Source organism: Lampris incognitus, chromosome 1 (genome assembly GCF_029633865.1).
Source record: "Lampris incognitus isolate fLamInc1 chromosome 1, fLamInc1.hap2, whole genome shotgun sequence".
NCBI lineage: Eukaryota > Metazoa > Chordata > Actinopteri > Lampriformes > Lampridae > Lampris > Lampris incognitus.
Window position 1 is genome coordinate 19,456,982 of NC_079211.1, and position 72,089 is coordinate 19,529,070.

General features: G+C 43.3%; 1 protein-coding gene across 1 annotated transcript; it reads left to right on the forward strand.

Annotated features, from left to right (window-relative positions):
- The first annotated feature begins 49,503 nt into the window (after positions 1–49,503).
- LOC130125402 (melanin-concentrating hormone receptor 1) lies at positions 49,504–56,192 on the forward strand. Its single transcript, XM_056294971.1, has 2 exons — positions 49,504–49,907; positions 55,553–56,192. The coding sequence occupies exons 1-2, from the start codon at positions 49,504–49,506 to the stop codon at positions 56,190–56,192; spliced, it is 1,044 nt and encodes a 347-aa protein (XP_056150946.1).
- Positions 56,193–72,089: the final 15,897 nt, after the last annotated feature.

Genomic DNA, 72,089 nt, shown 5'->3' on the forward strand with positions numbered 1-72,089 from the left:
AGAAAAAGGGGGGAAACTATCCAAAAAAAAAAGAAAAAAGACATGCACGTTAGGGTTAATACTCCTGTCTGTGTCCCTGACTGAGCCATGTCAAGGTGAACTGGAGTTGGTCCCCGGGTGCTGCACAGCAGCTGCCCACTGCTCCTAGCTACACAGCTAGGATGGGTTAAATGCAGAGAAAGAATTTCCCCCAGGGGGATTAATAAAGTAGTAAAAAAAAAAAGAGAGAGAAAAAAGGCCTGCCCATAATGCCGCCGCTGGGGAAATGAATGAAATTTGCTGAGGAAATCATTTAGTTTTGGCTGCAAACTGACTTGGTTGTGGTCATCTCCACTAATGCAATTCCTTCCTTGGTAGAGAATGACAATCAAGGAGTGTACATTTATTGTATAATATACGTGACTGATAAGTACCCGTGTTTTCGGTTTCCCTAGTATTGTATGACCAGAGTCTGCCACTGAGATAGATCAGCACTGACATATTTCATTAAAAGATTCTGGTGGGGGAACACATTCGGAGGGCAAACTGGCAAACTCTGTGATGAAAGAACAATTTCCATCCGTGGAGTGGGTTGACTTTGATAGACCCCGTCCGCAATGAAGAAGAGACCGAGGGACAAGTGTACAGTTGCATATAGTTATTTGCAGTCCTAAAGGTGTGTGCGCTGCATACTGATACTGCTGAAACCAAACAGACCCTGTATGAGTCCGCATCTGCCACAGAGACCTGTGATCTCTTGCTGTGAAATCCTACGGCGATAGTGAGCACTGATTCATCAATCACACTGGGCCCAGCAGGACCAATACAGCATCAGCTTTTTCCAGCCTCCAGGTAAAAACATCAAGTTCGACGTTTGCTTGTTTTGGAAATGTTGACTAATGGGTATCGTCTTAATATACAACTGCTGTTTTGTTTTTGGTTTTTTTCAGGGGGTAGACTGCGTGGATGCATTCAAAGCTCTCTGATCAAAAAAGAAAAATGGATTGCTTGCTGTTACGAATGTTTTTTTATTGACCTTGCCTGAGGGATTATAAGTAGTATGACGCTGCCGAGACTAAAAACTCAAAATAACGTGGTAAGAATCCAAAACACAGATGAAAAATAAATAAATAAATAAATACCACTACCACTAACAAAACATTGGAGAGGTGCTGATTCATTGCCACATTTACTGGTTGTGGGGACAAAGAATACATGAAATGCAAGATAATGGTTGGCAGAAAGGACATACTGAACTGATGTTTTCATCCATCTGCTTAACTAGTGTTCCCCCTTGCAGGTTCATGAAGGCCTCGACACAACTTGGCTGAAGGTGAGGAGCGATACCCTGGATGGGTTGCTGGTCCACTGCTGACAAGACCAATTTTTTGATTTTGATTTTGAGATACTTTATTGATCCCCGTAGGGAAATTACGTTCTGTGCTTAACCTATCCTAACTGTGTAGCTAGGAGCGGTGGGCAGCTGCCGGGCAGCACCCGGGGACCAACTCCAGTTCGTCTTGCCATGCCTCGGTCAGGGACACAGACAGGAGTATTAACCCTAACATGCACGTCTTTTTGATGGTGGGAGAAACCGGCGCACCTGGAGAAAACTCACCGCAGACACGGGGAGGACATGCAAACCCCACACAGAGGACGACCTGGGATGACCCCCAAGGTTGCACAACCCCAGGGTTCGAACCCAGGACCTTCTTGCTGTGAGGCGACAGCGCTAACCACTGCACCACTGTGCCACCCAAATATTGGAGGAACTTCTGAACCACAAACAGAAGGCTCAGGACTTGAAGCCAGGCCCCTCCTGTTGAGAGGCAGCAGTGTTTCCTACCAAGCTGTTGCACTGCCATCTTGGAGTTTTAAGAAAAACATATGATAAATAGATTGGATGAAATCATCTCATAGGAAAAGGTCAGCTATTAATGTAGCATATTTGCTCTCTAATGTATGTTGATTTTTACCTTCAATGTTATTGAGCCCCACGGAGACAGTGAGAACTGGTTCGTTAATTAAACTGGGTCCAGCAAGACCAGTATAGCAACACCTTCCAAGTGAACACATACGGTTTGAGGATGATCGTTTCTGACACATTGACTGATGTGCATTGCCTGCATATACCGACTGAGTTTTTCTGCTTTTTATTTATAGGGCATAAACCACGGAGGCATTTGGGCCACTCTCATGAAAAAAGGATCAAGTAGCTAAAGAGAGCAACCCCTTAAATTACAGCCTATACGTTACACAAATTATAAACCTGTTTATGTGTATAATTAGATGTTATTGTACTGCCATGACTGGTATGGCTGAGTAACAAAATCATAGCAGATAACATGACATTCAATATTCATCTTCTTTGAAGTTTAGCAGCTAATTACTTTTCATCCTTACTATACACTATTGAAAATACTTTTGTCACAATGTGATTTGTGAATTTATCCTTCTACAATGTTTGATGCATATTTTAGCTAATACTACATTATAATGACAAGGAAGCAAACTAGAGATCCAGGAAAACTCCCGTTTTACTCATATGTCACTCAGTAATTACCAGTTGTCGAGATTCAGTTACAGTGGATATAAAAAGTCAACACACCCCTGTTAAAATAGCAGGTTTTTCTGATGTAAAAATTGAAACCAAGATAAAGCATGTCAGAGGGGGTGGAACAGCCACCAGGATGGCTTGGAAAATAGGGCAATTGGCCAAGTACAGTTAGGGAGAAAAAGAGGGGGGGAAATAGCATTCTGGTGCAAAATGGCTGTCATGCATCACCCAGGTGGGTGCTACACATTGGTGGTGGTTGAGGTGAGTTAGCCCCTTCAATGTGAAGTGCTTTGGGTGTCTAGAAAAGTGCTATATAAATGTAATGATGATTATTATTATTACCATTGTAAGTATATGGCGATAGGCATGGCCACAAGTCCATGAATACTGGGATGGCATCCAACACTTTATTTGTGCCCCGTCCATAGGGTTAGTGGCTGTGTCAGGAAGGGCATTCGACATAAAATTTTGCCAAATCAGTATGCAGTGTATGCATATTTTTGGCATATTTTGCCAAATCAGTATGCAAGACCAAACCGGATCGGTCAAGGCCCAGGTTAACAACGACTGCCATTGGTGCTGTGCCCTCACATGGTACTGATGGAATCAATAAAATCTGCTGGGGCGACCCCTGAGAAACAGGGAACAAGCTGAAAGAAGATTATTATAAGTATGTTTTTGTGTGGTTTCATTGACGAGTCAGATGCTGCACATACAGTGTTTATTGTGCCCCACTAGGCTTTCTTTGCCAGAGACGCCACTGAGGAAGAGTGGGAAAATATTACAGCCGAGACGTGCCAAGCTAATAGACTCTTACCCAAAAAGACGGAGTGCTGTAATAAAATCAAAAGGTGCTTCAAAAAAGCATTAGTTTAGGGGTGTGCGCACTTGCGCAGCCAGGTTATTGCAAATTTTGTATTTGTCTCCATCTATTTTTCCCTAAAAGGTTTCTGATTATTTTTCCCTTCCTTTTTATAGGCTGCAATTAAAAAAAAAACATGAGAAAAGTTCTGACAGGATTTATTTTGGTTTCCTTTTTGTACATGACAAAAACCTGCCATTTTAACAGGGCTGTGTAGACTTTTTATATCCATTGGATGATCATTTCTGACACATTAACTGATGTGCATGGCCTGCATACAGCAACCGATCGTTTTTTTCTGCTTTCTTTTTTAAAGGGTATAAACACTGGAGGCATTTGGGCCTCTCTGATAAAAAAAGAAAAAAAGGATCAAATCGATAAAGAGAGTAACCCCTTAAATTACATACCATAAATTACAAAAATTATAAACTAATTTATGTGTATAATTAGACAAAATTATACTGTAATGACTGGTATTGCTGAGTAACAAAATCATAGCAAGACATAACATTCAATATTTATCTTATATTGTAGTTTAACTTTTACTTTTCATCCTTGCCACACAAGTGATTCAAAATACTTGTTTGGCACAATGTGATTTGTGAATTTATCCCCCACAATGTTTGATGCAGATTGTTACGGCCACGGGTGTGTCCGTATAGTTTTGTGTTGCCTCCTGTATCACTCTGACTCTACATTCAGGTATCTGCCAGGTGCTCCTCATCACCTAATCAACCGGTCAACGAATCATCCAATTTTCATCAGCTGTGCAGTCTCCTATTTAAACCCCCACATGTCTTCAGTTCACCGGGCCAGCTAGTTTAGTTTGTGTGATGTAGTTACTTTGTGTTTGTAACGTCTGGCCCGTTTTTGGTTTAGTTTGCATTGTGACTATTTTGAGTTATGTTTAGTTGTTTAGCTCTTTTGGGCGAGGGGATCAAGGTAAGATGCCCATGGGCAAACACCCCATCACGTAGCTTACCTCTGTTAGACACACTAGGTTAGCAGCGGTTGCCACCTTTTTGTCTTTAGGTTTGGTGCTTTTCAGCACTGTCAAGGGTGGGTTACTTTTGTTAATAGTTTGTTTTGGCAACCGTTCGGTTCCCTTGTCCTGTCATTGTTAATAAATATATTTATTATATCTATACGTTTACGTCTCACTGTTGCACCCTCACCTCACTGTTACTCAGTACACTAATAGTTGCGCCCTCTCCAGACCGAGGGTCGTAACAAAATGGGTGCTCGTCCGGGATATTGGCGGCTTTGGTCTGGCTAGTTGCTGTTTCCTGTAATGTGCTGTGTTAGCGTTCGGTGTTGGGTGGTGTTGAGCACAGTGTTCATTATTGTTTAGTGTTGTTGGTGTGTTCTTGGTTTGGTGGTGGGTACGGCCGTGGCTGCTGGTCCACTTCCTTTCATCCTCTGCCATGGTGTTGGTTCTGGTGGCAGAGCTTCGTGCCGACGCGGACGAGGTCCGATGCTAGGGCGGAGCTGCCGGCCAGGCTGTTGTGGTTCGATCCCTGGTCCCCTGTGTTGCACTTGGCGTGGGTGCTGACGCCCGCCTGAGAGGCAGGCTGAGTCAGGTCTCCAGTGGGAGATTTGGGGGGCGGGATTTGTGGCAGAGAGGCTGGAGGGGAGTTGCGGACGGTAGACCTTTAAGGCTATGAGTGCGGGGCGCGCTGCGCTCTTTGCTTCCACCACCAGCTGGTCCACGCTGGCACACCTTGTGTTGTGACTGTGGTCACGAGTTGTAGCTGGTTCACCTGCGGGTCGAACGCAGCTACGTCACTTGGCGTGGGTCGCCACGGTGACCGAGGTGTGGTCACGAGTTGTAGCTGGTTCACCTGCGGGTCGAACGCAGCTACGTCACTTGGCGTGGGTCGCCACGGTGACCGAGGTGTGGTCACGAGTTGTAGCTGGCTCACCTGCGGGTCGAACGCAGCTACGTCACTTGGCGTGGGTCGCCACGGTGACCGAGGTGTGGTCACGAGTTGTAGCTGGTTCACCTGCGGGTCGAACGCAGCTACGTCATTTAGCGTGGGTCGCCACCGTGACGGTGTGTGTGCTACTTTGTGTTGTCTGTCAGTAACTTGTTGTGGTTGAGGGCCACTTGGTAGGTGACCATGTGTTGGTGGGAAGGTGCTGGCCATATTTGGGTCACATTTTGGATGTAGCGGCGCTACTTGTTGTGGCTGAGGTGCTCCACCGTTTTGTTTGGTCACATGTTGCTGTTAAGTAGCACATTGTCTTGTTTTGGTTCTTGAGGGGTTTTTGTTTTGTTAACAAGCCTGTAGGGGCTTGTTTTTATGGGTGGGGGTTACGGCCACGGGTGTGTCCGTATAGTTTTGTGTTGCCTCCTGTATCACTCTGACTCTACATTCAGGTATCTGCCAGGTGCTCCTCATCACCTAATCAACCGGTCAACGAATCATCCAATTTTCATCAGCTGTGCAGTCTCCTATTTAAACCCCCACATGTCTTCAGTTCACCGGGCCAGCTAGTTTAGTTTGTGTGATGTAGTTACTTTGTGTTTGTAACGTCTGGCCCGTTTTTGGTTTAGTTTGCATTGTGACTATTTTGAGTTATGTTTAGTTGTTTAGCTCTTTTGGGCGAGGGGATCAAGGTAAGATGCCCATGGGCAAACACCCCATCACGTAGCTTACCTCTGTTAGACACACTAGGTTAGCAGCGGTTGCCACCTTTTTGTCTTTAGGTTTGGTGCTTTTCAGCACTGTCAAGGGTGGGTTACTTTTGTTAATAGTTTGTTTTGGCAACCGTTCGGTTCCCTTGTCCTGTCATTGTTAATAAATATATTTATTATATCGATACGTTTATGTCTCACTGTTGCACCCTCACCTCACTGTTACTCAGTACACTAATAGTTGCGCCCTCTCCAGACCGAGGGTCGTAACACAGATTTTAGTTAATACTAGTTAGTTAATAATAGAGATACAGGGAAGCTCCTGTTTTACTCTTATGCCACTCAGTAATTACCAGTTGTCATGGTTCAACTATATATGTATCTATATTACTCAGTCATATCTACATAATAAATGGCCTGTAATTTGTTTTTTTGTGTGTTTTGTTTTATAAAAAAAATAAAATAAAACAATGACTCATCTTGAAGTAGGAATTTTCTCTTCATGACCTTGTCGGAGGGACCAGACAGTAGAAGAGAACATAAGAAACCTACTGAGTGTAAAACCCAAAACAAAGAACATGGTTAGACGGTTTAAAAAATGGATAAAGATACTTTACAACTACAAATAAAAAGCATTAAAAATGTGTTCTTGCAAAAAAATGCAACACACATACATTGGAAGAAAGATATACTTTAAGGTTGTACTTTCCTTTGTCCTACATTTCTTTATCTGCCCACTACTTTTAAGGGTTATCAGTGGAGAGTGGAGGTATTTTAACCATCATCATCATCATAGCAAGCCCAACACATGGACATTTACTCTCCAATTAACAGATATAGACATTTTAATGTGTCCATTTCATTTGTATTGCACATCTTTTGACCCATAAGGAGAGCAGGAAAACGCCATACAGAAAGACCTGTATTGGATCCTTGACCCTCTTGCTGTTATGCAACAATGCTAAACGCCAAGCCACCATGTCGCCTTCGTTAAGTTTTAAGGAAAAAAGTATTTCAAATGGATTGTTCTGAAAATATCTGGGGGGGGGGGTAAGAAAATGTTGCTCTTTGGTTGCAGTGTGTGTGTGTGTATACACACACGCTCACACATCTTGAAATGTCAACCAGTCATCAGAAAATGACTGGTTGAAATAAATTATTTTGAAGATGTAAAATACATTTCCTTGAGCCATTTGCTTGGTACATCCATAGATATTTGGGAGTTGGAAACATGAGAATGGGAAGGGGATGACTTTCATCTCAGCCACGGATGCTTTCAATCAGTTGTCAAAACTGGACACTATTTTCTTTTAAGACAAGAGAGAGGCCGGAGGAGGTAAAGTGAAGATACAGTCTGTGTGACTTGAGAAAGTCTTCTGTCCTTTTTGTTTACTGTGTATATCAAAGAAAAGGTGGACCAGGAGGACCACTATTGCGCCACTGGCTAAGCTTGAGAAGAGCTTTTTTTCCTCTTCAGTTCGTTTGCTTTTATTTGCCTCTCATAGTCTGGTCCTTGGGCATTTCGCTATGTTCTCCAACTTTTCTTTCCCGCACTTACCTTCATTTTTCCCCACCCACAAAACATCGGCTTCAGAGACATACTCACACCAACACCTCACAAGTGATTTTGATTATTTGGTTACATAAACAGATTTTTTTCAATTTAATTTTAATTGAATGAACACAGCCACTGGGGACGCACAACCTGTGCATTCATAGTGCCGGTCAAAAGTCTGGTTAAATGGGAGGGTTGCGTCAGGAAGGACATCCGATGTAAAACTTTTGCCAATTCAAATATGCGAATCATAAATCAGATTTCCATACCAGATCGGTCGAGGCCCGGGTTACCAATGACCGCCACCGGTACTGTTGGCCAGCAGGGTGCCGGTAGAAACTATGCCACTGTTGGGTGAAGGAGAAGGAGAGGGGGAAGACATGTCCAGAGGCAGCGGGAGAGGAGGAAGGGTAGGAGTGTGGAGGTGAGAGTCAGAACTTTGAATATTGGCAGTATGACTGGTAAAGGGAGAGAGTATGGTGATATGACGGAGAGAAGAAAGGTAGGTATACTGTGTGTGCAAGAGACCAGGTGGAAGGGGAATAAGGCCAGGAGCACTGGAGGTGGGTTCAAACTCTTCTACCATGATGCGAATGGGAGGAGAAATGGGGTAGGGGTAATCCTGAAGGAAGAGTATATCAAGAGTGTGTTGGAGGTGAAGAGAACGTCGGACAGAGTGATGAGTATGAAGCTGGAAACTAAACGTGTGGTGATGATGATTGTTAACACATATTATATATAATATATTCATATTATTTATATAAACATCCCAGCAAGAGTGAAAGGGAAGGTTTACAAGATGGTAGTGAGACCAGCTATGTTATATGGTTTGGAGACGGTGGCACTGACGAAAAGACAGGAGGCAGAGCTGGAGATGGCAGAGTTGAAGATGCTAAGATTTTCACTGGGAGTGATGAAGAAGGACAAGATTAGGAGTGAATACATTAGAGGGACAGCTCAGGTTGGATGGTTTGGAGACAAGAGAGGTGAAATTGAATAAAAAATAAAATAAATATATTGAGCTTGTATAGCGCTTCTCATCTACAGAGACAGATCTCAAAGCGCTTCACAGATAAAAGACTACAGTAAAAAAAAAAGGAATATATAATAAAATAAAAAGTAAAAAGGGGGAATAAAAGCAGGGTGGGCCGCAATAAAAAAATAGATAAATTAAGACTAGCATAAAATGATGTAAAAACAGGATTAAAACCGGGGTGGGCCACTATAAAAGGCTTAAAAGAAGAAGGCCTGCCGATAATGAAGGGTTTTAAGACCCGTTTTAAAAACCTTGATGGAGCGGGTAGTTCTGAGATAGTCTGGGAGGGATCTCCAGAGGCGTGGGGAAAAAGAGCAGGAGGCTCAGCCTCCCATTGTCTGAAAACGTTTAGGGGAGATATAAGGCAGTGAGGAATGGCTAGAGCAGAGGAAGCATGAGGGTTTGTGGGTGGTATTAAGGTCACTGAGGTGACTGGGGCTTTGGCCATTTAAAGGCTTTGTAGGTCAGGAGGAAGACTTTGAAATGGATCCTGTAGTCCTAACACATCAGGCCAGGACTCCACAGTCTACACCCATGTACAGGCCAGTGGCCACTCTTACAAGGATGAGGATGTGCACATCCTTGATAGGGAGGAACACTGGTTTGAACGTGAAGAGAGAACGACCATCCCTGAACCAAGAGGGGGGGTGGGGGCTAAGAGTGTATCTGTTGCAAACAGATTGTAACATTCTCAAATCCTCTGTGAATAGGACACATGACCACTGAAATTGTAGTTAATGGTCACATCCATATTTGTATATAAAACCGGCCATTTGTTTCAGTCGTTATGCAACTGTATTGTACTGTATTGTTTATAAGGGTGGGGATACCTGCAGTCAGTTTAGACTGAAGATGTCACTTAGCTGAGTGATGAAATGTATCTGTCAATAAACGTATCCAGATGAACTGATTCAACCTTCTTTGAGTAGTTAGTTATGGTTGAACAGTGCTCACGGCTCATCGCATGGACAGTGCTAGCTTGCTGTTCTGTGTCCGGGCTAGAGTCCATGACTCAGCATAACTGCCATCACTGACATAAACGGCTGTACTCACCTGCCGAAGTTCAGTAAAGTTCCTAAATGGAAGATCCCTTGTCATGTGATTTCCACTAACGCACATCCAGATGAAGTAGCCTAGCTCACCTCTAAAGGTCCAAGCACGACACTATTTTAGCCTCACAGTGGGCCTCATGCATGCAAGATGGCTGTGAGACCAGCTATTTTATATGGTTTGGAGACAGTGGCACTGACGAAAAGACAGGAGGTGGAGCTGGAGGTGGCAGAGTTGAAGATGCTAAGATTTTCATTGGGAGTGATGAAGAAGGACAGGATTAGGAACGATTATATTAGAGGGACAGCTCAGGTTGGACAGGTTGGAGACAAAGCAAAGGGGGCAAGATTAAGATGGCTTGAACATGTGTGGAGCAGAGATCCTGGGTATATTGGGGGAAGGATGCTGAATATGGAGCCGCCAGGGAAGAGGAAAAGAGGAAGGCCAAAGAGGAGGTTTATGGATGTGGTGAGGGAGGACATGCAGGTGGCTGGTGTGACAGAGGAAGACGCAGAGGACAGGAAGAAATGGAAACAGATGATGCGCTGTGGCGACCCCTAACGGGAGCAGACAAAAGTAGTAGTAATAGTAGTAGTAGTAGTAGTAGTAGTAGTAGTGGGCCTTATGCATGAATCATGTGTACCCACAGGTTTGATCTCCAATTGTACATGCATTTTAGGAACATTTTAAGGACTGGTATGGTATTTATCAAAACTTGCATACTTCCAGCTTGTTATTATCAAAATTTGAGTGCTCTATACCACATATAAACCAATATGCACAAAAGCCAACTTGTGTTTTGAAATATTAATAAGGATCATGAAAAATAGTGGTAACAGAATGTAGTTGATCTGTGATCTGTATGGATCCCCCCCATGTTTGGCATGCATGTGATCATTGGTTTAATTGTCACTATGATGTTTCAAATTTGCAAAGTTTTACTGCCACTTTTACTTTTTAAAGTAATTCCCTAAAATCTCGATGCGGCGTTACAGTAAAAAGTTGAGCGGTGTTTTACTCTGAAGCACAATGATTGGTTGATTATGCAAAGAAAAGCCGTTGTGTGTTCATGAGAAGAGGGCATGTTGAATCCCAACGAATCAGTCAGGGATGCTCATGCTGCAAAAAGCGCAGTGACAGTCATGGCTAGCAGAGGAGCGGAAGAGCTTGAAAAGCTCCCCGCATCATTTACAGGAAGAAGGTATCATGCCTCATACTGCACTTTAACAATTGAGTATTGAATATTGAATATATATTAAGATTTTATTTAAACTTTGGACATCTTGAATGTTGTTTTCATTTATGACCATGGGCAAAAGTTCCCTTTAAGTTTTTTACAGAATAAATGTAAAGCAAAGTTACATTTGTCTCCCTTTTTTCCTTTTCCTTCTTTTCTTCTTTTGTCTGTACTTTAGTGGCTTGTTGGTCTGGGCATTGCTGCCCTTATACAGGTTTACTGAGGCATGTTCTTGTGATAATTGCAAAATGCTTGGCACACTCATCCAATTTAAGATTAAAAGCAATTCATCAACATACTCAGGTGGGTAAGAACAAAGCTGGCTGGTGTACATGTTTAATGAATCCCACATAGGATTTTATTATTTTCCTCTTATTGCTTTGTGCAAGAACAAATAAGAAAACATTCATGCATGAGGCCCAATGCATAGAGCTGTGATTACATTTGTGTAACTTGTTGTTTATGTCGGTGTTTCTTGTATTTATGTTTTAGCGACCTGCTCTGGTCTGTACAGCACTTTGGTCAACACGAGTTGTTTTTAAATCGACTACTACTTTCGGCTGCTCCCGTTAGGGGTCGCCACAACGGATCATTTGTTTCCATCTCTTCCTGTCCTCTGCATCTTCCTGTCACACCAGCCACGTGCATGTCTTCCCTCACCACATCCATAAACCTCCCCTTTGGCCTTCCTCTTTTCCTCTTCCCTGGCGGCTCCATATTCATACCCAGCATCTCTCCTCCACACATGTCCAAGCCACCTCAATCTTGCCTCTCTTGCTTTGTCTCCAAACCGTCCAACCTGAGCGGTCCCTCTAATATAATCGTTCCTAATCTCGTCCTTCTTCGACACTCCCAGTGAAAACCTTAGCATCTTCAACTCTGCCGCCTCCAGCTCCGCCTCCTGTCTTTTTGGAGCGAGTTCGGAGCGAGTATAAAGCACATTTAAAAACAGAGAGTTTTTTTAATGTACTTTATAAATAAATTTCACTTGACTAGCTAACAATGTCTTAATAAATGTCCCCTATCCTACGAAGAGTGGCATTCCACAGACTGTACAGAAATAAGAAAGGTCAGAGAACATTGCCTTCCTTTCAGACCTATAGATCAGTCTGAACACAGGAAACAGTGATTCTGTATCCCACATGCAGCGAAAATGTAAAACCCCTGACATGCGTGATAGAGTCAGGGTCATGGCTGGGAAGCTTGCTGTTGACTGCATGACATTCTTATCTACATACACCATTTTTCTTCAGTGATAAGAAAGCTCAGTCAATGCATGAACACTAATACATTGAGCACTATCAGAGCCAAGCAAAACAACTCTTGACTCTTTACAATATGCCAGTAATGAAGCACCCAAGTCTGCACTCAGCCATACGTGTTTTAAGCCACACAGGTAATGTTGAGCGCAGAACACTTGAGGGTTGAGCAATTCATTAAAAAAAAAAGGCACTACACTGATTTAAAAATCAGCGCATTGTATAACTTGACCACAAAAAAAGAATAAAAAGCACGAGGAACTGGGGAAGGGACAAACTGTTTATAAAAATTCTGAATAATCCCGCTACGTTTCCTCAAAAAGCATGTGAATGAAACAAACCAAAGGGGCATCGTCACTATACAAAACACCATGAATACATCAAACACCATAATCAGAATAAAGAACAGCAGAAGGGGAATGTGGTTCAGCTTTTTGTTTTACGCTATTTGAAAACAGGTTTCTTCAAGGCTTGTCAGTAATATTAAAACGTGTCTGTCTATCATTATTAACACTGCAGTATTCGAGGTGTGACTATTCTACACTATACTAGATACTCACTGTCTGTTGGTTTTCTGCTGTGTACATTTTCTACAGCGCGGTACTTCCATTGTTAACTACCCCATTGCCTCCTCACCCATTGGATAATCGCTCAAACTCTCATACATTAACTATTAAAATTTTTAGTTTTTTAAACAGCATCTTTATTTACTTTTTCTTTTAGAACATACAAGTAAAAAAAAAACACACCAACAAACAAACAAAAGAGAAGGCCACTTAATCCAAGGTAAAGGAAAGCAAACAAACAAAAAAATGAGGGGGTGGTGGACACTTCCACTCCTACATATCAACATTCAGTTACCGTTAGAATTTAGAGCAACAGCAACAATAAAAGAAGGAACAAAAAAGAAAAAGAAGAGGAAATCTTGTGCATCAGAGTACAAAATCCAAAGTGAAACATTCATATACACATCAACCCATGGTATTAAATGTCTCGCTAGCAGTCTGTTAAACCCTTTAGTATAATAGCTGCCAACCTTGGCCTTATGTAGTTTAGAAAAGGGGACCATACCTTATAAAATACTTTTACCTTACACTTCGCTCTGTAAATCAAGTATTCCATAGGTATAAGCTCAAATCAACTGCCAGCAGCCATACCAACATGTAACCTGGCTCTGCCAAATAACAGAAGCTAAGCAGGTGTGGGCCTGGCTAGTACTTGGATGGAAGACCTCCCAGGAATACCGAGTTGCTGCCGGAAGTGGTGTTGGTGGGCCAGTAAGGGGCAGTCTTTCCTCTGAGCCTAATAAAAATTAACAAATACCAAATCCCAAGGCTCAGGGCAGTGACAGGGACACTGTGCTGTACTAGATGCCATCCGTCGGATGAGGCGTTAAACTGAGGTCCTGACACACTGTGGTAATTAAAGATCCCATGGCACTTATCACAGCGTAGGGGGTCTCCCGGTGTCCTGGCAAAATTCCCAACCTGGCTCTCTCCATCTGGCCACCTAATCATCCCCACATGTAATTGGCTCAATGATTCCTCCCTCTTCACCTCAAGCTGATGTGTGGTGAGTGTTCTCGTGCAAAATGTCTGCCGTGCATCACCCAGGTGGGTGCTACACAACCACCAGAGGGTTATGAGGTGAAATCTAGTACAAATGAAAAGTTGGTGTATAAGCTAGAAAAGTCATTATATGAGTTAAAACAGTCAGGCAGGAACTGGAACAAAATGTTGCATGAGTATCTGAGCGAAAATTAGTTTTTGCAAAATCAGCTGATCATTGTGTTTACACAAAGGAAACAGAAAATGAGAAAGTGATGATTATAATATGGGTTGATGACTTGATTATTGCTGCCAGTGATGAAAATGCACTAAAGGTTGTAAAGGAGATGCTCACAACAAAATTCAAGATGAAAGACTTGGGTAAATTGAAACATTTTCTTGGTATCGATTTTGACCAGTGCGATAAATGTGTGAAAATGTCACAGAAGAGGTATATGGAAAAAATGCTAGAAAGGTTTGACATACAAGATTGTAAACCTAGAGCAACACTCTGTGAACAAAAATTGAACTACACTAATGATGCAGAAATGTTGAATGATGCCAGAAAATACAGAGAGATGGTGGGTAGCCTAATCTGTCTGACTACATGTATGAGACCCAGTCTAAGTTTTGTAGTAAGTAAACTGTGACAGTACTTTACTGAGCCAACAGAAGAGCAATGGATTACTGCAAAACATGTACTGAGATATCTGAAAGGCACAACTGACAAAGTTGTGTTACAGGAAATGTGACAATGAGAAACTGTGGCTACAAGCGTACAGTGATGCAGATTGAGCGGCTGACGTAACTGACAGACACAGCACAACTTGTTATTGTATAAGCCTAAATGAAAATGGTCCTTTGGTTTCATGGAAAACCAAAAAGCAGCCCACTGTTGCACTGTCCACTTGTGAGGCAGAGTATATGGCATTAGCTGCAACTACACAAGAGTGTATGTACCTGGTACAACTACAAGAAGGTATTGACAGACGTCAGTACGCATCACCTAAGGTCTATGAGGATAACCAAGGTGCAATAGCATTGGCAAAGAATCCTGTAAGCAGACAGAGATGTAAGCACGTTGACATAAAGTACCACTTTGTAAGGTCGACTGTGAAATGATGGAAAAATAAGTCTGGAGTATTGCCCAACAGACCAGATGGTAGCAGATGTGATGACGAAACCCAGGACAAAATTTAAGTTGGTGAAATTTGCAAAGTTTATGTTTGGAGAGTAACCATGTAAGTGAAAAGTCACATGATGTGGGGTAGAAAACTTTATGATGTTTTGAGTTAAGACGATAACAACATGAGAGTAAGTGGGGGTTTTGACATGTATGAAATAAGTGTATTCTCAGTTGGAGAAGTAAATCTATATTTTTCTCTTTCTACGTTGATTCCGGTAAGAGCAGAACTGACGCCCCACTGTGTATTTATTCCCCCATAAAGTTGGCATTTATTTCGGTCTAGCACTAGGTATGCACGCCAGAATCGCTGAACAATTCAACTCTGACAACATATTGTCATATGTATTTAGAATACAATGAAATTATTGTGCTCTGGGTCTCTCTGCCTTAACACAAGAGACACAAGGACACCCCCTCCCCCAAATTAAATAAATAAATAAATAAACAGTATTTACACAATGAATTCATACATTGTATGCAAAATATACAGTATATGGTTTCACAACAATGTAAGGTGCATATGAGTGCACTAGCTGTTCAGCAACCCGACTGCCTGTGGAAAGAAATTATTACTGAGATGGGTGGTGTGTGATTTGTTGCTCCGGTAATGTTTTTTAGGGGGGCTTTAGCCCCCCTAAAATTTTCTTTAATCCCCCTCCAAATTAATGTACATTATTAGTTTAAATATCAATACATTTTTCTCATTAATTTTTCATTAAAATTGATCAAATTGTACCATTACGTCTCCAAAGGCCAACTGGTGGGAAAATGGCGGCGCAAACTCATGTTTGCGATGACCTAACTCAGTTCCAACTATGCAGTGTCTTTATCCATGTCTACGTCTGCTTCTGAGTTTGTGTCACCGTGTGAAGAATTATGTCTGTGATTGTCGATTTCGTTTGATGGCTGGGAGAGCTTAAGTTGGATCGGCTGGGAGAGCTTGGTCTGCTGCATCCTGTGGGCCAAGGAACCACGGCCCTGCCTGGAGCTGCACCCGAAGAGAAAACACCGAGGGCAGTCTGACAGGATGCGGATGCAGGGCAGGCTAAGCTAGCTGCTAGCCCATGCAGACCAGTGGTTCTGATAACATGGTGAGTGGTCTGGTGGCGGCTTCGCCTGGCGTCAACTGTGCAGTGTTTTTGTCTGTGTCTGCGTTTGTGTCGTCGTGTGGAGTATGGGGATGTGTCTGGCTCGGTGAGCTGGCATTGGATTGGCTGAGGGGGCCTGGTCTGCTGTGTCCGGTGGGCCCAGGGACCACGGCCCCCACCTGGAGCTGCGTGCAAGGAGGAAACGCCAAGGGCGGTCTGACTGGACATGGAAGTGAGGCTGGCTAGGCTTACTGCTAGCCCATGCAGACTGGCGGTTCCGACAGTCTTCCTGGCTGGCATTCGTTCTCTGGACAGTGACATTTTTGGACTGTGTTGCAAATTTACTGAATGGACCATGTTGTTGACTGTTTGTGTTCTGTTTTTTTTTTTTGTTCTCTCCGTTTTTGTCTTTGTTCTCCCCGTTTTTGTATGCTTTTGGTGGTGTCGTTTTCTTTTGGATATGTGTTTTTTGTCTTTTGTGTTGCACAGCCGTGGGCTGGGAGAAACAACATGTCGTCTCTTTTGTGTATGAAAGTACAAGACTGAGATGACAAATTCTTTCTGATTTCTGATTCTGATTTCTGAAATTCAAAATGTACCTAGACAGCCAGGTGCTAGGATCTGTGAGAGGCTGCTGCTGCTCTAATCCAGTGTTTCCATTGGCTGTGCTGGCCACTCTGCAATTCCTGTACCATCTTTGGTAGAGACTGTAACGGTACTCGGAAACCACTGAAGTTGTGAGAAGATAATGTACAGAGTAAAACAGTAAGTAGTTACAGAGTGAAGATACTTAGCTCCAATATGAATTTGTGGCAAATGATGGTCAATGTATTTAGCTATCAATTTGTTACTCGTATATAACATTAATGTTATACTAACTAGCTGATGAGCCAGCCAGCCAAAGTGTGAACAAATGAAAGAGATAGAAATAATGTTATTGACAGTAAGTATTTCGAAACAATCATATAAGTAGGCATAGATTGTTGTTTATAATCAGTTAATATCAGTGAAAAGGTCACATTGTGTTGATCATAACGCAATTTTACATCCCTCAATTCCTCAACCTGTAGATGGATATATGACATTTCTTCAAAAAAGGAGGCAGCTCCGCCGAAAGCCAGTCAGGTGAGAAGATTTTGCCAGTTCAGAAAAAATACAAATTTAAACTGATTGAGCACTCATTAAGCCTTGAGTTCTTGTAAATCTGGGTTTAATGAAATAACGTGTTACTAAAAACAGCAAGGAGAGGGAGAGAAGATGGAGGAGACTGACAGGGCTGAAGGAGCAGGTCTGATGGAGGTTAGTGATCAAGAAGAAAGCGAGTGGGAGTTGTTTAAGCTTTTAGTTAAATTAATACTGAATTTTATGACATAGGCCTATTACTCATACTAGGTATAAACTAGCCTAAATGGTTTTAAATGACAATTTTAGCTTTAGAGGTTCACAGATCAAACAACAGTCTTTCATGATATTTTTTCTTTCCACCATAGAAATCCACTAACTGGGCGATTCAGCAAAAATGGGGTAGGCTTCAGGGTTTCATTCATTTAATGACTATTTTGCCAAATGTTTGAAATAATCTTAAAGGGTCATACAGAAGGAGAGGCTGAGAAAGAAAAGGGTTAAGAAGCAAGCTGTTTGAGTGAAAGGGAGAAAACGGATCCAGAGACAGAAAGAGAACAAATCAATCCAGAGGCAGAAATGGAGCAAACAGATCCAGAGAGAGAGAGAGGGAGCAAACCAATATAGAAAGGGAACTTGATCTGAGAAAGATCTGAGTGATCTGAGAAAGAAGTTTTACAAGTTCTCAATGGTGTATTTACTACTAATGTTTCAGTCCCTACTTTCTGTATCTGAGGGACTTCACAAGTTCCTACAGAAAGAGACTTTAGACCTGGCAGAAGATGTCATCTGCAAACAAGATGTGTGTGACACACTGAGAGGCAAATGCACAGATGCATTTGCCACAGAGCTGTATGAGAGAACCAAGGCCCTGTGCAACAATCACAATATCCCAGAACCAGATGCCAAAAAAAGGCATAAACAGAGGAAAATTGGTGATTTTGTGTTGGAGACAAACCTTGGGTTCAGGCACAGATTGGTTCAGCTCAGGAACCTGGAAAACAGTTGCTGTTCCCCTGCTTGGATAGGATGGTTAGTGAGCTTGAACAATAATTTTCTAGTGTCGATGCAAGCCTACTAAAAGGCATTCAGGCATGCAGCCCTAATTCAGAGCACTTCTTGAGCCATGTCAATTGAGAGGAAAACACTAGGGCTGCTGAGTCACAACAGAATCATAGACCGATTTGCCACCTTCAAAAACAAAGGGTATTCTTTGATTCTCCCACACACAAAATAGTCTCTCTCTATGAACAGCAGCTTTTCAGTCTCAATAAATGAAGTAATTGCTGAAAAGGGTTATATAAACCTGTCTGTTAAAATTCATTTCCATCTGATCCTTCATTCATTCATTCCATTGTGTTTCTCCTTGTGTTTAGTATTATGAGATCGGTTCAAGTGCAAAACCTCTGTTCAGTCACAAACCATCCCATATTCTGCATTCTGAATATTGTCTATTTCATGAAATATGTTATGCATGATCCACTGTCTACTGTTTGAGTGTGGCTTTGCATGGTTGTGGAAAATATTTTCCATGGAAAACTCACATGTAAAAAGTTTCATGTCCAGGTATATCATAACAATTTCCATACAAAACATCAAAAATGTTACATAATCTTAACACTGTAGGAGCCAATAATGTGAGCCAATCTAAACCATACTACACTGTGTAGTGAAGTCAGCAAGTTGAAAGATGTTGATTTCAATACAACCCAGCATGTAAATTGCCATGTATACTGCCATCTTATTCATATGCCTTTTTGTTGGTGCTTTTTGACTAACAGCCCTATTGTGCTCTGGCTCGGGATGGGCTGGATTTTGATTTCTTCCATATTTGTAGAAATTTCATTCCCTTAATATATCCTCATTTGTGAGAATAACTAAGAAATGTATTGAGAAACATTAATATCTGTGCTGTCAAATGTCACTATGACCTTGAAATTCTCTCACCTAGGTTAGTAAATATGTAAACACAACTACAGAGCAAAATCACACTCTTTCTGATTGCACAAACTGTGATCGCACCAATCTACAGTCTGTGTATGAATAATATACTTAGGATCTGCAACTTATCTAAGAGAGAGGAGATAGCATTCCTTGACTTCAATACCTTTGCTTGATCTGTGCCTGTTGTAAGTGGATGGATAGCATTAAAGTTATATTAGATCCGTGCCTAATGCAAACTATGAAAATACAGATCTACTACTGTGTGCCAACTTGACCAAATAACCATATTTTTTACACCTATTGGTACTCTAAAAATTCATGACAACCAGACATTTTGGGGCCATTTAAAAAAAAAAGAAATCCTCCCCCCAGACCCCCCTAGTAAAGGCTTAGCCCCTCTATCCATAAATTTCTAGTGACACCCCTGGTCAAACCTAAGAACTAATGTGGATGAATATATTTTACCTATTCTAAGTCTGGAACCTGCCTGTCTGGAAATCAAATAGCCAATTACAAATACAGTTGCCCAGACCAATAACGCCGAGTTTCAACAGCAGTTTGGATGGTACAATCTATTAAAAGCAGAAATGTAATCTATAACATTCTGATATACGTAGGTATTTTTCTTTTCAAGGTGTACTAAAGCAGTATGCAGAACAAGTGAGATAGTGCCATCTACAGATCTATTGGAACAGTAGGCAAACTGTAATGGGTCAAGGGTAACAGGAATGTTACATTTTATATATGATACAACCAATCTTTCCAGGCACTCATAATAACAGACGTTAAAGCAACAGGTCAGTAATCATTAAAGCAAGAGACAGGTGTTTTCTTAGGCACAAGCACAATGGTGGTCTTCTTAAAACACAGTGGAACCACTCACAATGATGGGGCAGGTTGAAAATGTCAGTAAAAATGTGACAGCTGAGTATAGCATGCCTTGAGGACACGAGAAAGATGCCGTCTGAGCCAGCAGCTTTACAAGCCCTAACCCTTTTAAAAGTTTTACTTACAGTAGCATCTGTCGCCAGTAGATCGAGGCAAAGGCAAGGACAGGCAAATTGGTCCCAAGCGAGGGGCCAGACTGAAAGCAATTCCCAAGAGATCCAATGAAATTACACCAGCAGCGTTACAGCACCTCGCCTGGAAAAGGGAGGCCAGGGCCCCCTCCTGGGGCCAGACTTGGGGGGGGGGGGCTTGCCAGCGAGCGTCTGGTGGCTGGGCCTTGGCCTATGGGACCCGGTTGGGCAAAGCTCGAAAAAAGAACATGGAGCCACCACTCCGTGGACCCACCACACGCGGGTATAAGCATTGGGGTAGGGTGCAATGCAGGCCGGGCAGCAGGCAAAGGCAGGGACTGGGGCGTGTCGACTTCTGGCATCGCAGATTGGTCCTCGGGACGTGAAAGGTCACGTCTCTGGCAGGGAAGGAGCCTGAGCTGGTGTGGGAGATGGAGTGGTACCAACTAGATATAGTTGGGCTCACCTCCACACATAGCATGGGCTCTAGAGGGGCTGGACTCATTACTTTTACAGAGTTGGCCAAGGTGACAGGTGCCAGGCAGGTGTGGGGATACTCACAAGTTCCCAGTTGAGTGCTGCCGTGTTGGAGTTCTCCCCGGGGAATGAGAGGGTCGCCTCTATACAACTGTGAGTCACTGGGGGAAAGGCTCTGACTGTTGTGTGTACTTTCGCACCGAATAGCAGTTTGGAGTAGTCAGCCTTCTTGGAGTCTCTGAGTGGTGTCCTGGATAGGGTTCTGCCTCGGCACTCTATAGTTCTGCTGGGGGACTTCAATGCTCACATGAGCAATGATGGAGAAACCTGAAGGGTTGTGATTGGGAGGAATGGCCTCCCTGATTGGAACCTGAGCAGTGCCTTGTTATTGGACTTCTGTGCAAGTCATGGATTGGCCATAACAAAACACCAGGTTTGAGCATAAGGTAGTTCATAAGTGTAGTTGGTACCAGAACACCTTAGGCCGAAGATTGATGATAGACTTTGTGGTCGTATCATCAGATCTGCAGCCATATGTTTTGGACACTTAGGTGAAGAGAGGAGCAGAGCTGTCAACTCATCACCACCTGGTGGTGAGTTGGATCAGATGGTGTGGAAGGCTGCCGGACAGACCTGGCAAATCCAAACGTGTAGTGAGGGTGAACTGGGAACGTCTGGTGGAGGCCCCTGTCCATGAGGTCTTCAACTCCCACCTCCGGAACAAGTTCTCATGTATCCTGAGGGAGGCTGGGGACATGGAGTCTGAGTGGGCCATGTTCAACGCCTCTATTGCAGATCCAGCAGGCAGGAGCTGTGGTCATAAAGCCATCAGTGCCTGTTGAGGCAGCAACCTAAGAACCCACTGGTGGACACCAGTGGTGAGGGAAGCTGTCAGGCTGAAGAAGGAAGCCTCTCGGGCTTGGTTGGCCAAGGGGGTCTCCTGAAGCAGCAGACAGGTACTGGAAGGCCAGAAGGGCTGCGGCTGTGGCTTCAGTGGTTGCGGAAGCAGAAACTCGGGTGTGGGAGGAGTTCGGGGAAGCAGGGCCTAACTCAGGCTGTGTTCAGCCGGGGAGGGGAACTGTTGACCCGGACTGGAGATGTTGTCGAGAAGTGGAAAGAACACTTTGAGGAGCTCCTGAACCTGGCTAACACATCCTCAGTGGAGGAGGTAGAGTCTGAAGACTCAGAGGAAGGCCCACCCATATTCCTGGTAGAGGTCTCTGAGGTAATTAAGAAGATCCTCGGTGGCAAGGTGCCGGGTGTGGATGAGATTCGCCCTGAGTTGCTGAAGGCTCTGGACATTGTTGGGCCATCTTGGTTGACACGCCTCTTCAGTGTCGCGTGGAGGTCGGGGACAGTACCTGTGGAGTGGCCGACTGGGGTGGTGGTTCCCATATTTAAAAAAGGGGACTGGAGGGTGTGCTCCAATTATCGGGGCATCACATTGCTCCACCTCCCAGGAGGAACAATGCAGATTCCATCTTGGCCATGGAACAACGGACCAACTCTTTACTCTTGCGGAAGTGCTGAAGGGGGCATGGGAGTTTGACCAGCCAGTGTACATGTGTTTTGTGGACTTGGAGAAAGCTTGCGACTGTTTACCCCGGGGCACTCTGTGGTGTACCGCTGGATTATGGGGTACTGGGGCAGTTTCTACAAGCCATCCGGTCCTTGTATAACCAAAGTGAAAGTTGTGTCCGCATCCTCGGCACAAAGTCAAACACGTTTTCGGTAGGTGTTGGACTCCGCCAAGGTTTTCCCTGGTCTCCGATTCTGTTTGTGATATTCATGGACAGGATCTCAAGACACAGCCAAGGTGAGGAGTGTGTCCATTTTGGGAACCTCAGAATTGCATCTCTACTCTTCGTAGAAGGTGTGGTTTTGTTGGTTTCATCAGAACATGACCTCCAGCACGCACTGGGGCAGTTTGCAGCTCAGTGTGAAATGACTAGGATGAGAGTCAGCGCCTCCAAGTCTGAGGCTATGGTTCTCTACTGGAAAATGATGGATTGCTCCCTCTGGGTTGTGGTTGAGTTGTTGCCTCAAGTGAAGGAGTTCAAGTATCTCAGGGTCTTGTTCACGAGTGAGAGTAGGATGGAGCGGGAGGTTGACAAGCAGATTGGTGCAGCATCAGCAGTAATAGAGTGATAGAGCAGTTCCTATGGCCATATATAGTCTTTATAGAGTTGTAGAAGTTGTGCATATCATTTCTGTCAGCATGTGATTGAATCTCGTGAGCTTCGTTCATCCATCATGTGTTTTGCAGTGTTGCAAGGTTGTTTATACCTCCTTACATGCTGTTTGCCACTGCTGCTGAAAGATAGCAGATGCAGGGCAGTTGAGAGTAGCCCTGTGTGCCCTATGCATGGTTTCCAGCAAAGATGTGATGGTTTCATGGTTTCAGAGTTCTTGTCGAACCAATCCTGATGTTTTCATGCTCCGTATCCTATAGAGTCGACCGCAGCTTGATGTAGCAATGAGGTTAGGAAGGTCCATTTCTGATCCATGGAATCGTCAGAACGGCCTCAAACTCTAGTGCCATCATGCCTACAGAGCAACAGAACTAATTCCATGCTGGGGCTGACTTCAATTTAGCACAGTTCAATTGCTATTTTTACGGGTTTCTTGAGACGCTGTGGGGGGCACACTTTGAAGTGGATTTTGGTCATGATCAGGTGGTGATCCATCCAGCAATCTGCACCTTTCACGGACCAGGTCAGCAAGACATCACTAGTGACAATTCATCTTGTTATGATATAATCAATCAGCTGCCAGTGTTTAGATCAGGGATGGGCAACATGATCCAGAGAGGGCTGGTGTGGGTGCATGTCTTTGTTCCAACCAAGCAGTTACACACCTGAGTCTACAAATCAAGGTCCTTAGCAAAGACTATTGGTTGACTAATAGAATCAAGTGTGTAACTGCTTGGTTGGAGGAAAGACCTGCACCCACACCAGCCCTTTCTGGATCATGTTGCCCACCTCTGGTTTAGATTGTGGGTGCATCCAGGATGTTTTGTATTTGGTCTTCTGCTGAAACAGTGTGTTCCTAATGGTGAGATCATGCTCTGCACAGAGTGTTAGCAGCCTCAGACCACTTGCATTAACCTGACCAACCCCATGTCTACCCAATACTCTACTCCATACACCATTGCTTTTTCCTATCCTAGCATTAAAGTCTCCCAGAAGAAGGATCTTGTCCGTTTTTGGGATATGATGAAGGGCTCCATCTAGTTGCTGGTAGAAGCTGTCCTTCACACCATTGTCAGATGGTAGTGTTGGCACATATGCACTTAACAGACTGGCATAGCATGCCTTTGCTAGAGGGATACGGAGGGTCATTAGCCTCTCACTTAGTCCAGTGTGTTTCAGTGAGGCTAGGTAGAATGCTGTCACCCAGGAGCTTGGTTTCACAGAGAGCAGTGATGTCCATGTTGTAGCGTCTTAGTTCCTCAGCAATCAGCATGGTCCTTTGATGTGGTCTGTTGCCATCATTATCAAGGAGAGTCCTAACATTCCATGTTGCCAATTTGAATGTTTTTATTTTCTTGTTTTTACTGCAGGATGGAAATCCCGACAGGTGTGGTAACCTACCCAGGAGGTTGGTTGAGTGGGAAGAATTTAGGCCACCGTTTCTAGGCCCCTCCCTAATTGGGGTGAGCAGTGTGGTCCCTAAATATGGTTACTCAGTCACACGGGGTCTGCCAAAAGCAGCTGCCACTCAGTCCCAGCTGCTAGTGACCATATACCTCATGCCCCTGATGTGCAGGGCTCTGGCTAGGAGTTCCCAGGCCATTCTACCCTGCTCCCATCACCAGACACCCCAACGTCACCAGACTTCAACCGGATGTAAGGCCAGATATTGTACACCTTGGTCAGAGGTGGAGACCTATGCAAGGAGGTTTTCAGAGTGCCACAGGGGGTGCGCAGTCCTCAGTAGCACCATCTTTGCCATGACAGGTTGGTCCTGGTGGCAAGAGCATATACCCAGGGTGACCAGTCACCTATCATGACTGCAGGAGGCTGCCAGAAACTCCAGATTGTCAAAGAACTGCCTAATGTGTGCTGTCAAACACATTGCTTTTCTCTCAGGGTGTGCTCCCTTAGCCTTTGTCTCAATAGACTTTCCACAAGGCAGCAGGGCAGTGGTTGGCCATGAACAGCCTCCGGGGACCACTGCAGCTCCGAGATCCCCTATCAAGTTAGCCTGAGGCCGCGAACAGGATGTGTTGCGCGAGGAGGATGTGTGGCCACGAGGAGGCCTGGCAGAGGTCTTGGCGAAAGAGAGACTATGTACTAGCAGGGGAAGGGTTACGCACTGGGCTGCGTCGTTGTCCACCACATGGGCAAGCCAGTGGCAGCAGGTTGTAAGCAAGAGGCTAGAAAAGCAGGCGGGAAGCAAGCATGCATCTTCCCTCTAACTACTGCACTACTGCAATAGACGCATCACATCACCGTGTAAAATGCCCGTGCGCACACGCATGCACGCACACAAACACACACACACACACATACACACACACACTTGCAGAATCTCCCTGAGTGCAGTCACAGTCCCTACATGTCAGTTTCCAAGTAATCATGACACAAGGATACATATGCATGGGAAGGAACCATTCCGATGAACATTTCCATTAGTGCTCATGACGGCCTCAGCATAACAATGGGTAATAAAGGTGACAGTGTCATGACTTTGTTGTGAAGATACAGGATAATTGTTTTAAAGACCACGTGAAATGAAAAAAATCTTCGCTTCCATTTTACCCCTTTCATCGGCAGTTTTCATTCATATTATATCATGTATATAACTGTGTCAAAAAGTTCAAAAGAAAATATTGCTGTCTGTCAGGGTTTTTGTGGAATCCTGCCTCAGAGGAAACCACATGGGCAATACCAAGTAATCGAGTACAAGTGACAGGCTATAGAGAATAGTGGTGGAGGTGCAGAAGAAATAATTGCCAATTTTCTTACCAAAGATTATAAAGTTGGTGTTGAAAAAAAGGAACAACCTTCGTCTTACAAGAGCATATATTTGTGGATGCACTCACTCAAAAAACATTTTTTGCTGGTGTCACAGGCAACCCCCTCCCACAACGACACAGATGGTGTAGCTAAAATGGAGGACTTTTCAAATCCTAACTGATATCGAAAACATGTGGTAAACAGCACACATAAGGACAGACTTTCAGATTTTGCTCATGAGAATGCACACACTAAACAAACTGGACAAAGATAGGACATCACCTACTTAGCGGGTTTTACTGACCGTGGAGTGCTTGAGAAGTAGCTCCGGGACAGGTGTCTTGGTTACTCTTGTCAAGGTCATGGCACTCTTGTTGCTAATGACAACTTAACTCCGAACTGATTTCCATAAAGGAAAAAGGAAAAAGTTGGTGTGGTATAAGAAGTGAGGAAGAATTGGAAGTGGTTCATTGAGAAGATGAGGGACACCTGTGTAGAATTAATCTTTCAGCCTGTTCACATGTGTGCCAGTGAGTGGGGTTTGCTGACAAGTTTAACTGTCCTTCTGTTCATGTGAGTAAAACCTGAGGAACATTTTTACTGTTGCTCTCAGTTCTTACAGATGGATTATTATCAATGACTCAGGACTTCCACTGAAAAGGAGAATTGAGTAATGTGAGGCTGCCCTGCGGAGACTGCTACTTAATAAACAATTGTACTTTAAAACACCGTCTCCAGAGTGTCCTTCAACCAAAACGCCTGACCCTTGTCAAAAAAGTTTTCTTTTCACCAGCCTGCCTCCAGAGTGGGGTCAGAGTGGAAGATAAGCTACAGAACAGCATCCATGGACCTGGTAAAGATTTATTATCTTGCTTGAGGACATTTAAAAAAGGCAGACGGTTACCCATTCAAATTAAAGAACCATTTCCCGACACTCCCTATGCTCTCGTCAACAGTGATGATGACCATTGTCTATCTGTTGAGAAGTGTTTTTTCAATATTTAGACGAAACTATTCATGATAATACCAATAGAATGTACATTTTTCTATGTAGGCAGAATTTAACCCAAAGTTAGTGTCTAACAAAGCGGTGCAGTTTTGGCAGGGTGTTCAGGACAAACACAGAAAATAAGGATAAGCTTTAGGAAATTATCTCTATCTGTGTTGAATGGTACATGGGCAAATTCATAAAAATATCCTCAGTAAAAGTTTGAGCATTGTTGCACTGACATTAACAGGGAAACTCATGCATACACCTCATGTGTGTACAAGTTCGCATAATGTTATCAAGTGTCTGCGAGTGACAGTGAATGTTATGCGTTTATGTATCTGTATGTATATCTGTACTCCTCTTCTCCTGGATCGCCACCTTGCCGTGGTGGAGGAGCTTGCGTGTACAAATGATCCCAAGAGCTATGCCATCCAGAGCTTGGCTGCTGGTAGGGTCACCCAAGCCGGATAGGTCAAGGGGGGGGGGGGTTTCCAGACGAAGCGCTATCCCACAAAGACCTCGATGATGGACCTGGTGGAAGATGTCTCCTGGTCACTGTGAAGGTGGCATCAGCCTCTCCATGTAAAAAAATGTCATGTGCAGGTGTCCTCCCATTATGTGGCTCCAGGATTGGCCTCTACGCCCACCGGAGGACCCAGAGAGAGGATGGTCATACTCGACCGAGTGACTGCTGATGATGTCTACGTTGCGGTGCAGTTAGCTGCATGTTTATGTGCATGTACTGGCTGTGAAAACAACATTACTGCAGGACAATAAAGACTATATCTATCCATCTAACACCAGAAAGTTGTTTTATGAATATCATAAATGTTGTATTTCAATGAAAAACAACACCCTCTAGATAGACTGTCTGAACTGCTCTTGAAAAGGACAACAAACATTACTGAATTAATCTAGAAACGTAAACTAATTGTAATTGCAGCCGTTCTATGTGCTTTTATTTGAAATACTTGCCTTTATTTTGACATTCTCAAAACCGGAATTAGTGCTCGTTAATCCCGTAAATTTAACACAAGGACTGAGAAGCGCCAGTAGTAGTACTGTAACCTTGCTAGTTCATTTTTTTATCACTATATGCTTTGTAGTTTTTCACTACAGTTACATATGAAAGAGTGCATGTAAGATTTAAGAAAAGTTTATGTTCTAGCATCGTAATTGGATTGAGAAGATTGCCTGGGAGGAATATCCAAGATAACTCTGCTGTTGGTTGAGAAGCAGGCTAAAGTGGTTAGTATTAGCTTATGTTTTCTTTATCTGCATTAGCTGCAGTGCTAAGCAGTGCTAGTTTCCTAATGATTGTACAAGCTGGTGTTGTTTTTTCTTTGTCTGTCTGCACTTTTAGTTCTACGGTGTAAATAAAACATCAGTAAAAAAAACTGGAATCTCGCATCCAATGAATGGGTGGCATAGTAGAACACTTCACTGCATCGGTGAAGGCTCCAAGATGAAGACGGACTAGCTGCAGGCCACATGAATGTCGAACAGGCCGCGTGCGGTAAAAGGAGGTGCCACATTTGGAACTGTTTCGTGTGAATCCAAGGTGCAAGTGGACAAGGCTATACAAGCAAGCATGTTGAAGAGGGTGTCTTGACAGTAGCACAAGTACTTGTTGACTGCCATTAAGTTTCTATCACGCAGACATTTCATCTGTGTTCTTCCTTAAAGCAACAGTGGACATTTTTTCCTGCAATTAGTTATATCCAGTAAGAATCAAAGAGACTGAGTAGATAAGTAAATTCATTGTTCTCCAAGTTGATTAAAGTCTAAGATATTTTAAGTTTAACATCAAAGTATTGTATACAATTTCATACAAGTGAGTTTTTCATATTTAGACTGTGCCAAGATTATTTACACTTTATTATTTGCCATTTTATTACTCATTGATTCTAAGTGTGTTATTATGACACTGTAGTGTTTGATGTGCATTTATGCAAAGGTTAGGCTAAAGTAATCCAAAGGATTTATATTTACATTTAATTTCATTTTCAACATAACATTTAATTTCATATTTGCACATATTTATAGAACAGAATACATTTCATTCAAATTTCATCCCATTTAACACCATAAACATTTAACATGTCACACACAAAAGAAAGTACTGTTCTGCCAACTGAAGAGGTCACCCATGGAGACCTTCAAGAAGATGCTGACGCAGAGCAGACTCCCCTATCACAACAAGCTGATGCCTGTGAGCAAGCTGAAGTGACAGTACAAGACACACAATCTCAGGTTGGTGCAGATGACACACAACAGCCTCCTGACATCAGAAGCGTACGCACATGAAAGCTCACTGAAAAAGGAAAAGCTCTGTTAGATGACGAATTGAACGATCTAAACGGGAATTTTGTAAAGATGTACAGATGATGGAAGTATCACATCAATGGCTTGAAACAGTCCATCAAGAATAATGATGCTGCCGATCCGATTGATGAGGTTGTAAATGCAATCAACACCATCCAAGTTGACAATGACAATACTTACCTCGAAATAAGAGCCATCTCAAGTCCTGAACCTGACATTCGGAGAATGAATGACACATGCCAGGCATTCACTATGATTGTAAATAAAAAGGCTCAACATTTCTACAGTGGTAATAATTCAGAAGACATAACCTGGCCTGATGCTAAGTCAGTATTTGACAACAGTGTCCAGTGTCTCCTCAGCTCAAACCAGTAAGTCAAAACCCTCTTCCAAAGCATCCAGACACTCTTCCATCCTGCCACTGAGTGCAAAACAAGCAGCAGCTGAAGTTGCGGCTACACAAGAGGTGATACAGATAATGAATGCACAATATCAACAAGTGGAAGAAATACAAAGACATGAGGTAGAAGATCAAATCTTAAAGGCTGAAAGAGAAGTTGAAGAAAGGGAAATTGAAGCAGAAAGCACTAAAAAAAGAGCTCAGTTCATAGCAGAATGGGCTGACAGAAAAATGAAGCTGAAAGGGAAAAGGAAAGAAGTGGAAGGGCTGGAGGAACTAAAAAGGCCCAATGTAGCACAAGCAAGACTGCAAGTTTATTCAGAATCTCTCCACCCACGACTCACGCTTAACCCTTTAAGTGACCCAGTCTTTCCCTCTCAACAAGCACCGGTCTCCCAAGCTCTTCCTGCTCAACAAGCCAAGCCAACTCAAGTCCATCACCCACATCAGGTTACAGTCACCAAAACCTCTCTCCCATATCCCTCTATGTACATCTCATATTCTGTCCCACAACCAGCCACATTCACTCAAGTTCCTGCGAATCAAGCCACCACTCTGACAACACCTCTGCTCATGCGACAAGTCCCATTCACCCACGTTCCTACCACTCAAGCAGTCTCCTTTACTACCTCTCATGAAGCGTCCAATGACCTTGTGAAAACACTTGCTGAAGCAATTAAAGCTAATCGAGTTCCAAACCCAGAACCTGAGGTCTTCAAAGGAGATCCTCTCAAGTATAATAATTGGAAGCTTTCTTTCTGTACTCTGATTGATCGCAAGAACTTGCCATCTCAAGAAAAGCTCTTCTTTCTACGCAAGTATGTTGGTGGCACAGCCAAGAGAGCTATTGAAGGACATTTCCTTGTAGGAACAGAAACAGCTTATCGTGCTGCCTGGGACATACTTGAGGACAGATTTGGTAATCCATTCATAGTTGCCAAGTCATAACGCAATGATACATACATGGCATAAAATTTGACCCAAAGACAGCGAAAATCTTCGTGAGTTTGTAGATTTTCTGAGCAGTGTTGAATCAGCCATGCCATATGTTCAAGGTCTACAAACTCTCAACGACTGTGTGGGAAACCAAAAGATTGCTGTCAAACTACCGGATTGGTTGAGCTCACGTTGGAATAGAGCAGTCACGATGTATCAAGATGAACATAAAATGTTCCCTGACTTCAGATACTTTGTAAGATTTCGCAACATAGAGGCTCAGATTGCATGCAACCCCATCACATCATTACAAGTAATAAAGCCAACTGACCAAAAAAGATCAAAGCCAACAGAACGAGAACAGTCTAAGTATCAACGAAATCACAACTTCAGTGCTACGACTTTCACCACGAGTACAAGTGAGAAGACAAGCATCACATGCATTTTCCATAAGAAGAAAGGCCATACTCTCCATAGATGTCACAAGATCATGGAAAACCCAAATGAAGAAAGGGTTAAGTTTGTACAACTGGAGAAGTTATGTTTTGGCTGCCTTAAGATCGGCCATAACTCCAAAGCTTGTACATCCAGGAGTGTGTGTGACTCATGTGGAAAACGCCACCCGACATGCTTACATCAAGATCATGGGAAGAAAGACCAAGAACAAGGAGTAAGAACCAAACAAGAAAGGTCAAATGAAAATAAAAGGAGACAAAGACCAAGAATCTAACTCAATAGAAACACAGCAAGCTACCTCCAACTGAGTTGTTCAAGAGAGGAGTAGCACTCATACCTCATCAATTGTTCCAGTCTATGTCTCTATGATAACAACCAGACAAGGAAGTTCTAGTGTATGCTCTGCTTGACAGTCAGAGCAACACAACCTTCATCTTGAAGGATGGAGCTGCGCCAAGAAAGAGCCAGTAAAACTGAAAGTGTCCACGATAACATCAAAAACAAAGGTGGTGAACAGACAAAAGGTGCAAGGACTACAGGTAAGAGGGATCAGCTCTGACACTAAAATCAAACTCCCAACAATTTACACCAGGGATTATATACCAGTAAATAGATCCCATATACCCACAAGCACAACCGCAAAGTCCTGGCCTCACTAAGAACATCTGGCAGATGAAATGTCTCCTGAGCTCGACTGCAAAGTAGGGTTGTTAATCGGCTATAACTGTCCCCAAGCCTTACTTCCCAGAGATGTCATCATTGGCAATGAAGACCAGCCATACACACAAAGGTCTGTGTTGGGTTGGAGCATTATCGGCTACAGCAGCGCTGATGTTGACCATTAGCATGAAGATGAAATCGGTGTGAGCTACCGTATCATCATAAAGAAAGTTCTACCAGCTACCAAGCCTCCTTCTGAGCTCAAGTCTGAGATCCAGTTTGTTTGTAGAACCCAAGTTAAGGAAATGATCACTCCAGCAGATATACTCAAGGTCTGAGTCAGATTTCATTGAGAAACCCAGTGAAGAAGTTCCAGTATCACAAGAAGATATGAAGTTCCTGGCAAAGCTGAAAGAAGGCATCAAGCAAAAGCCAAATGGACACTACGAAATGCCATTGCCTTTCAAGGAGGAGAGGTCTCTGTCAGACCGCCTTCAGAAGTTTTCAGATTGGAGGAGAGCCGTAATGGCCATAGTAAGACTTAAGCATCTTGCAAAGGAAGTGAAAGGTCTGAAAACAAGATCCAATGAAGACACAACGCTTGAGGAAAGAAAGGACGCTGAACAATTCATAATCCATGTAGTTCAATAAGAAGCATTCAGTGACGAAATCAAGTCTCTAAAACAAAAGAAAGGGGTACAAAAGAACAAGTCAACCAAGCTGCACAAGTTAAACCATTCATGAATAGCCATGATATCCTGAGGGTGGGAGGAAGATTGACACCAGCAGCACTCCATCCCCATGTCAAACACCCAGCTATCCTCCCAAAAAGGCATCATCTGTCTCGACTGCTAATAAAGCACTACCATGAGAAGGTTAAACATCAGGGTCGTGGAATGACCATCAATGAAATACACTCCAATGGGATTTGGATCATGGGATGTAGTAGTGAAGTGTCATCCCTCATCTTCAAATGCATTAAATGCAGGAAATTCAGAAAGTGTAATCAAGAACAAAAAATAGCCGACCTTCCACCTGAATGGGTGGAAGCTAAAAAGTCTATACCGCTGCATTTACATACAGTGGAATAGACTGTTTCGGACCGTTTTATGTTAAAGATGGAAGGAAAGAACTGAAGAGATATGGGCTCCTATTCACCTGCATGTGTTCACGAGCCACCCACATTGAGGTATTGGATGACCTTTCCACTGATGCCTTCCTTAATGTGTTGCGCTGCTTTATTGCTATAAGAGGTAATGTAAGTCAACTACAACGTGACCAAGGCACAAACTTTGTGGGTGCACACAACGAATTCCAGGAATTGATGAAAGGGATAGAGCAAGAATGTGTGAAAGAACTAGGATGCAGCTTCATCATGAACCCACCTGCTTCCAGTCACATGGGCGGTGTCTGGGAGAGACAGATACGTACCGTGAGAAGTGTCCTCACATCCATCCTAGACCAGTCTGCTGGAAGATTAGACAGCTCTTCATTAAGAACCTTCCTATACGAAGTGATGGCTATCGTGAATAGTCGACCATTGACCACAGAACACCTCATTGATCTATCGGGACCAGAACCCCTAACTCCAAACCATATATTGACAATGAAGTCGCCAATCATCGCACCACCACCTGGAGAGTTTGTAAGAGAAGATCTCTATGTTCGGAAGAGATGGAAGATAGTTCAATTCTTGTCCAATGAATTTTGGACCAGGTGGAGGAAGCGGTATTTGCTAAACCTGCAACAAAGAAGCAAATGGAACAAGGACAGGAGAAATGCTAAAGTGAATGACATTGTCCTGTCGCAAGATGATGCCACGCCAAGAAATCAGTGGAAGTTGGCAAAGGTCGTCGAGGTCTTCCAAGGAGCTGACAGAAACGTCAGAAAACTCAAACTGTTACTTAGTGACACAACACTAGACAGCAAAGGCACTTGCACAACTAAGCCAGTGTACTTAGAAAGGTCCATACACAAAAAAGTACTATTGCTTGAGGTTGAGTAAAGGATTAACTCTTCAATAAGAGTGTTTTGGTTTTCAAAGTATATTTGTTTATTTACATCAATGTCTTATAAGGTCCTGTTAACAATGTCAAGTTTCATTGAGAATCACACATTGTGTGATGGTGGGAGTGTAATTGCAGCCGTTCTATGTGCTTTTATTTGAAATACTTGCCTTTATTTTGACATTCTCAAAACCGGGAGTAGTGCCCTTTAATTCTGTAAACTTAACACAAGGACTGAGAAGCGCCTGTAGTAGTACTGTAACCTTGCTAGTTCGTTTTTTTGGTTTTTTTTTGTCACTCTGTGCCTTGTAGTTTTTCACTACAATTACATATGAAAGAGTGCATGTAAGATTGAATAAAAGTTTATATTCAAGCATTGTATTTGGATTGAGAAGATTGCCTGGGAGGAATATCCAAGATAACTCTGCTGTTGGTTGAGAAGCAGGCTAAAGTGGTTAGTATTAACTTGTGTTTTCTTTATCTGTATTAGCTGCAGTGCTAAGCAGTGCTAGTTTCCTAATGATTGTACAAGCTGATGTTGTTTTTTCTTTGTCTGTCTGCACTTTTAGTTCTACGGTGTAAATAAAACATCAGTAAAAAGAACTGGAGTCTCACATTCAATCAATGGGCGGCATACTAATACTTGCAGATCCCAGCAGTCCCTTATCTTCACCTGAGCTGAATGCAATGTTATTTTTACCAATGCAACAAACTGTGTTGTCTTAATAGGCTTGTATTGATGACATCTCCCCGCCTGCTGCTCAGTGACTGCCGGGATAGGCTCCAACATCCCTGTGACCCTGAGCAGGATAAGCAGTTTGGATAATGGATGGATGGATATTCATTACAAATTTACTATCTATCAATCAATCAAGTTGCATTTTCTATAGCGGTTTTCTAGCTCACTCAAAGCACTTTACATTTCTGGTCAAATCTGAATTTCAGCCGTTTTCTGTACAACCACTACCTATTTCGTATGCATAAAATGATTAACTTATTCACACGTGTATTACAAAAAGATTTGACATAGGCCGTTTGAGACTATTGGCATTAAGCAGACCAGTGACAGATCTTAGTCGGTATGCAGATTGTTGACAGCAGTGGAATGGTCACCAGAAACTAAAAAGTTATTTTCCTGCACCTAACATTACCATTTCCATTATTACCACGTGGGAATGAATCAGAGCCTCTGAATAGCACACAGGCTTTGCACATTAACATGGCCGAAAGGGCCGGATACTTCTCATGCATTCTCGAACAGCATGTGTTAGTTTATTCATATCTCTAGTAAGATGTCACAGAACATTTTCATCTACCTTATACAGTATCTATGAAGTAAACAGTATTTATGAAGGGGAGAATGGATTGCAAAAACCAAGGCACATAAAATTAAAAAAAAATCAAAAATGACCAAAAGCACAACTTTTTCATTCGATGAAGGTCCCACTAATATGCATTTTACATGTGGAGTTTCACAAAACTACAATAGCTTCATTTAAAACAAGTAATCTATACTCTTATTTTCTGGAAAGTTAAAAAGTCTGAGGAATTCCTGACGCCAAAACATTACTGACGGCGAAGAAAACTAACCGAGATCAACTATGTATTCACCACAAAGGCCCCTAAATAGTAGCTGAAGGAGAAGAGAGTTTTTTTTACACACACACACGCACACGCACACGCACACGCACACGCACACACACACACACACACACACACACACACACACACACACACACACACAGAGTTAAGCTTCACTTGTGGGAGCTTAATGCTTTTAATGTCTGCGACACCGCTGAATCTAATTTTTATCAATCGCTCATTTAAAGTCTTCTTTCTCATTTATTTGCTGGATTAATGGGTTGTCTGTGAAGGACAAGAATAACCTAAATGGTATTGTTAAGGTCTGTTCCAAGATAATTGCAGTCCAGCAGAGAGACTTGTGCTCCCTCTGGGAGAAACGTGTGGTCCAGAAAGCAAAAGGAATTAGCAGCCAATCTGACCATGTTGTGTCCACTGAATTCACTCTGATGCCTGCAGGACACGGCTATGATGTCCCCCACGTGAGAACAGCCCGCTGCACTAAGTCCATCATTCCTCCTGCTATCAGGCTATTCATTATACGCTGATAGCAGTCATTTTAAACTACTGTTACAGTCTCTTAAACTCAGTTATTTATACAAAATATAACAAAATGTATTTTATTTATTTTATTTTGTATGTTTATCTGTTGCCTCTGACATATAACCACCATGCCTGTGAGTTTTTGAGTTGTGTGTATGGCCTGGGTAAGCTGCAAATGAATTGCCCTTTTTGGGATCAATAAAGTTGTCTGAACTGAACTGAACACATGCAGGCACACACACACACAGCAGGAACTTCAAAAAATTTTGAAGCTCCTGCTGTCGCAATGTTGACATTACGCTGGTTACTTTAGAATTTACAACATTGCACCATTTTTTTTGTAGAATGGCACGCCGGGATGGTACTGTGTAACTGCCAGGAAATGGAGAGTAGACAGTCAGGGAAACAAGGCTCACCAGTGCTCAGTTAATGCTTACCTACGTGTTGCTGGCTGGCAAATAAACCACTAGAGTAACAGTATCACCAGACATGTGTTGCCGGCACACCGAGGGAAACAGCTCTAACAAGATGCAGGCTGTCTCCTTCTCGAGCGGGGAGATCATAAATTACTGTAGCTTTGTTCCACATTTTGTTATGCTGCTGGTTTTTGGTGCCAAAATAAAAGACTCACATGCAAACCTGCGATGTTTGGGCTTGTCCCATGTACAAAACCTACTTGCAATACACTAGAGATATACCTGTAGACATACACTAGAAGTATACCTGTCTAGAGATAGAGAGTTATTGCGCAGCACAGTGGCTCAGTGGTTAGGTCCTTTCTGTGTGGAGTTTGCATTGTTCTCCCCGTGTCTGCGTGGGTTTTCTCCGGGTGCTCCGGTTTCCTCCCAACATCAAAAAGACATGCATGTTAGGGTTAATATTCCTGTCTGTGCCCCTGAGCAAGGCAATGGAAAGAAGAACTGAAGTTGGTCCCTGGGCGCTGCAGCTGCTCACTGCTCCTATACAATAGGATGGGTTAAATGCAGAAGACAAATTTCACTGTAAGCTGTACAATGAAAATTCAAGCGGCTGTCTTTCTTCTTTCTCTTTCTTATACTTAAGTGGTTTAATCTCCTGCTTACTGGAACAGGTGTACCCATATAATTGAATGAGAGTAGATTCTGATTCTGAATGGACATTTCATTCAAATCAACATAACAGGGTGGTCAGAACGGCGGCTATTTTTATTTGAACCACTGCCATTGCAAAGAACAGTGAACTTCCATATAAACTTCCGTATAAACCGACTGTGGCAACTCACAGACTTTTTTTAATGTAGTAGACTCACTGATGTGAGGTTTTGCAGTAACGACCAAACAAGCACTGGAGTAGTCTGAACATTTACGGCCCCACTGACGTGTGTTGTCACCATGACAACTAACAACAACCGGCATTTTCTTTTGAACTAGTTCAAATGACCACGTCACAGTTCATTGTCCATTCTACTCTCATTCAGTTTCTATCAGTGAACCCCTGGTGACTGACCTATTATCAATTTTTATTTTTTTATCTTCTGTGCAAGATTTCTTTTTTCTTCTGCTACTCCTTACACTTTGTTGGTTTGCAGCAAAGTGCTGTCAGACTTTCAACCTGTATAACATTATCAGCTGATGTCCTTCTAAGATTTTCCCACAAGATACCAAACACATCCAAAGCCTTCGTATTAGCGAAACAAACAAAATTGTGGATTTATTTAAAATGTGTGTTGTAAAAGTCCAAATGACCAGTTATGAATTATTGTTTGTTTTTTTTTAGATGTGACAATATTTTATCATCTGTATTATTAGCCAACTGGAGCATAAATACAAACACCATATAAGCCCTGTAAGCCCTTTCACTTGAGTCACAGAATACATGTAGTTTTAGGTTTTGGCTGCTTTGCGGCTGAACCTTTGTTTTGCACCACCATGGGATAGACAGCTGGTGCAGTTGAGGGAGTTTGGAACACCATTGCCGCCATTTTGTTGTCAGATGAGGTGGCAATTCCTCATCCCAACTGAGCCCTATCTCCCACATTTCTTGGAACAGGCATTTTATTCTGATGGTGAAATGAGTGAGGAATCCCAGAAGGTCGAAAATGAGAGCAGCTGACCGCAGAACACTTCTCTGTGTTTTTTCTCTCTTTCAGAATGGGTAGCAACCCCCTGAGGTCAAACAAAAAGTCATCTGTTGCTGGTCTCCACACTAAGCCCAGAACTTTTAGCACTGACCCATGTGTCTCTGGCTCTATACTGCAGTCCATCGAGCTCTCCTGCCATTTTTCCTTAAGCTCTGGAGAGTTTATCCAAAGGAGTTGAATCAAGTGCAACTGGACTTGGTATATATCCGTGAAGACGTTTCGCCTCTCATCCAAGAGGCTTCCTCAGTTCGTGCCTTTCTGACTAGACCAAGCTAGTCTGACTGGCTGGTGATGAGACTCAGAATTTTATGATAAATTCTCAGAATTTTATTCTCAGAATTTTATCATAAATTCATCCACTTGCAGAGGTCCATGCCCACAGTGGACATGATGGCCTTAGCTGTTGTTGTCACTGAGTGGGCCTCAGACACCTCCCTTGAGCTCGCAATAAAGTCATCAACATAAAGTGAGCTTCTGATGGTCTCTACCACTTGTGTGACTCATGTCGCCTTAAATGTTTTCTTATGGTGGTCGTGAGTAAGAATGGGTTTGAAGAAGCTCCAAACACCACGCTTGTCCTTCTCTTCAGTGGGCGGGCTTGTAAACCACAGAAATCTTATAGCATCCCGATCTCACTCTGCCAGTGATATCTGTAGAAATGCTTTCTTGATGTCTGCCATGTATGCAATTATATGCAGTCTGAACTTTATCAAAATGCTCATCAAATCTGGATTTAGGTTGGGTCCAGTTAGAAGACAATAATTGAGGGAGGGACTTCCATTTTCATGGGACGAAGCATCAAACACAACTCATAATTTGGTTGTCACTTTATCCTCTCTCAATACAGCATGATGAGGATGGTAATGTCTCACTGCACGATGTTTTGTCTCTGAGCACATCCTCAGCCATTCCTTGTTTTAAGTAGTCCTCCACTACATCATTGTATCTGCTGTAGAGCATAACATCCTCTCTGAGTTTCTTTTCCAAACCCTCCAACCTTTTCTTGCCGATGTGGAAGTTATCCTGGAGTGTGGGTTGGTCTTGGCGCCATGGCAGCTCTACTTGGTAACACCCATCCTTGTGGTTTTCTGACCTTGAGGTGGTTTCCTCAAACCGATGTAGAGCTTCTGCATCCTCGAGGCTCTCAGGCTTTTCACTTGTGATTCCCAGTGACTCAAGCTCCATAAATGCAGACAGCTGCTTATCAATCTGTGCATCCTCACTGAGCTGAATCTGCATACAAGTTGTCTCTGTCATGCTGGACACTGCTACTGGGCCCTGCACTGCCCATCCAAAGGTGCTCTCTGGCGCTACCAGGCTCTCTGTCAGTCTCTCTACATGGCTGGATACTACTTTCCAGTAGTAATCGGAGCCAATTAGCCCTGAAAGTTCAGGTTTGTCATCTCCACGGAAGTCTGCGAGTTGAAGACCTCTCTTCTTCATCTCTTTCTGTATATGCTCACCAGGCACCTTCATCATGGCTAAGCGCACCTGGTGAGTCCCAACTGCCTCTATTTCAATGCTCTGCTGTTTATCCCAGACATTCTCCAAGCTGAGCATCGCTACGTTGCGCTTCACCATTGTTGGAGCGGGGGAGCCAAATGTGTGGAGGTCGAATGTCTATTGCCTATTGACAAGCAGTTTCAGTGCCTTCACTATATTTTCATGCACAAAGCTTCACTGACTGCCTCCATCCAGCAAGAAATTGACTATTTTCCTACCAGCAGGAGCTACCACCCATGCCTTGGCATTTTACAGCAGCATAGTGTTCTCGCTGTATGGCTTCATCTTCTCTGCTTGGGGAATTACTGACAAAAGGACAGTGTCTGTTTTTTCAGCAACCATAGGTGGGTGTGCCTCCTTTCCTTCACAAATGGCTATGTGATGTCTGCCTCCACATGTTGCACATGACATGCCCTTTAATCAGCAGAACCTTGCAATATTTTTAGCTACTAAGCATATGAAGAACCTGCCTAGCTTCTTCAGCTTCTGCTTACGTGCTGCATCGTCATAGTCTGGACATTTCTCAGGTCTGTGTTCAGCACTATATACAGTTTTGTCTCTTCTGGTTAACTGTGTGTAGTGCAGCTGCTGATGTCATGCTTGGTTTCTGTAGTTTCATGTCACTGAAGAAATATGATTTGCTACTTTGCTTATCAGCAGGCTGGCTCTCCTTTTGATTATATGACCTCATCATTTGCAAAGCTCTTTCTCTACTCTGAACCTCCTTCTGCATCTGGCACCGTCCATACATCATCTTCTCCTCTTTGACGGCTATATTCAACATCCATGTCCTCTGGCATCATTTGTAGCAGTATTGGGCACAACATGCCTCAATATGTATCTGATACCACTCCTAATGCCTCCAGGCTCCTTATTTGAATTTCATACTCATCATATAGCTAGCTGCGTAAGTGCACTGGCCTCCGATGATTTCTTCTCAGGAGTGAGATTCAGTAGCTTTGACATGTGGACATTTACAATGAGAGCCTTTCTCCCAAATCTGCGTTGGGGTATATCAACTGCATCATCATAATTACTGTCTGTTAGTGTGACCTGCTACTGCCTTTGCAGCTGGCCCTGTCAGGTAAGTTTTCAGGTAGGTAAATTTCTCTCTCTTGCAAAGGGCATTATTGCTATGAATAGCAGTCTCATATTGGCTCCAAAATTCGTGCCACAAACTTACATCGCCATTATTATTTTTTTCGTCAATAATCAACTTAGGCAACCTCACTGATGGATTGCTGTGTTGAGATCCAGCAGAATTTGTACTGACATCACTGAGACGAGCAGGCGGATTGTTGTTATTACTCTTAGTCCATGGGCCAGACGATATTTTGGTACACTCAAGGTGGCAAAACTTACTTATAATTTTTGAAAGGATCCATGTCTGTAGATGATATTTTGGTATGATAACCATTCCTGAGTGGCAGCTGTATCACAGTTATCAGCTCATGAAGTTAACCACCCGCTAAACTAAATTGCATTTTAGACGCTGGTGCATATCCTGGTTTAGCCTCATGGTCAGGACATTTTTCAATGTTCTATAATATTGTCTTTGGTATCATTTTAAAGGGGACCTTCTTAGCTTTCATTCAAGCCCTGTTGTGGATATTTCTCACAAATATAGAGGTCACTTGAGCTCTTCAACCCGTCAATAACACACATCTTTCTGCAATGTTCGCCTAAACTATATACTTTCTTTTAGCCCTGTGGCATCTAGGAATATCAGGGACACAAAACACAAAAACTGGAATACTCACAGGACTGTAAAGATTCAGAAAATGTATAATATACCCATACTATTTCATTGTGTGAGGTGATTGTGAGCCTTAAATGAGAACTAGACCAAAGCCAGTTAGGTCACAAACTGGTCTCTATACATTTGTTTAAATACACAATCAAAATACATGATAAAAAGGAATACCATAGTGAGGTAATGAACTATTTTAATATTTTAAACAACATTGACATTTACATATACTTAGTCAATGATACATGTAATCCCATATCATTAGTGGGTATATGTAATGGTAATGGGTAGGGTAATGGGTATATGTGAATATGGTTACATTATTGTTATCAAGCTCTGGGTAACCAAGTCCAGAATCAACATCCTGTGCATCAATAGACTACTACCACAGTAATACCATCAGAATCATCACACTGTCATTCATCAAACTGCTCGTTTCTCTCATCATCTGACTCCCCAAGTTCAAAGTCCAGTTCTGGACCATCCTGCTGTTTTTGGTTACTGCAGGTCTGTAACCTGCACATGTCTGTGCATGGAAGTCCATTTGACAGGCACATGCAGCTTGGCATTTTGCATGAATGCACACACTTGCATGTTAGCATTTCCAAGACCACATCTGGTGCAGGTGGGGAGCGCATCCAGTAAATGGCCAGCTTGCCTTCGTCGTCTGTCCATCCATACTCAGTAGGGCTTGGCACCACAGGGTTAGCCTGCAGACAGCACTTCCATATTGCCATTCATTTATTTGGACCAGGCTCATCCCATCAATGATGGAAGTAGATGGGATTGGGATGTCTTCTGCAGGAGATACATTCTTTTCAAGCTCTCTGGCAAGTGCAGCCTTGTTTGTTTTTCGTAAGGACCCATCAGCATTTGCCAGTGCCCATGGTAGTGGGCCCAATGGGTAGGCAAGGACATCCTTCAGATTCACCTTCCTGCTTTCAGCCACCAGGATCATGTGACTGAAAAGGTTTCTATCTGCCTTCAGAACCACATCCTGTGCTTTCTTTCCATGAGCTTGTTTTGTGCTGACATTGGAGAATGTTTTCAGACTTTGCTTGGTCATCTTGTCGTGGAATTTCACAGGTGGTGGGTCTGCATCTAACCTTGTTTGCTGGAATGCTTGGTAGGCCTCTTCTCCTTTCTCAAGAGCTCTCAAGAGATCTATGGTCACATCAGGTGGAGCCATGTTGCCAGTGGAGAGGCTAACCAAATCAATCTCATCAGGGGACATAGGATTGAGCCAGTTATTCTCCATAAGGTCCATGAGAGACTGGATATCTGCTTCATCTCTCTTGATCCTTGGACTCTGTAGATCTGGATGAGACCATTTGCACCTGCCTTGACCTGTCAGGTCTCTCAGCTGTCTGAGGTACATGCTTCTATACTCAGCTGTGAGATAATATTTGGTCACAGCTCCTGGCTTCAAGCTGAATCCCCTTGTCCCTCCAGCTGTTTGGGTGTCTTTGTTCACCGTTTCTTCTATAGCTTGGTCAACAGGGATTCGGCCAAAGGGATTGGTAGAGCCCAGTTGGACTGAGAAGCCTCCTTCCATGAATTTTGTGTACACATCTGGGTGTGTGATGGGCAGCTCAGACATCTGGGCGTAGTAGTAGGGGAGGTAGCGTGCATAATTCATCCTGTCATAAGCAAAGCACCATGGGATCATTGCTCGAATGCTAGCCAAGTGTAGCATCCAGTCTCCCTCTCTGGATGCTCGGATGAGCCCCAACAAGATTTCAACCATGTCCAAATAGGACATCCAGAAGTTCGAGAGGCTGCCGTTTCCACCTCTAAGGAACTCACGGTAGACTTCAAATAGATCCATGATGCGTGTACAAGAGCTGTTCTCGAGGACCTCCTTCAAAGCATGTTGTGAGACTTCTTTCCCAAGGCTGTCAATGGTCTTCAGTGTCTCATTCAGGTGAACCATGTCATTCCTGTGAGTTTCTTCCAACCAGGACAGGAAACCATTCAAGGTCAGTCGCATGAGAGCCTCATACAGGAGCTTGTGTAGCCGCACTGCCCTGTTGTACTTGCGGCCATCCATAACACCAGCAATTGAGCCTTCTGCAATCATGCCAGACTCAATGCAGAGGTCTTTGAGTCCAGCATCTTGGAAACGCTTTCCTATTATTGCCAGCAGTGTGCAGATGGTGTGGAATACCCCAAGCCTAACGATGATATCATGGAACTTGTCATGGTGTTTCCATGTGATCTCGACAGCCTTCGCATACAGGGCTTGGTCAAAGACACAGACAATCTTCCTCAGGGCTAAGCACTGCATGATGCTCAGTGACTGGTTAAGCACCTCGTTGACAGTAGACATTTGTGTCGCTGGAGCATTGATGGTAGGCAGATAGCCTATATTGTCAGGGATGACCGTCATCTCTCCTCGAGTCAGGATGTTGAAGCCTGTCCAGCTGCTGACTGACTGTTCTTCTTGTTGTGACATGTGTGCTAGGACCCAAAGTAGGTTTTTCTCTCTGGCAAGCTTAGTATTGGCTGCAGTATCGGCATCTGACTTTTTGCTTTGTGGTGGCCCTACCCGTTGTCCAGCATTGTAAGTTGGTAACATTGGTGGGGGTCCATCAATGCTTCTCTTCTTTGTTTTGGGAACAGTGGGCATGGGTTGGACAGGAAGTGGGTTGACTGGCTTTGCTTGCACAGCAATCCCATTGACTCTGTGAGATGTTCCCTCACCACTGACAGTTTCTTCAAGACGGTCGATATTGTCCCAGACTAAAGTTGTGAATATGCCAGGATGGATGTTAGCTGGAAGGGCAATGCCACTCCCTGATGATGAGAGTTTCTGGAGACACAGGGCAGTGTTGATCTCTTCCATCTGTGAATAGGACACACTGTGACCAAGTCGGTTGAGGATGTTTATCAACTCTACATTTCCTGTCAACGATTTGACACTGAATGGCAGAACAATGTGCTTGGAAGGCTTGGTATTTCCACATGTCACTGCATATACTATGTCATGGCCAAATGACTGCAGAAGGCACTGCACTCTCTGGGATGTATGATCAGGATCATTTGAGCCTGTGAGTAGAGAGTACAGGAAGATAATGAGCGACTCTGGAATGGTAGGACATTCTGCTTCTGGTTTGACTTCAGGCGGCCAGGTTTGAGGAACATCTTGACTTTTAATGTCTGCTCTCAATTTGATGGCTGCTTTGGCTATAACATCTTGTGCACTGACACTTTTCAGGGTCTGCAGCTCCCTTTTGAGAGACTGATTTTCTTTGGCAAGTTCCCTCATGGACAAGTTATCGGGATAGAGGAGGAATTTTCCTTTCTCATCAGGGAATATCTGCAAGGCTCCAGCAAACTCACTCTCCAGGTTTCGCCTTATGTGCTTCTTGGTTGATTCCTTGACTTGGGCAATGCCTTGGGAGTTCATTGAAGCTACCAGTCTAGAAGAGAGATCAGTCATTGTCATCACTTGAGGATTGCCAAAAAGCTCCATCCTGATGAAGAGGAACAGCTCATTGTATGCCTTATTCACAGCAGCTTCATACTGGGCTGCAGCATCATCATCTTCATTGCTGGCAACCTCTCCTTTGGAAACCTCTTCTTTGGTGTAAATTCTATAGCATGACCTGTGGTAGTGCCCTTCAGCTGCTACAAGGTCTCTACTCACAATGGCAAGGATTCTGCTGTCCCTTTTCTTTGTGGCTGCACTCCTGATCTTTGCATCAGCTCGCAGTTCTCGACACTGCACCAGTACTTCTCTCGTATTCTGTCTCTTGGAATATTTGCTGTTTTTCTGACAAAATATGCACTCTGCATCATAAGTCCTAGATGTACTTGGAGCATGTCGAGCTACTCTCTTAGATTGTTTCTCTTCAGCAGAGACACAACTTTTCTTTTCTTTTGCAAGGAGGCCATCAAGAATTTGCTTCCTAGTGATGATACTGCGACACTTTCTGTGGTAGTAGATTGCTGGAATCTGTCCCTCAGGAATGTCTTTTGCCAGTTTCAAAATTGGTGCATGATTTCGTATCTGAGCTGCCCTGAGCAGAGTTCTCCATGAGTCGACACTTTGTAGTGAAACCAGCTTATCTGTATCATCAGAACAGTGGATAATGCACTCCACCCGTGGGCGCTTTGGTATTGGGTAAAAACTTGCTTGTTCACCAGTGGCCATATTCAGTCAGTTTTCACCTGCCACATACAAACAAATACATGTAACTTAGGTGTATGAACACTACTAAAACAAAGTTTACTTTGCTTCACCAGCGTCATATTACCATTATTTATCTTACATAGCCACAAATAGATACATTACCTAGTTGCTATGCAACAGCTGTATTTTGTCCACATGTGGCCGCTAAAATCAACACAAGATGAAAGTTCCTCGTAGCCACTTTAACTAATCATATTAACATATACATTAAAAGAACATGCTAACATTATGGGAAATTAGCTTACAATCTTCTCCAGAGTGAGACAAGAAGATAGATACCAGTTTCCTCTATATGTGTTTAGTAGAAAGCTATCTGGCTGCACGTTAGCCTAGCTTAGCACAATGAATGGAAGTACACAGTACTGGTTATCCTTGGTTGTTGGCCAACTAAGAACTGTCCCAGAGTTTAAGCTAGGCTAATCAGTACCAGGGGTGTTGAAATGCTATATTTGTAAAAATCTGGGCAAATACACAATCGTGAGAGGCACAGAAACAGGTTTCCTGAAAGAAAAATGAAATAGCTGCTCATTTGGAAAGGTTATCATGTATTATTTTACTTCTGTTAGTGTACCAAATAAAATGGCACCAGTGAAGTTGTGTCACCTTGGGTGATATCGATATCTGGTCTGACCCATGGACTAACTGGCTTTGGTCTAGTTAGTTTCTTAGTAATAATGCCCTTCTAATTTAAGGTTCACAATCACCTCACACAATGAAATAGTATGGGTATATTATACATTTCCTGAATCTTTACAGTTCTGTGAGTATTCCAGTTTTTGTGTTTTGTGTCCCTGATATTCCTAGATGCCACAGGGCTAAAAGAAAGTATATAGTTTAGGCGAACATTGCAGAAAGATGTGTGTTATTGACGGGTTGAAGAGCTCAAGTGACCTCTATATTTGTGAGAAATATCCACAACAGGGCTTGAATGAAAGCTAAGAAGGTTCCCTTTAAAATGATACCAAAGACAATATTATAGAACATTGAAAAATGTCCTGACCATGAGGCTAAACCAGGATATGCACCAGCGTCTAAAATGCAATTTACTTTAGGGGGTGGTTAACTTCATGAGCTGATAACTGTGATACAGCTGCCACTCAGGAATGGTTATCATACCAAAATATCATCTACAGACATGGATCCTTTCAAAAATTATAGGTAAGTTTTGCCACCTTGAGTGTACCGAAATAGGAAATTTTGGGCTCTGGCCCATGGACTATCTGTCTCATGTGCCCTTAACACTCGGTGAGCTCGCGTTTTCATCACGATAATACGGTCTCTGTAATTCTCCGCTAGATCGAGCTCCACCTCCACAGCGGTCCATTCCTCCATTTCTCGGTCCAGTTCACACAAGCTGTCCTCCTTTGCAGACAACACAGCCAGCATCTCCCGCAGACGGCTAACATCCGGATCTTCCTTTAATAATTCAACATCAGTCTGATTCCGTAGTCTCGTGGTGGAACTCCGTATCGTCCGATGTTTTCGTACGTTGTTCGCCGGCGTCCAGTCCCGCTCCGATGTCTATCTTCACCATTAGCCATATCCATTATCAGGGTTTCGGTACCAAAAAATGTAGTAGGTCAGTCAAACTACCTTCAAAAATGACGAGAAGTGACTCTGGACTTAATGTCAGACAAGGTCCTTTCGTGAATAAACAGGGGTTATACACTTTAGCACGTCACAGCGAGGAGTAAGCAACTTGGCTGCTAATAACAAGCTAACCAAACTTACTCAACGTCTCCAAAACGTAGCTTCCCATAATCCCATTCTTCTTACTTCCGATCTCGGAGCATCATGGGAAATGCAGCTTTTAACTACAACTGAACGTATACTACTACTACTACTACTACTACTACTACTACTACTACTACTACTACTACTACTACTTTCGGCTGCTCCCGTTAGGGCTCGCCACAGCGGATCATCCGTTTCCATCTCTTCCTGTCTTCTGCGTCTTCCTCTGTCACACCAGCCACCTGCATGTCCTCCCTCACCACATCCATAAACCTCCTCTTTGGCCTTCCTCTTCTCCTCTTCCCTGGCAGCTCCATATTCAGCATCCTTCTCCCAATATACCCAGCATCTCTCCTCCACACATGTCCAAGTCATCTCAATCTTGCCTCTTTTGCTTTGTCTCCAAACCGTCCACTTTGAGCTGTCCCTCTAATATAATCATTCCTAATCCTGTCCTTCTTCATCACTCCCAATGAAAATCAACAACTGAACATATACTGCAATGTCTAAACTACCCTCTGTACTTACTTTACAAATAAAATATTCAAATGAAATATACAGTCATATAAACTCAGTATTTGACGTATAAACTGGAATTAGCTGGACTATTATGTTATCAACAGCTCTTATCAAATACACATCAGCCTCATTAAAATAAAGTCATAACAGCGATGTTTACTTTTAGAATGTTGATTGAGCAGTATAGAGAAGGCCAGAAGGAGTTACATAGTGTCTTTGTGGATTTAGAGAAAGCATATTATATGACAGGGTGCCGAGAGAGGAGGTGTGGTATTGTATGAAGAAGTCGGGAGTTGCAGAGAAGTATGTAGGACTGGTGCCGGATATGTATGAGGGCAGTGTGACAGTGGTGAGGTGTGCGGTTGGAATCAATCAATCAATCAATCAATCAAGTTTCACTTTATACAGCGCTTTTCTACAACAGCCACTCAAAGCGCTTTATAATTAATAAACACACACACACACACACACACACACATAGACCAATGGCATGTCAATTATGCAAGGTAACAACTGCTCAAGTATTAAAGGTACAATTCAGTTTTTCTTTTTTCCTCTAAGAGTCCTCTAGTTCAGCTTCTATCAGCCCATCTTTTGCTCCGTCAAACTTTGACGGATTGGTTCAAGTTGGAGGTGGGATTAAATCAAGGATCGGCTCTGAGCCCTTTCTTGTTTGCAATGCTGATGACCAGGTTGACGGACGAGAGCTCCGTGGACTATGATGTTTGTAATGTGGCGACTCACGAGAGTAGGTTGCAGGTTGAGGAGAGCCTGGAGAGGTGGAGGTATGCACTGGAGAGAAGAGGAATGAAAGTCACTAGGAGCAAGACGGAATACATATGCTTGAATGAGAGAGAGGACAGTGGAATGGTGAGGATGCAAGGAGTGGAGGTGATGAAGGCATATGAGTTTAAATACTTGGGGTCAACTGTAACAAAATAACGGGGAGTGCAGAAGAGAGGTGAAGAAGAGAGTGCAGGCAGGGTGGAGTGGGTGGAGAAGAGTGTCGGGAGTGATTTGCGACAGCAGGGTACCAGCAAGAGTTAAAGGGAAGGTTTACAAGATGGTTGTGAGACCAGCTATGTTATATGGTTTGGAGACAGTGGCCCTGATGAAAAGACAGGAGGCGGAGCTGGAGGTGGCAGAGATGAAGATGCTAAAATTTTCATTGGGAGTGATGAAGAAGGACAGGATTAGGAACGAGTATATCAGAGGGACCGCTCAGGTTGGACAGTTTGGAGACAAAGCAAGAGAGGCAAGATTGAGATGGTTTGGACACATGTGTGGAGGAGATATGCTGGGTGTATTGGGAGAAGGATGCTGAATATGGAGCTGCCAGGGAAGAGGGAAAGAGGAAGGTCAAAGAGGAGGTTTATGGGTTTATGGATTTGATGAGGGAAGACATGCAGGTGGCTGGTGTGACAGAGGAAGATGCAGAGGACAGAAAGAGATGGAAACGGATGATCCGCTGTGGCGACCCCTAACGGGAGCAGCCGAAAGTAGTAGTAGTAGTAGTAGTAGTAGTAGTGGTAGTGGTAGGGGCCGGGGGAAGAGCGAGCAGAATTGTGTGTGTGTGTGTGTGTGTGTGTGTGTGTGTGTGTGTGTGTGTGTGTGTGTGTGTGTGTGTGTGTGTGTGTCATTATTGCTAATTTGTTTGTATGAAAAGTGCTATACAAATAAAGTGATTGATTGATTGATTGATCGGTTGATTGATTGAGTGAGTGATTGATTAGGTAACCTTTAGCCGACAACATAGGACACACAACATATCGCCTTACATGAAACAAGTGTTATAAGATAAATAAACGAACACAATCTTGGTTCTAAATGTTGAAAAAAAAAGATGCAGATGCAAAAGATTTCCAGTATCATGTCTAGCAGCAGTCTGCCTCAACTTCATCTTGGAGCATCAAGAGTGAAATGGAAGCCTCATCCCGGGGGAGAGGAGGGGGGGCTCTCCCCCTCCCTGGCGTGTACTTGACGCAGAGTTGATTTGTAACACGCAGATAATAAATGTGTCCCGATGCGCCGTTTTATTTTTGCGGCGAATCCGACGTAACGCAGCATTCTCGTCCCCCCGACCCACTCCCCTCATCCGCGGTGGCCCAACTCCAAAGAAGAGGGCTCGTTTTGCTTTTGACCACCGGATTGCTGCAGAAGTTTGGAGACGACGTTATTTTTTAATTTTATTTTATTTGTCCCACCCCCCCCAGTTTGTTCGCCTTCGGGCTGATTTTTTAGCCCGGGCGCTCTCAATTACGGCGGAAGATGAACGACACAACCAACATCTTCTGCGAAAACGGCGAAGCCAATAGGTCGGGGGAGCAGACGTGTTTAAACGCAACGTCACCTTACAGCCACATGGACGTCGCCACCTTCATGCACGTGCTCCCGTCGGTTTACGGCATTCTGTGCTTCGTGGGAGTCATAGCCAATGGGCTGGTTATCTACGCTGTGGCCGCATGCAAAAAGAAAATGGTATCGGACGTCTATGTGCTGAACCTGGCGATCGCAGACACGCTGTTCCTGCTTGTGATGCCCTTCAACATCCACCAGCTTGTCAGAGACAGGCAGTGGGTCTTCGGAAACTTCATGTGCAAGGCGGTCGTGGTGGTGGATGTCAGCAACCAGTTCACAACAGTGGGAGTTGTCACTGTCTTGTGCATTGACAGGTAAGGTGTTCACCTGTCTCTGTTGGCGTCCACAAAATCAGTTCTCACATTAGAAGCGGAAGTGGTGCCTTTTGGACCATCACAGAGGCCAGCCTATTAGTAGAAAAAGGTTTATCCCAAACGCTAAAGGAAGAGAAAAATAAAAAATCACTTGGCCACGTGTGGTAATTAATTCATCATTTAACATCTCTAAAATATGGAGAAGCCAGTCTGCGGGGATGTTTTGTCAACCGAGGACTCTTGAAATAGGCCATAGCCTCCCTGATGGCGAATGTGTGTCTTGTGATAATTTTGTCTCACTTTTCGAACATCTCTCTCTCTCTCTCTCTCTCTCTCTCTCTCTCTCTCTCTCTCTCTCTCTCTCTCTCTCTCTCTCTCTCTCTCTCTCTCTCTCTCTCTCTCTCTCCTCTCTCTCTCTCTCTCTCTCTCTCTTCTTTTTTAAATCATAGTTTAGGTTCCACTCAAAACCTCAAAACAACCAAAAAAATAATAAAATGGTTTGGCATTCCAATCTGACGACTTGTTGTTTGGAATGGATGAAGTTGGGTAATTATTGATTCATCAAACCAGAACCGATGTGCTGAATCTAAGGACAAAGTTTAGAACCTGAACACCATACATTCGGTTTACTTGTTGGGGGCCGGTGCTGCTCTTGCTCAACACGGGTCGTAACAGAACCAAAAAACACAATGGTCTGTCGTGTCCCAGGATCTCCACACCACCTGAATACCAGTCAGAGGTGTTGTTTGATTGCAGCCCCATTGAACTTAGATGTATGTTGGTAATAACACGCACACTGTGCACTATCACCGTGCATGTATGCTCATGCCAAAAAGGTCTATTTACGTGACAAATAATTCAACGCAGCAGGTTATTACGGATAAATCCAGTGGGAGGCGTTCAGCAGATTATTAAATCTGTTCTTTTTAGTTCCAAAATGATTTACACTCTATCACTTGTTCTTTTTTTAAAGGGGAAAATAAAAATGACAAAATGGAAACCATAAAGAGATAAAGTCCAGTGCAGAAAATGTTGAAATAGTAAATTCTTACAATTTCTGGCCTGGTGCCCGCTATGTTGCCCCATAATGCAAATACAAGTTGTGCATGCACATACTGAGTGGGGATGTTGACTTTGTCTCCGAAAAAGATTAATTCAGCACTTGATCCCAGATGTGCTTAAACACAGACGGTTGTGGTCATAAACCTTAGTTCAAATGTGATGCTGTAAGATGAAATAAAAAGTGCAACGAAAGGAAATCTCTAAAGGGCGGCACTATCGTTTTTGTTTGATTGATTGATATTTTGCATTTTAAGCCTCTCTATATGTCAGAAGCACAACGCCGAGCCTGGATTAAATATATCAAGTGTTGGTAAACTGTTGACCCAGTTCAGTCTGGGAGATTCTTAATGGGTAACCTTAATGACACCCATTCTCCTCCACCACATTCTCCTTTAATATCCAACCGTCTTGCTATGGAAGCACTCAGCCGACTTCAACAGTGTAAGAAGAAAATAGAAGAGAGACCCAAAGTTTTTGTTCATGCATCTTTAAGTTCAACATGTTTTTCAGCGTGCAGCCTGTATTAAGGTTGTTGTTTGTGACTGGAATCTATTTGCTCTGCTGTTGCTGACGCCCCTCCATACTTGTTTTGTCTGATACCACCGAGCTTCAGCAAGCAGAGCCTCCTCAGAAAAGATAACAGGAAGGAATTAATAACCCCCATAGTTGGTTAAAACGTCACTTTTTTCAACCTACTAATATCCTCTGCAAATCTGAACGAGCACATGCACACACACACACACATGCACACAGACATTTCATTTTAACGTCATACATACACCAGGAATAGAAGTAGGCCTGGTTAACTATATCACATGATCCCTCTATGTTTTGCACTAACTTGTACTTAAAACAATGACAGTAGATGTGTTCAGTCTCCATCATGTCTGAGCAAATGGACCCAAGGCAGCATATCACTATGGCAGATCTGACATTGATTCTCCACTCATGCGTTCAACCGTCATAGTATACTTTAAAAATGATGACTGATCTACTCATGGTGATCGAAAGGATAAACCGTAGACTTGTCCACCAAGTGAAACTTAGATCACTTGGAATATAGCAGGATGCCCCGCTGAAAATCTCTGCTGGGATGGAGTCATCATATGGGATTTAATACATACACGCCTGTTCATCACAAGATTTGTATGATGTGATTAGCAAAGACAGACAAGTACGACAAGAAAAAAACGTCAAATGCACATTTACGCCTGTGAACATGCACACACAGACAAGTAACGTGTAAATTCAGCCGGCAACAGAAGTTTCCCAATGGATCCATGAATACTGTTTGTTTAAATAAAAAATAAAGCTGTCAACCTGATCGCATATGAAGATAACCACTTATCCATTTATCAGGAAAAAGAAGCGTTATATTGGCCCCTCGACTCGTAAACATGCTGGAGTCGGCACATCTATAAGGAACGCTTTCACTCTAACTTTTGTTGGTTTCTGGTTTGATTTGATCACACAGCGGATGTAAAAACAACTATCCAGAAGATCTGGGTCAATTATTCAAGTATAAAAGCTCACAATAGATAACTGTTTCTCCTTCATCTCTACAATTTCATAAACATGGACATGTGCTTATGATGGAGACATATACCTCGTGGCAGCTCTGTTTGGAATGATTCCTGGGTTATTCGCTGTGGCCAACGCTTGTGTTAATGTTGTAGGTCAGATAAAAGCACTAACCACTCCAGTGGTGAGCGCTGTTGTTTCACAGCAAGAAGGTCCTCGAACCCCAGGCCGTCTCAGGTGCTTTCTGTGTGGAGTTTGCATGTTCTCCCCATGTCTATGTGGGTTTCTTCCAGGTGCTCCGGTTTCCTCCCACCATCAAAAAGACATGCATGTTAGGGTTAATACTCCTGCCTGTGCCCCTGAACAAGGCAATGGAAAGAAGAACTGGAGTTGGTCCCTGGGCGCTTCAGCTGCCCACTGCTCCTATACGATAGGATGGGTTAAATGTAGAGAACAAATTTCGTTGTATGTATGTCCATCCATCCATTGTCTTAACCGCTTATCCTGCTCTCAGGGTCGCGGGGATGCTGGAGCCTATTCCAGCAGTCATTGGGTGGCAGGCAGGGAGACACCCTGGACAGGCCACCAGACCATCACAGGGCCGACGCCGACACACACACACACACACACACACAAACACACACACCCATTCATTCCTAGGGACAATTTAGTACAGCCTATTCACCTGACCTACATGTCTTTGGACTGTGGGAGGAAACCGGAGCCCCCGGAGGAAACCCACGCACACACGGGGAGAACATGCAAACTCCACACAGAGGACGACCCGGGATGACCCACCAAGGTTGGACAACCCTGGGGCTCAAACCCAGGACCTTCTTGCTCTGAGGCGATTACGCTAACCACTGCGCCACCGTGTCGCCCCTGTAGGTATGTACAATGACAAATAATAAAGTGTCTTCTTCTGTCTTCTTGAAAAGAGAGCCTGGCCAAAGTAGACACAGATGAGGAGTACCTCCCACACGGCTGTCCAACATGCACTGATCTTACCTGGATAGCAGTGCCAGCCCAGACCCTCATAGTGTTTCAGGCACCATTTTACAATGATAGCGTGGAAGAATTTTATTGTGCAACCACTAATCTAGCTTCTGCTATTGTTTGACAGCTGTCCATCTTCTGTTTCAAGAACACATTTCTATGTATTACACTCAGTATTTTTCTAGTGTCCCTTCCTCTTTAGAAACTAATTCAAAATCGCTCCTCTAAGGGGAGAGATGCTAACAGACATGTTAAAATATCAATGTATATGGGGCGTCCGGGTAGCATAGTGGTCTAGTCCGTTGCCTTCCAACATGGGGATCGCCAGTTTGAATCCCCGTGTTACCTCCACCTCGGTCGGGTGTCCCTACAGACACAACTGGCCATGTCTGCGGGTGGGAAGCCGGATGTGGGTATGTGTCCTGGGCGCTGCACTAGTGCCTCCTCTGGTCGGTCGGGGCGCCTGTTCGGGGGGGAGGGGGAACTGGGAGGAACAGCATGATCCTCCCATGCGCTACATCCCCCTGATGAAACTCCTCACTGTCAGGTGAAAAGAAGCGGCTGGCGACTCCACATGTATCGGAGGAGGCATGTGGTGGTCTGCAGCCCTCCCCGGATCAGCAGAGGGGGTGGAGCAGTGACTGGGAAGGCTTGGAAAATAGGGTAACTGACCAAGTACAATTTGGGAGAAAAGGAGGGGGGGGGGGAAGCCACACACAAAAAAAAAATCAATGTATGCACATTTCCTCTGTGGAGAGATTGTTATATAATTCATGCTGTGTGACACTTTCCCTGGCCGTGCTTTTTTAATAAAAACCAACGAATGATATCTGAGTTGTCAAAAGACTTTATTACTTCAGCGGACAGTGCGCCGTGTTTTGATAACAGCAACACAATGGAAAACTTCTGTAGCGCGGTGTTTCTAAAGTCTGCGTTCAGATTAGGCCTGATCCAAGTACGTTGTCGTGATCCTAAACAAGATTTAAGCACGTCTTACTAGGGTGGTGGGCTGAAAGGCTTTGGCTGCAGTAGCCAGTGCACTATAGTATTATACTGCAGTAGCATGTACATAGAAATGCTAGAGTTGTCATGTCTCCCACATGTCAACTCTTAAGAAGTATAATTATATAACTGTATATCTACCACCAGATACTGCTCTGCTTGAAAAATGCCCCCCGTTATCATACTCTGCTGCTCTTTTGAATGGCACATTTTTATTCTAAAAAGGGTTAATAATCGTTGTGTTGAGCATGAGATAAACGCCACTTGGTTTTGTTATGTCTTGTCTAGTTTTGGTTTGTGAGCTTGCCAAGAAGCAAGATTATCTCTCCCAGCCATTCCAGTGGTCCCTATTGCAGTTTCAGTGAAGTTATCATTATTAATGTTGTTCAACGCTGAACAACCCCCCCCCCCCCATCTAAAAAGAAGCTGCTGGATTGCTCAGTAGCTAAGAACGCCAGCTTTTTCAAACCCCGTTTGGGACAAGTCTCCAGAAAGAGTTTGTGGTTTAGACTCCTAATGTTGGGCAAGTCAACTACCTCTCAGATGTACATTGCTTTTAGGGCATCCAGGTGGTGTGGCGGTCTATTCCGTTGCCTACCAACACGGGGATTGCTGGTTCGATCCCCATGTTAGCTCCAGCTTGGTCGGGCGTCCAGACACAATTGGCTGTGTCTGCAGGTGGGAAGCTGGGTGTGGGTATGTGTCCTGGTCACTGCACTAGTGCCTCCTCTGGTCGGTCGGGGCACCTGTTCGGGGGTGGGGGGGACTGGGCGGGGGGTGGAAGCATGGTTCTCCCACGTGCTACATCCCCCTAGCAAAACTTCTTACTGTCAGGTGAAAAGAAGAGGCTGGCGACTCCACATGTATCGGAGGTGGGTGGCATGTGGTAGTCTGCAGCCCTCCTCGGGTCGGCAGAGGGGGTGGAGCAGTGACTGGGATAATTGGGGTAATTGGCCAGATACAATTGGGGAGAAAAGGGGGAGGGGGGAGATGTATAATGCTTTGAATAAAAGTGTTTACTAAATGAAATTGTAAAAAAGGTGCTTATGATGTCTACTATCTAGGTACATAGCTATTGTCCACCCTACCTCAGAGAAGAGGACCATCCAGTGGACTGTCATCATCAACATACTGGTATGGCTGGGAAGCTTCCTCCTTACCGTGCCTGTCATGATATACACCAAGGTTGAGCGCAAACGACAGCTGGAGATATGCATGATGTTCCTGGATGGGCCTGGGGACATGTACTGGTACACCCTCTACCAGTCCATCCTGGGCTTCATCATCCCCCTCATCATCATTAGCACCTTTTACTCACTCACCCTCTTCCATGTTTTCCGCTCCATCCGTCGAGTGAAGCGAAAGCAGTCCCTCTGGGCCAAGAGGGCCACCAAAACCGTTGTGATGGTTATTGTGCTGTTCCTGATCTGCTGGTCCCCATATCATGTAATTCAGGTGATAAACCTGAGCAACAACACCCCGACCAACACCTTCGTCTATGCCTACAACATCAGTATCTGCCTCAGCTACTCCCATAGCTGCATCAACCCTCTCATGTTGCTAATCTTTGCCCAGAATTACCGTGAACGTCTTTGTCGCCGTAACGTACTCCACAACTCCCAGCACTCATCCAAAAGTACTGTGGTTAAACCCGACGGCTCCAGTATGGCCACTGACCCCAACTACCGCTGCACCGTCATCTAAAGGAACCATTATGGTGTAAATATATGTTGATTTGTTGCTGTTGCTCGAAAAGGTACATCGCTTAACTAAATTGTTTAGGGGGGTTCTGGTGGTATGGCAGTCTATTCCGTTGCCTACCAACACGGGGATCGCGGGTTCGAAGGGTTAATAATCGTTGTGTTGAGCATGAGATAAACGCCACTTGGTTTTGTTATGTCTTGTCTAGTTTTGGTTTGTGAGCTTGCCAAGAAGCAAGATTATCTCTCTCAGCCATTCCAGTGGTCCCTATTGCAGTTTCAGTGAAGTTATCATTATTAATGTTGTTCAACGCTGAACAACCCCCCCCCCCCCATCTAAAAAGAAGCTGCTGGATTGCTCAGTAGCTAAGAACGCCAGCTTTTTCAAACCCTGTTTGGGACAAGTCTCCAGAAAGAGTTTGTGGTTTAGACTCCTAATGTTGGGCAAGTCAACTACCTCTCAGATGTACATTTTTTTTAGGGCATCCAGGTGGTGTGGCGGTCTATTCCGTTGCCTACCAACACGGGGATTGCTGGTTCGATCCCCATGTTACCTCCGGTTCGGTCGGGCGTCCCTACAGACACAATTGCCCGTGTCTTCGGGTGGGAAGCCGGATGTGGGTATGTGTCCTGATCACTTTACTAGCACCTCCTCTGGTCAGTTTGTCAGGGTGCCTGTTCAGGGGGGAGGGGGAACTGGGGGGAATAACGTGATTCTCCCATGTGCTACGTCCCCCAGGCAAAACTCCTCACTGTCAGGTGAAAAGAAGCGGCTGGCAACTCCACATGTATCAGAGGAGGCATGTGGTAGTCTGCAGCCCCTCCCCGGATCGGCAGAGGGGGTGGAGCAGCGACCGGGATGGCTTGGAAAACAGGGTAATTGGCCAAGTAAAATTGGGGAGAAAAAGGGGGGAAAATGTTAAAAAAAGTATTGTTAATGTTGTTCAATAGTGTGGGTGCCTCTAACTAGGCCGCAGCCTAGTTAAAGGCACACAATGAGTCCCCCCAACCCCACATCCCCTAGAGAGCCCATTGAAAAAGCACTGTTATGTTATTTGTATTTAAATTGAGACAGTGTCAGTGGCCTCAATTTGGAGGAGAGTGGGGTTTTCTATACTGTTGTGTAATGTGTTGTAAAATTGACCTCAGATTGTGTTGGTCGATGTGCGTGTGTGTGCTTTCTCATTGCGAGACACATTGAGATCAGGTTCAAAGCTGCTGAGCAGATGTGGACTTGCAGGTCATATTGAACTTCATTGGTTAGTCCCTAGGACCTTTTGGACAATCGACTCAGCAGACAAAGGTGTTGGCTAAAGAGGCTGGCAAAGGCAATGCGAGGACAAGGTGATGATCCTGCACCATGACGTGACAAGACGGTGCACTGGAGCGCTGAATGCTAACAAAGCAAAATGGACACTGTACAGGAAAGTTATAGACTTGTGCTATGTTTTGAGGTTAAGATGGAAAATTTATTAAGTGTTTACTGTGGAGGAATAGCACTAAATGTGATGAGATTTTTCTTTAAACACCGAATTACAGTATATTCAAGGGTGGATGTATATTCAAGGAAGGTTGTATCTTATATTGTTCCATATTGTGCCATCGACAGTAATATTTGGGGTAAATTTCCTTTTCTAATATTGACTGTTGACTGCTGACTATTTGATGTTGTGTGTATTTTTTGTTTGAGATTCACTGAAAGATTACTCTGATCTGTGACCAAATAAATCACTTAAGGGTTGTGTTGAGTAACGTTGTCAAATACAGCGTTTCCTCTTTTAACTCAAAGAACATAACTGATAGCGAGGAGAGACAGTGTGAGGAAAGATGGAAAAATTGTCCTTTTAAATCTTCCTGACATTGTCCTTTTAAAAGACACAAGCTGCATGTTGAAACAAGGTCACATTATTGGAGCAGTGTGATGGCGAGTCCTTTGCCACCCATGGGGGGGGGGGGGGGGCAGGACAAAAAAACAAACAAAACCATCTATTTATTCCATCATAAATACATTTCTGCAGTGCCCTCAACTGCATTTACATTACAGCTACAAGTTGTAACTTCAACAAAATACAAAAGTGATATTAAGTAAATGCCTCTAGTGTTCATAATTTAAGTTTGTTTTTTTGACAGGCTTTACAGTCAGTTGACTTAAAATACAGTTTACTACAGTTTTTAATTGTAATTTGTAATTCATTAAATTGCAAATTTTTTTCAATGAATTGATGAATACTCATTGATAAATGTGTTTGATTTGCAGCCATAGATAAGATAAATAAGCCCAACTACTTTCTGCATGTCTCAGAAGATCTGTGCGGTGGCAGCAGCCTGTATGAAGTGAGGAGAAGCACTGGGAAGCCCTGTGTCTGTACAAAACACAAGGCACTATCTATCTCATTAGCCTGGGAACTGTACTTGTGTTACTGTCGCTGGCATTGTGGTTTATAATTGTGTGGGTAGAAAGCGTTGCATTGTTTCCATTTCTACAAAGAGGTTAGCCCGTTATAGCTGTTAGCTTTCAGTGTAAATAATAATTTTTATGTGCAATTGTACTGTAATGTGAAACCCTTGTGTGAAAAATCTATGAAGAGGCATATTCTTGTCAGGTCTCTACAAGTAGCAAACCCACAACATCCCATGTTAGAATGAAGAATTACTTCGGTCGGATAGAACGATTCTGTAAGGGGTGAAGCACCAAAATGGAAAAGGGCGTCTCTGGTTGACCGCCAGTCAAATTCGTCATGCTGTAGCGACTAAATTGGCCCAGTTAATGGACCTAAAATTGGTTTGTCATGGCTAGATTTGGTCTTGAGGGGTGGGGCAAGTGTGTTTCCACTGCCTAAAAATGGGATAAATAATTGTTTTAAAATTGGCTTAAAAATCATGATTTCAAGTTTTAGACAATATACCATTAGCTGCATGTTGACACAAATAACATTGTGAGCTACACCACAAGAGAAACCAGACAATGATTATGAGGAAAATGACTCGGACTTTGTCATGGAGTGGAAAGGCTTCTAAATATTTTGTGAAGAGATTTTGTAACAACAGATGTCTTGTAATTCACCTTTTCTTGTGACTCGGGACAAAACGGGTCCTACAGAGAAAACTGTTGTTTATGTTAAAAATCAAGACATTTATAATGATAAATGTACATAAAGAGTTACACATAAAAGCATCTTGTATGTTCATAGATGTTTTTAGATGCTTATTTGAACACATAACAATTTCATTTGTTTACATATCTGCTGTGTACCCGGAAATCAACTTTTCCTCAACAAGACATCAATATTTCAAATTGCCCAGAAAAGGGTTAAAGAGTCTGAAAATGTACATGAAGTCAATTTAGAAGATGACGTTAACTAATATAATAAACAGTGCATACTTTATAACAACATTTTCAGTAAAAAATCTGCTTGTTACAAACACGCCCTCAATTTCCGTCAACACTGTCAGATATTTTTGGGATGAGTATGCTGAATTAGTCACTGGCTATGTTAGATTCTGTGTGGATAACTGCATCCCAGTAAGGTCTATTGCCTCCTACCCCAACCACAAGCCTTGGATTAACAGCGACATTCACCTGAGGTTGAAGGAGCATACCACTGTTTTTAAATCAGGGGATAAGAAATGCTACAAAGAAGTCCAGTATGACTTACGGAGAGCCATCAAAGTCACTAAAAGACAATATAGAGACAAACTGGAAAATGACTACAGTGGTTGTGACTTGCGGTGCACGTGGAGGAGGCTTCAGGCCATTACGGACTATAAATCTAAACCCAGAGTGCCTATCAACACGTCTGCCTCTCTCCCTGATAAGCTTAACAACTTTTATACCCACTTTGAAGCTCACAACTTGGACCCAGTGACAGCAGCACAGTGCTCACCCAATGAAGTCTATCTACAGGTGACAGAGGCTGATGTGAGTAAATTTTTTTAAAAGGGTTAAGGCTCCTAAAGCTACTGGCTCAGATGGCATCCCTTCACAATGTCGCAAGGCATGTTACACTAAGCTATCTCGTGTTTTTACTGACATTTTCAACCTGTCCCTGTCATTGTGTGTGGTTCCACTGTATTTTTAGAAAACCACCATTGTGCCTGTACCTAAGAAAACATTTGTTTCTTAACTTAATGACTACCAACCTGTTGCTTTGACCTGTTATTATGAAGTGCCTGGAAAGATTGGTTATATCATATATAAAATGTAACATGCCTGCTATCCTTCACCCATTACAGTTTGCCTACTGTTCCAATAGATCTGTAGATGACACTATCTCACTTGCTCTACATACTGCTTTAGTACACCTTGAAAAGAAAAATACCTATGTCAAATGTTGTTTAATGATTACAGTTCTGCTTTTAATACAATTGTACCATCCAAACTGGTGTTGAAACCCAGAAGTCTTGGTCTGGGCAACTCTATCTGTAATTGGCTATTTTCTGGACAGGCAGTCCCCAAACTGTGAGAATAGGTAAAACATACTCATCCACATCAGTTCTTAGGACCGGTGCACCTCAGGGCTGCTGTCTAGGTCCCCTAGTGTACAGTCTGTTTAAACACGACTGTGTTGCCAAACATGACAACAGCATCATTAAATTCGCAGATGACACCACAGTGATTGGACTAATAAGTGACAGTGATGAGAGGGCCTGTAGAAGGGAAGTGGAATATTTAACCATATGGTGCCATGATAACGTCTCTCTAAATGTCAGTAAGACAAAAGAAATCATTGACTTTAGAACGATCAGAGAAAATCAAATTCCTATTTCCATCAATGGGTCATCTATTGAAGTTGAGCACAGTTTTAGATTTCTTGGTTTACACATCATAGACACCCTCACATGGTCTCTCAACTCCGACTGCATCATGAAGAAGGCACAGCAGAGATTGTATTTTCTGAGGTGTCTCAAGAGTTTCGGTATGAGGGCCAAAACGTAAGATGTCAAGATGGCGGCGCGCTGGACTCAGTTGCTACTGTGGCTTCTTCTTCAGTGCTATCTTTTCTTTATTTGTGTTAGTTTTACGTGTATTTACAAGTGTAGGTCATGCACTCTTCTACAGCCGCCAGGAACTTTTAAACCTCAGAACGGATTACTCACTTCCCTCTACCATCACGGACAATTTCCCCAACGATATTATATGCTCACCGGTCTCGCCATGGAAACAATGCCCCCGTTGGCAATGTAAACAGAAGAGGGGGAAGGGAGGTGGGCTACATGCTAAGCTAAGTAGCGCTCCTTTCAAAGTTTCCCTCCCCCAGCATCTTCATGGCTAATGCCTGATCATTAGCTAACAAAATGGACAAGATAAGACTCAGCTATCCTCTCAGAAAAGGCTGTAGAACTGCTGTCTGCTGATGTTTACGGAGATTTGGCTCAACAGCAACATAGCCGACTAAGCCCAGAAGGACAGCGGACTCCGGCAAGATCCGCGGGAGAGGTTTGAGTATTAATGTCAATAACTCTTGGTGCAACAATATAAAGGTCGGTGAAAGGCATTGCTCTGCTGATCTCGAGCTCCTTATGATTCAGTGCAAGCCTTTTTATCTGCCTATGGAGTTAACGGCCATTACCATCGCCGCTGTATACATCCCTCCACATGCTCACTCTATCAATCAGAGGTCAGTGAATCACTGTGCAGAGTGAACACATGGAAGGCCGCCGGACTGGATGGCCTACCTGGTCGGGTCCTCCGGAAATGCTCCGAACAGCTGGCTGAGGGCTTCACAACTATATGTAACCTCTCACTCTCCCAATCCACTATCCCGTCATGCTTTAAGACCACCTCTATCATTCCTGTCCACAAGAAAGTAACACCCACATGTCTGAATGACTAATGACCCATAGCACGCAACCCCATTGCCATGAGGTGCTTTGAGAGACTGGTTCTGACTCACATCAAAAACCCTAACCCCCCCCCCCCCAACACACACACACATTCAACCCACATCAGTTCGCCTACCATCCCAAACGGTCTACGGAGGATGCCATTGCCACTGCTCTGCACTTTGCTCTGACCCACCATGAACTTAACAACACATACATCCAGATGCTGTTCATAGAGTACAGCTCTGCCTTAGGTTAGGTGACCACACATCCACCACCCTGATCCTCGGCATAGGTGCCCCCTTTTCTCCCTCTTTACCCACGGCTGCCTGCCAACTCATCCTTCAAATGTAATAGTTAAGTTTGCAAATGAAACCACAGTCATTGACCGTATCTCCAACAATGACGAGACGGCCTACAAGGACGAGATTCAGCACCTCACATCATGGTGCACTACCAACAATCTGGTTCTCAATGTGCAGAAGATTAAGGAGCTGATTGTGGACTTCAGGAGGTCAAGAAGCTGCAGCCACTCACCCATACACATCAATGGGGTGGAAGTGGAGCATGTCTCCAGCTTTAAATTCCTTGGAGTCCACATCAATAAGGAACTCTCCTGGACATCAAACACCCAGGCCCTTGTGAAAAAGGCCCTATGCCGCCCATTGATTGGATGCGAGACTCCAGTTCTTTTTACTGATGTTTTATTTACACCGTAGAACTAAAAGTGCAGACAGACAAAGAAAAAACAACATCAGCTTGTACAATCATTAGGAAAATAGCACTGCTTAGCACTGCAGCTAATAAAGCTAAAGAAAACATAAGCTGATACTAACCATTTTAGCCTGCTTCTCAACCAACAGCAGAGTTATCTTGGATAGTCCTCCCAGGCAATCTTCTCAGTCCAAATACGATGCTTGAACATAAACTTTTCTTCAATCTTACATGCACTCTTTCATATGTAACTGTAGTGAAAAACTACAAAGCATAGAGTGACCAAAAAAAACCCCAACAAACTAGCAAGGTTACAGTACTACTACGGGCGCGTCTCAGTCCTTGTGTGAAGTTTACGGAATTAACGTGCACTACTTCCGGGTTTGAGAATGTCAAAATAAAGGCAAGTATTTCAGATAAAAGCGCATAGAACGGCTGCAATTACAGGCCCAACAATGCCTGCATTTCCTGAGGAGGCTGAGGAGCGCCTGTCTATCCCCCAAAATTCTCACCAACTTCTACCACTGCACCATAGAAGGCATCCTGACCAGCTGCATCTCAGTGTGGTACGGCAACTGCACATCAATAGACCAGAAAGCTCTGCAGCAGGTCGTCAAGGTGGCCCAGCATATCACTGGTACCAAGCTCCCAGCCATAAAGGACATTTATCACAAACACTGCCTTCGAAGGGGTCTCAGCATCAGCAGAGATCCCACCCACCCCAACCATGGACTGTTCTCCCCCCTGTGCTCTGAAAGGCACTACAGGAGCCCCTGAGACTGCACTACCAGGCTCAAAAACAGCTTCTTTCCCCAAGCTGTTGCCCACCTGAACCTGGCTACCCACTGAATGTCTGTGGATATTTTTAAATATTTTTGTACTCTTGCTCTTTTTTAATTTATTTTTAGCATTTGGTCTTCATCTGTGTATATCTTATACTGTGTTTGCTATGTTTGTCTATGTCTGTCTTGCACTGTTTGTTGAAGTCGCAGCCCTTATCTCATTTTTAACATGTGCCTGCACATTGTTTTTAATGACAGTAAATTGAATTGAATTGAATTGAATTCAGTTCAATTGAATTGAAAACTATTTATGAACGGATGATCCGCTGTGGCGACCCCTAATGGGAGAAGCCAAAAGTAGTAGTAGTAGTATTGCAGTACCATCAAGAGTGTCTTGACAGGCTGTATCACAGTGTGGTTTGGCAACCTGACTGCTTAGGACTGCAGACTGCTTCAAAGGACTGTAAAGACAGCAGCGAAAATCATTGGCATGAAATTACCACAACTTCATAATACACCACTTGCTGCAAAAGGAAAGTCCAAAACACCATTAAAGACACCAGCCACACCGCTCATGTTCTGTTCTCGCTCATTCCATCTAAAAAGCATTACTGGATCATCAAATCACACACCATCCATCTCAGTAATAGTTTCTTTCCACAGGCAGTCAGGTTGCTAAACAGCTGATGCACCCATATGCACCTTACATTGTTGTGTTATCATGTACTTTTCTATATTGTGTATATAATGTATGATTTCATGTGTACATACTCCATGTAGAGCTGTTTTTTTTTTGGGATGGTGTGTCTTTGTGTCCTTGTGTTAAGGCAGAGAGAGCCAGAGCACAAGAATTTCATTGTATTCCAATACACGATCATAAAATTGAACTTGAACTTGAACTTTATTGCCCCAGGCACCTATATTCTTGAGGCCCGCTTGCCAATTTATTGCTCATGATGACTGAAACAGCACCCACATGCTCACATGGTCTGGTAAGTTTTCAGCTTTTTTAATAATTTCATGGAATGATATTGATATTACTGAGGACACAGCTTTTACATGTCAGCACCGTCTCTCCAGTACATTAAAATTTGTTGAGAATTGTGAAATATATGCAGGTGCTTTAGTTAGGATTTAGAGGTAGCTAGCAACTGAGGAAAAACCAAACGGGTCCACTGTAGACCACATTGTTTAGATGTAATTAACATGAAACTTTGTCAACACCGTCAGACATCAACACCATCAGATTTTTGGTCTGATGGTGTTGACATAAACCGACGGTGACCACACACACACACACACACACACACACCTTAAAGTAATAGTTTGGTAGGCCTATTTCATACAAGGTCTCTCATGATTTACCTTATATACGCTAACACACAAACACACGTGTGCATAATTACACACAAACATGCATGCATGCATACACACACAATATTGTGTATCAGTACATTTTACACTCTGCAAGATTCCTATAATTCCACCCCGACCCCCCCCCCCACACACACACACACACATCCTAAAGGGATAGTTTAACTGGTTTGTATTATAATATCTCTATTAGGATCTAGTGTACACAAACACACACATAGGACAGGACTATTTGGTATTATGTCTCCACTATGATCAGGCCTTCAGACAGACAGAAAGCCTGAAAATTTATGAATACAGTTTTCTGATATTCCTTTTCTTATCATACTAACTTTATAATAAAAATCATAGCTCATCTCTGCCCATCACTCTCCTCTGCTGCTAACACTTTTATCCATGCCCTCATCACATCCGGGATTGACTACTGCAACACCATTCTCTATGGCTCATCGTCCTAAACAAACTCCAGCACATCCAGAACGCTGCTGCCCCTCTGCTCACCCACTCCTGCTCCTGTGACCACATCACCCCTGTCCTCCAGAACCTCCACTGGCTCCCTGTCCCACAATGAATCCAATTCAAAGTCCCTCTCATCAATCACAAAGCCCTCCATAACCAGACTCCCCCCTACCTCACTGACCTGCTCCACTACCATACTCCTTCTCACAGCCTTCGCTCCTCAAACGTCTCCACCTCATAAGACCAAGCACCGGACCTGAGGTGACAGAGCCTTCTCCATATCTGCCACTTCCCTTTGGAACTCTCTCCTCAAACACATCAGAGACTGCACCCATCTGTCCACATTCAAATCACTAATCAAAGCTCACCTTTTCAGAATGTCTTTTAATGTGTGATTAATGTTGCATGTTATATGTTTTTGGTGCGTTGCTTTTATGTTTATTTTAACTTATGTAAAGCATCTTTGAGTACCTTGAAAAGCACTCTATAAATAAAATGTATTATTATTATTACTATTATTATTATTATCTGTATGTTAGGCGAGCATGGCTAGGTAGAAACTGTCGATGGAGGCGCAGAGGAAAAGGGATAGGGAGTATCAAAAAAAGAGGAGAAAGTGTAGTCAGCCAGAGAAGAAAAGAGTGATGCTAGCGAAGGAAAAACAAAGGAGGAAGAAAAGGATTCAAGATGGAAAAATAAATGCATAGGAGATATGAGTGAAATGGAGAAGAAGCATCAGAGAAGAACTTGGAAAAATGCACAGAAAAAACACATAGCAAAAGACAGCAGTAACACTACAGGCTGACACGGCCTTGATAGTCCACTAGACCAGAGTGTATAAGAGCCGAGCAGCAGTAGACTGTATTTTGCAAGTCAAAGGCAAAGGCGGGAAACTAAGAAAAGAAATTCTAGAGAAATTAAAGCGTTGACAAAGAAAATGAGATAGGTAAAACTTGCACGGAACAAACTACAAAAGCAAATATGGCGACGAAAGCGGGCCTGAGGAAGAGCTTACTGATCGAAACATTGCTGAACAAAATAGCTTTTGTGAGCAATTTGGTGTGCAGTCCTTACTCCTTCATTCTAGTTTCACTGTTTTTGTCTTGCAAATTAATAGTTTCTGGATGTGCGCATACTTGGTTCCTCTTCTGAAGAAAGCAGGTGCAAAATAAAACCCAAACAGATTCTCCACAGACAGAAACCAAGAAAATGACGCAAGGAAGTAAAATTCAAAATCGTTATATCAAAAGCACCCTTCTCTTCCACAATGTTCTCACCAGAGAGCTTCAGAGGAACAAACAGACTCAGTCAAAGAGTAAGACACCTCACAAGTCTGCTGACACTATCTGGCAGGATTCTGAAAAGGATCGCCTTCTTCATGTGATTCAACAGTTTGGGTTGGCATAGAAATTAGTGAGAGAAGGAAAAACACAACGCAGATGAAATCAACATTCCTCGATAGTATCACCAAGACTGTTTAGCAGTTCTTCATTAGCGCTGCACATGTGACAACAGACAAAAGTGACACTATCACATGAAAGAAGGCCAAACAGCAGAGAATGATCCTTACTGACATTATGATCAAACTACATAGTGACTTGCTAAGAAACAACCCAACTGTGAGTCTCAGTTATTAATCATTCTGTTCTCTGCGGCCATTCTACATCACACCACCAAAAGCCTCTGATCAAAGACCTGTTTGTGTCAGTGTCAATCCTTGTCTGATGCTTGATGTCCTTCAAGAGTGTGGTGTCATGAAGAGTACAATATTGGAAGAGAGCTTTGATCTGGTGTGTTTGCTTTCCTACAAGTGAGGTATGCCTTCTTCAGACCTGCTCAAGATGTGTGAACAAATGTACAGTTCTGACCCCAGAACAAGACAGAACCCCTGTCCAATGGAAGCAATGGAAACATGTTGAGGAACAAATAGGCAACAGCAAATCCACTTACACAAAACTTTTAAAGCACAGTGGTAGTCTGTCTATGCTCATCCAATTGTATGAGGAAAAGCGCCAAACTGAAACTACAACATGTGTGCTTAGTGAGAAACTGTTTCCCAGGTATACAGGAATTCAATTCAAATCCATCCATCCATCCATTATCCAAGCCGCTTATTTGAAGTCGGGTCACGGGGATGCTGGAGCCTATCCCAGCAGTCATTGGGTGGCGGGCGGGGAGAAACCCTGGACAGGCCGCCAGGCCATCACAGCCCCCCCCCCCACACACACACACACACACCTAGGGACAATTTAGTATGGCCAGTTCACCTGACCTTTCAGTCCGGTTTCCTCCCACTGTCTGTGGGAGGAAACCGGAGCACCCAGAGAAAACCCACACAGACACAAGAGAACATGCAAACTCCACACAGAGGATGAGCCAGGATGACCCCCAAGGTTGGACTACAACTATTCTTGCATGTTGACTTCTCAGAGTCATGGAAATGCAAATAATAATAATAATAATAATAATAATAATAAGATGTTCCAAGTAGTGCGATCTTCTGTGGTTCTTGTATTTTGATGTTACCCGGGATCTGGTGAGTGTATTTCTCCATCCCTTTTTTTACAAGTCCCACAGGGTTCCTACCACTACTGATATTGTTGTGGTTTTCATTCCCCACATTCGTTCAATCTCGATTTCAAGTTCTTTATATTTCGACAGTTTTGCAGTTACGTTTACTGAGGTGCTCCTTTCAGTCGGGATGGCATGTCGATGAGTAGGCAGCTTTTTTTCTTTTTTGTTCTTGATGACGATGTCTGATCTGTTGGCCTTTATCTCACGATCTGTCTGTATTGGCATGTCCCATAAGATTGTGATGTCGTCATTCATTCAAATAGACTTCTACCTCATTCTAACCCTAGGCCCAAGGAATGGGCCCAGTTATTATGTTGTATTATGGCATGAAGTTAAAAGAAATTTGTATAATAATAATAATATTAATAATAATAATAATCATCATCATTAAATTTTTATACTACGCTGAAGTTCAAGCCTGCCATTTTGGACAGAATTTGCCACAGATAACTCTGCATACTGAAATGTACTACACTAAAGGATAAAAGAGTGGATTTCGCACAAGATCTGAGTTGAAAAGTCAAGACGTCTCATCGATTTGGACGTATATGGATCCAGTCCACAGAGACATCAATTCAAAGTTCCTGTCAGTTGACACAGTTCATTTTTGGTCTGATGGACCTGTAAGTAGTATAAAACCAAGAAGAACTTATTTCTTCTCTGTGAAGTCCCACCCACACTGTATTTCAAAACCTCAAGCTGAAACTTTTTCCCTACATCATATAGCAAGAGTGCCCCAGATGGCATTGGGGGAATGGTAAAAACAACAGCTGACAGCCTTGTACTATCAGGAAAGGCTAAAGAAGATGGGAAGACCTTCTATGAAACTGTCTCTCACACTTTGAATTGTGTCAAGCTGTATTACATCGATGAAAATGACATGACAAAATATGACACACTTCTCACACAACAACTAAAACAAGTTCCAATGACATGAAAAATACATCAGTGTATCCTATCCAGTCAGAGTATTCACTACAGAGTGGTGTCGTGTTTTTGCAGTAAGCCATTTATTTGCCAGTGCTTCAACCCCAGTGCTTCTGATTTCCATTGTTCCACAGAAGAACAGAAGAGGAACAGCACAGAGCTCAGTTCTGATTAATGCACTGCATCAGAGTCCAGTAGGATAATTCCTCTGGCATTGTTAATGGAAGAGATGGAGCAGGAGCCCCTGAGAGGTCCCGGGGGCACTATTGCAGAGATAACCGTTGACGGCATTAAAAGTGGAGACTGGCTGCTGTTTTGTATGATGAGCACTGGTGCCTGGCAAAGGCCATTGTTGTAAATCATGAGCACCAAGACATTAAAGTGGCCCAACAGCACATTTTCAACCAAAGCATGGGAGGAAGGCTCTGTTTCTTCCCAATTTGAGACTTTTTAGTAATGCTTAAGGGAAATTAAGCCCCCCTTCAATTCAGACGCACAAGAGAGCTTTACAGCATAGATTTTAAGTTAACGGACTTCATAGAGCAGGAGCATGTCTATCGTCTGTTGCCCAATACCTAAGTTATGCAGGTCAGACAAAAAAAATTAATCCAACTCTTCATTAAAATCGCATTTTAAAACATTGTAGCTTAACATTACATTATAATACAAAGGGTACGGTTTCATTGTTGGAAATGTTCTGAAAGTTTCAAATAAAAAGTCTTGAGTAGGGAATCAAATAATAACAGACTAACGGTGTTATCAACTTTTCCTAATGTTCTTCAGTGAGCCATCGAAAAACAGGCCACCTTGCAGGGGCATGTCTTCCACTTTAGGTGATGGGCCACTACACCTCGACCCCCCCCCCCGCCCCCAACAGTTACAATGAGGAATTTTTAAAAAAATCTTTTTATTGATTTTTGAACCAGTGTTGCATACACAACATTTTTATATAGTAGTATACAAAATGTCCAATTGAACTGGTTTCATACATATATAAACAGAACCCAATTTCCCCTCAGGAATGAATAAAGTATTCTGATTCTGATTCTGTTAGGAGAAGCCACAGCAGATCATCCATTTCCATTTGATTCGCATATTTGATTTGGCAAAGATTTTACTCCGGATGCCCTTCCTGACGCAACCCTCCCCATTTATCCGGGCTTGGGACCGGCACTAAGAATGCACTGGCTTGTGCATCCTCAGTGGCTGGATTCTGATTCTGATTCTGAACATATTATAGTGGGGAACACAAACAGTAGAAAAAAGCAGCAACAAGACCAGTAATCAGTCCCTGTTCCAGTTAATTCTTACCCAATCTCCATATACCCATTAGCCCCGTAATTCCTCCCACCCAATCCCACCCACTTGTTACAAGACAAAATCATCAAGTGAAAGGCAAATAGGTACACTAAGTGAAAGGCAAATAGGTATACTCCTTATACCTATTAACCCAATAACATTTCCCACCCAAATTCTTCCCACTGGCTATTAAAAAAAAAACTAAGAGGGAGGGAAAAAATTCATTTCACACACGAAAAAAAAAGGGGGGAGGCATCTAGTTGTCATCTGGGTGAATGGTAGCCATGTTCAAATACAGGGATTCCAGGTCATGTCAAAGGATTTACTGGGGTTTTTAAGTGAAAATCTAATTTTTTCAAGTTTGATATGAGATAGTAGCTCCTTGAGCCAGCTATTGTGTGAGTGGGGAAGAACATGTTTCCACTTAAATAAAACGAGGCGCCTAGCTAAAGGAGTTGTAAAGGCCAAGACACACTTGTGTTTTTATCAAAGACAAATTGGGTGCTGTAGATGGTGGGACTCCAAATAGGGCTGTAAGAGGTTCAGGCTTAAGGTTCATACCAAATACTGTCCCAAGTGTGTTAAAAATTTGACACCAGAAATCTGTCAGTTTTGGACAGGACCAAAACATGTGATCATGTTATGACCAAAATATGGTTTGCAAGTGATTGTTTGCACCTATTGCAAGTATCATTGATAGCTGGGTACATTTTTGCAAGTCAGGCATTGGTGTGGTGTACTCTGAACAGAACCTTACTCTGGAGTAGACCATGCCTAGCACACAGTAGCTGAGTGGACCAGATCGAGAATCTGGTCCCACTGGTTGTCATGTATTGACACACCAATTTCCTGTTCCCAAATTTCCTTCAAATGGGCTGCTGGATCAGGGTTAAGGGAGTCAATGGAGCCATACGTTTTTTAAATTGAGCATTTCTGTGCAGGGTCCAGAGTAAGAAAGGAGTCAATAGTGGATCCAGGAGGGTGATTGGGGCAATGGGGGTTATTGGTTTTAATGAAATGTCTAAATTGAAGGAAGCGAAAGAAGTGGGATTTAGACAGGTCAAACCTGGTTGAGAGCTCTGTGAAATCAGTGAAGATTCCTTCCTTATAGAAATCTTTGATATTAAGTAAGCCCTTGTCCCGCCAAATGTGAAAAACGGGGTCGGAGGAAGAAGGTGGGAATACATTGTTTTTGAAGACTGAGGCTAAAGTAGAGGGTTTGTCCAGTTTGAAATGCTTATGGAATTGTATCCATATCTTAACTGAGTTGGTACTGACTGGATTTTGGGAAATATTATGAATTTTAAGGGGGAGTTGAGCAGTAATGACAGACTGGAGGGAGAACTTTGACAACAGTAGCTCCATTTGGGCCCATAGGGGACGTGTCTCAGCCCTGTTATCGATCCAACAGTGTAATTTTCCAATATTGCATGCACAGTAATACTGAATAAAATTGGGCAGTGCCAGACCACCTGACTTTCTGGGGAGTTGTAAAATGGCTTTTTTTATTGCGAGCCAGTTTATTAGCCCATAGGAATGAGGACACCATCTGATCTAGTTGATGAAAGAAAGACTTTATTATAAAAACTGGAACGTGTTGAAATAGGTATAAGAATTTGGGGAGGATCGACAGCTTCATGGAGTTGACATGGCTAATTAAGGACACGGGGAGAGAGGACAAGCGAATTATGTCAAGTTTACATTTATCGACAAGGGTTTGAAAGTTTTTGGTGAAAAAGTCATTAAATGAGGTAGTGATAAACACTCCCAAGTATTTAAAGCCTTCAGAGACTACTCTGAATGGGAGGACAGACTGTGGTATTTTCTTGGACAAAGCATTGATGAGGAGGAGTTCACGTTTCTGGAAATTTAACTTATATTCGGAGTATTTGCCAAATTGAATTAAAATGTCTTTGACAACCGGAAAGGATGAAACTGGGTTGGAGGCA

Bases quoted from the DNA above. Each gene is read 5' to 3' on its own strand.
- LOC130125402 (XM_056294971.1), top strand. From the start codon at position 49,504: ATGAACGACACAACCAACATCTTCTGCGAAAACGGCGAAGCCAATAGG. The intron at 49,908-55,552 runs GTAAGGTGTTCA...TCTACTATCTAG, and splicing joins ACTGTCTTGTGCATTGACAG to GTACATAGCTATTGTCCACC.